Below are 72,089 nucleotides of genomic sequence, written 5' to 3' on the forward strand. Positions count from 1 at the left end.
AGGAAAGTTGGTAAATAATGGCTATTCCCCCTCCGCGCTTCATGGGACTGTCCTGTCTGAGCATGCCATAATCCTGAGGAAGAGTTTGTAGTATCTCTGGGGTGGAAGCCTCATTCAGCCAAGTTTCTGTAAGAAGCATGGCATAGAGTTGATTGTCAGCAATATAATCTTGAATTTCAATCTTATGTTTACTATGATCCACTTTTGACGTTGCAGCGAATGATCAGCTTATTACTGCCTTATATGTTATGGCCAAATTTTAGAAAAATGCATGTGGGTCAGCACCAAAGGAATGTATGATGTTACAACGCAAACATTTACTACGCATGCCTTTACAACGCAGTTTTTACATCGCAACATCCTTTACAACGCATTCTTTTACATCACATGCCATTACATTGCATTTTCAGAAACTACCTTTACAGCGCGTTCCATTACATCACATTATACCTTTACAACGCATACCATTACAATGCATACCATTACATTGCATTTAAGGTAAGTGTTGGATAGTATAGGGGTGATCATTACTATTCTAACTCCAGTGAGTGCAACAGTAGGGTAAGTATTGGATAGTGTAGGGGTAAAAATTACTATTCTAACTCCAGTGAGTGCAACAGTAGGGTAAGTGTTGGATAGTGTAAGGGTAAAAATTACTATTCTGACTCCAGTGAGTGCAACAGTAGGGTAAGTGTTGGATAGTGTAAGGGTACTAAGCGTTATAATGGTATGCATTGTAATGACTTGCGATATAATGCCTGCATTGTAGTGACATGCGTTGTAGTGACATGCGATGTAATGACTGCGTTGTAATGATATGCGATGTAAAGGATGTTGCGATGTAATGACTGCTATGTAAGGGTAGTGTGATGTAATGACTGCGTTGTAAAGGTTGTTTCCCGCACCAAAGCACTTGGACAAAAGTAATTCTCTTTCCCCAATATAGTTGGGAATCCGTCCACAGCATGATACCAAATGTGCCCTAGTTTGGACTTTGAGACAATGCCCTTCGTTTTACTGATGATGGAGGTCATGTTGGACTTGTCTGTAGCATATTGTGCTCTGAGCTATTTTATTCTCTTGAGTTGGCAATCACAGTGGCACATGCTGCGAAAAATACCAAACACAGGCTTTGAGATTTTCCTTTCACAGCAATGTCATAAGTTAGCTCCAAATCCATATCTTTCTCAAGGGACTTTTTCTCCTTGTGGTGGTCCACAGAAGTCACTCCTGTTGCCAGCTGTTTACCATTCATCTTGTCGTACTATTAGACATCTTTTACTCCTTCAGTACTGGTATTGGCCCGTAGCCAACATCAGCACTACCTCCTTAGTGCCTCTGTTGTCCATTAGCCGACGCTGGGGAGGCTTTAGTAGATCTATTGCACCAGAGGGATTTTCTTTTTCATTTTAATCTTGGGCTGCTGGAGAATCGCTTCCCCAGCAGCTCAAGGCAGTTTTTTTCTTTTTTGTTTGCAGGGCACACTGACGTAATTACTACAAAGGTGAAAGTAAAACAAGCCGATTGGCTTGTTTTACTTTCACTGCAACAGTGCTCAGGAGCATATTTCAGGCCCCCAAGCACTGTGTGAGTTGGGGAGGTATTACTGGAAAGGGGAGAATCTACCCTTTTCAATGGTATCTCTACCCAGTGGATCCCTACTTGGGGATCGCTGCAGGAGAGCGATCCCCAAGCAGTGAACTACCCTCTAAACACAAGGGGTGTTTGATAGGGAGAGCAGCTCCTTGTTCAAGGGCTTGTGCTACTCCCACCCCTCATAAAGTTTTATGGGGCGATTATATAATCAAACAATAATGTAGGGGTGGGGCTGGCAACTGAAAAAGGGTGAAACAGCCTTTCTGCCCCTCAAGGGGCAGATTGGAGATTTGTTTGGGGGTGGCAGAAAGCCCACTATACACCAAGGATGAATAAATAAAGAAATAAAGGGGTGGGGAACACCCATGATACACAGGGCCATGTCCCCAACCCAATAAAGAGCAGTACAATCTTTCTGCCCCCACGCCCCCCAGGTAGCAGATTAGGGGATTTGACCCAATCTACTTGGGGGGGTGGGGGCGGGTCAGAGAACACATTAGACCAGGGATTAAAACAAATAAAGAAAGAAAACTAAGACGTGGGGCTTCCCACATTGGGCATGGCTATACCCCCACCTCTTTCTGCCCCTACGGGGATCAGATTGAAGGTTTCCCCTAATCTGCCTTCACTGGGGGAGGGGGGAAGCAACTACAAACAAAGTACAAATAAAAAAAACAAAGGGGTGGGTGCAGCCCACCATGCTCCGGGCAATGGCCCACTGCAAGGCAGTACTGTCTCTATGCATCCCGGGGGGAGCAAAAAGCCCACTAGAGACCAGGGATGTTGCCTTTAGGGCAAAAGAAATGGGTGCAAGCATGCCACTTGGGTATTGGCCATACCCCAACCCCAAAAGGAACAAACCAATCCTTCTGCCCCCACTGTGGGGCAGAGAGGAGGTTTAACCCCCAGTTTGCCACTGGGAGGTAGAAAGTGCACTAGACACCAGGGATTTTGCCTTTGGGGCAAAATTAAGGGATGCAGGAGTTGCATTCTGGCATTGGGCCAGACTCCCACCCAAAAAGGGGCAAACCAGTTTTTCTGCTCCCCCAAAGGGCAGAGAGGGGGTTTGCGCCCAAAGTTCCCCCCGGAGTAAGGAGGAGGGAAACTCACTAGACACCATGGATTTCAAAATGGCACTGAAACAAAAGGATGGGGGGTCTACCCTGGCATTGAGCCATACCCCCATCCCAGAAAAGGCAATAGCGTATTTCTGCCCTCCAGGGCGCAGATAGGTAGTTTGTACCAATTGGGAAGGTTGCCCCCACTTGCTCCGATAAAAACACTACCCTTCTTGTACGGGTGGACCTAGCACCCATGACAGGAAAAGCCACAAAACGTAATGTGGAGACATCAACATTTGATGTAAAAAATCCTGACCTGATTTAGCAAGGGTGTAGCTGCGTTAGCTGTTCTTGAGTTTGCCTGCCACCAAGAGAAACCGGCCAAACCAAAATATTTCGGAAAAGTAGATGTCCAAAGGAGTACAGGTTGGTGTGCCTCATGTGGATCCCATGACGTTTTCTTACCCAAAATGCTCTGCAAACCTCAAACGTTCCCTAAAATCACACATTTTCCTTGCATTCTGTGACAAACATCCAGAATCTGCAGGGATCCACAAAATTCCTACCTCCCAGCGTTCCACCATTTGTCCCGATAAAAACGCTACTCCACTTGTGTTGCTGGGCCTAGTGACCATGACAGGAGTGGATCTACCCAAGATAAATGGGTCCTTGCGGTGCCTATTCTTACAGCAAGGGTAAAGCCATTCCCTTCAGTAAACACAAACTAGTTTGACTCCCTTCAGCCTGGTACTCTCGCCTCCACAGAGCCACAGAGAGTGCCCATATTTGTATAGGACTTTTCCTGAAATCAGGCTTCTCTTCCCAAAGAAGATAGGACCGCTAGGGACTTCCAAGTAACATGAGCCCAGAAGTTGTTCCTTCCAATGCAACAAGAGAAATGCATCTGTGAGGAGACGGGAAAATAAGGTGGTACTAGTGCAGCACCGATCCCCCTTATGTTTTCCCTGGATGTGTGGGCGGGGCTTACCCTGAAAGACTTTTTATGTCTGGCGTTTGGCAAGATCTTGGGATAATACTAAAATGATATGTTCAATATGCTCACTTACAGGGACTTCCAGCTAAACCTTTTTACCAATTCGCCTGTTATTGTGCCACTCACATATTTCTTCAGCTTACAAAAGTAGACATCTTGGGGCATTATAGTGAGCAGGGCATGCCTCTCTTTTACAGGGCGCACACCCACACACAAAAAGTTCCCTTAAATGCCAGGGACTGCTATAGCAATGTGTGCTTTTTGAGAGGAAAAAAAATATTATTGCTATGGTCATTTTTTTGGTATTTTATTGGAGAAGGTGCCAGCCCTACTCAATGTAAAGTTTTGCTAAAACCAGGACAAAACAAATCAAGCAAAACCAACTCCATACATGTTGGCTTTTCCAATGCTTTTTTAAGCAAGATATTTCTATCCTAGAGGTCTGAAGCAAACCAATGTGCGATGATGAGGAAGAGGGACAGGGTAGAATGACATTTGATGCATAGAAGGGCTGATAGTAGCACAGGCCGAGTCAGAGGTAGAGGAGCCATAGACAAGGCCAAAGAGTCAAAAGGACATTTAAATATAGGGCAGGCAGCATTGTGTGCTAAAGATCCTATAGAATGAGTTCTAACACAAGGTAGCGATAGCACACGCATTTTTGGGGACAGAGGGACATTAGGCCAGGGTCAGGGGTGCATAGGGAGTATTGACAGACTAAACAGCATGTATGCCCCCTGGAAGAGGATGATATATATGTCTGTCCGCCTAGTCTCTTTATCACTCTAGCCAGAGGCTCATTGTGCATCGATTTCGGATGCAATTACTTCCCCACGACAGATATCTATATCACAGGCACGTGATTAACCTAGGTATGAGGCCAGCCAAGGGTGCTTTGATCTCTTGGGCTTTGGTGTGTTTTCCCAAGTCCAGTGGGCCAGTCTTTGTTAAATAAATAAATGCGTGTTAGTATGCATGCAAATGGCGGCCAAATCCTAATTGTTTACCTTCAATTTTTGTATTTGAATGTTAAAAACACGAGGGAAAAGAACAATGAAGGTCAAGACAAAAAAAAATAACATTTCAAATATTATTCAGAAATTGAAGGAGTCAAAGGAATAGTTTAAAAACATTCAACAGTTAAAAGATACGTGCTTACCAAAACAATAATTTTCCCTTCATTCATTTTTAGCACAGTCCAGTACTTTAATCTTAAAACCGCTTCAAGTTCTCAGATTTTGCCTTGCTGATTGGGCAGTTGAAATGCCCACTACAGCATCCCCTACTTTTCTTTATATTTCTGTGCACCTTAATCCGCAGCACACCTCACTAGTTTACATTTAAGTGTGCACGCCTATTTGCATGCTAAACGGATGTAATTCTTACAGACTGTTCTGCATTACGGCATAAATGTTTACTATATTAATTCCCATCAGGAGTTAACACTGTCTCCTAAATATAAGTCACTCTCTGCCTTTAATTATGGTACACCCTTTCTTGCATTATAAAAAACACTAAAGTGTGCTAATTAACACCTGGTTGCGTGTGGATTGTTAACATGAATATTGGACATTCTGTCCCGTGTATCACAAACGGCGTCTTAAATTAGGGCACAGGCAGTCGTGTTCTTTTGAATACACGTGTGGGTGTTGCTAAACACATGGTGGTGCGTCATTCCACCGTCAGTTATAGGCGACGCGCGTGGCACAATACAACGCATCGCTTCATAAAGCTGCCTAATTTTCCAGAGTCGTTAACTACATTACGATGTTGTGACATTTTTAGCACCCCCCTCTAAAAGCATTCTCCTCATTGCGGGCTGTATCATTAGGCGGCATTGGGGGTCTAACCCCCTTACTGGAACCGCCTGCTTTTTCAGAAAGCAGTTGTGACTTCATGTGCCAACCTACTGTAGCGGCTACCTCACGAACGTGTGCGCAAGGTGAGGCCTCGCTGTCTAAAGCAGAACTCCGAATTTCTCTAATTGAATTCCTGAGATGACAGGACTGATAGGAAACCGTGAGCTGTGGTTGCTGGTATATTGTAATTGCATTTATATAGCGCTTACTACCCCCGACGAGGCGTCGATGTTAATGAGCTGTGCTTTCAGCAGCTCATGCCCAGCTCATTCAATAACTGAGAAAAATTGCGAGTTAAATGTATGCGCTCTAAACAATGCAGTCACATAAAGTAGGCAAGACGCTGGGCCCTGTGTGAGAACGTACGTTCATGACGTCACACACGTTCATGAAGTCACATGCCACTTCCATATTGGGAAGCTGATGGTTAGATGTCGTGCATGCAGTTGATGCCTGTAAGGTATGCTAAATGTAGCGGTCTAGTTGTTCACCGCCAGCCACGTGGGGACCCCTACCCGGAAGCACATGCACACAATGTAGCACCTTCTGGCCAGGCATGGCCAGAAGGCTTAAATAAACGGACCGGGGTCGCTCGGGACTTCCGGTCCACCTGAGTGCTCTAGCTAAGGTGTCTATGTCAGTTTGTTTGCTGCGCGCAGGCCCTTGTCATGGCGTGACCTGCTGGGTGCTAATTTGGGATACGCCTTCACACTGGCGACGAGGCGTGGGATCCACGTGAAGCCACCATCACACAGCCAAAGAAGCAAGTTGTCCAATCCGGACCGTCAACCGGCCGATGTTGAAAGTGAAGTGTGACTGACATTGAGGTGGCGCAAGAAGGCCCGATCATGCCAGCGCTGTGAGACGCTGTCGTGAAGAAATCCGGAGAATCAAGGTACCGCCTGATCCCCAGCTCCCTTTTTGTGAAACCACTCACCTATGCGAAGCGACAGGGCACTAGTACTTCTAAAGAGACCCCGGCAAAGCCCGCGGTAAAATCTGAAGTGCGTGCATGCGCAGTTAAGATCGGCTGCACCCGACAGGAAACGTTTGAACTCGGAGGCACACGCTGTAGCGCGCAAAACTGACAGACTGTGTAACGGTGGAAGGCAAACAAACACTAACACCAAACAAGCAGTGGCCAATACAATTTTGCATGAACTGTGGCAGCAACGAAAAAGACAAACAAGCATTGGCACCAAACAAGCCTTGGCAAAACCAAATTAATATACAAAGTCACATGACTGAACCGGCTACTTCTACTACCACACCACAATCCGCAACTCCGGCGGTAGCACCAGCGCATGCACATTCACAAGTCAGTGCACCATTTAGTAAATTGATTGATCCTGCCACCGCGTCACCGTGGATTGGCCGTCTAAACAACTACTTTATCGCAACGAGAGAAACAGATGGTGCCGTAAAGAGATCGCTACTGCTACATTTTGCAGGTGATGAAATCTACAAACTATTTGCGCATCTACCAAACACCGGAGAATCAACTGACTATGAAGCTGCGGTTCGAGCGCTTAATGCACATTTCGACCCTCAACGAAACCCCGACTATGAACGTTTTAGGTTGCGACAAGCCCGTCAAAGGGAAGGAGAATCTATGGACACTTTTCATGCCCGCCTAAGAGAGGTTAGCCAGCACCACAAAAAACTCAACCCAAGTCCAACACTAGTACCTTCCAAAGTCAGGATTCTCACATATAGCAGCCAAGAACCACTTACTCTGAAAGGAAAAATGACCGTAGAAGTGAAATCAGAGAATCGCGAAGTTACTACGACATTCCATGTGGTCGACAGAGAAGCAGACATTTTAGTGGGAAGCCATACTGCCGAGGATTTGAGCCTGATAACATTTGCTAATGCAGTAAAAACTCTACAGACCGAGGACATGCTGGAACTATTCCCGCAACTGTTCAAAGGATTAGGGTGCATAAAGCGACCACCAGTAACACTGCATATTGACACATCAATCAAACCAATTGCTCTGCGACACCGGCGTATCCCCTTCCATTTGTGACCACTGGTAGAGCAAGAGATACAAAAACTGGAACAAGGAGTGATAGAAAAAGTCTTTGAACCAACTCCCTGGGTGTCACCCATGGTTATTGCTGAGAAGCCAAAACAGCCCGGCCAAATCAGGCTTTGCATAAATATGAGAATGCCCAACCAGGCAATACGTAGGGAGAGACACTTGACACCGACGGTCGATGATATACTCGCTGACCTTAATGGGTCGCAGTGGTTTTCAAAGCTAGACCTCAACGCCGGATATCACCAGTTAAGACTAGCCGAAGAAAGCAGATATATAACCACATTTTCAACACACCTAGGACTTCGGCGTTACAAAAGATTAAACTTCGGAATATCTTCGGCTGCGGAGATTTTTCAAAATACGGTGAGAGAAATCCTGTCCGGTCTACAAGGAGTGCTTAATGTCAGTGATGACATTTTGATACATTCGGCTACACTTGAAGAACATCACCGACTGCTCCGAGCTACCCTCCAACGCCTGCAAGATTGTGGTGTCACACTCCACAAAGAAAAATGCCAATTCTTTAAGAAAACCATCGAATGTTTTGGATATGTATTCAGCCAAGAAGGGGTAAAAGTTGACCCACGTAAGTCTCAAGCCATCCAACTCGCTCCAGCACCAACAACTGTATCAGAGGTTCGGAGTTTTCTGGGTATGGCAACGTACTGCGGAAGATTCATACCCAACCTCGCCACTATTGCCGAACCATTACGAAGCTTAACAAAGAAAGAGGCTGGGTGGAAATGGGGTCAAGAAGAAGAAAGAGCGTTTCAAAGAGTGAAGTCAGCTCTGAAAGAAAAGACGACAATGGCATATTTTGACACCACACGGCAAACAGAACTGATAGTGGATGCGAGCCCGGTAGGGTTAGGAGCCCTTCTGACCCAAGAAACTGAACCAGGGACTAGGGTCCCACTAGCATTCGCAAGCAAAGCTTTAACGGCAACAGAAGCCCGGTACTCGCAAATCGAACGAGAAGCACTTGCTATCGAATGGGCATGCAACCATTTCCATCTATATATCTCAGGACACCCGTTCCGTGTAGTGACTGACCATCAACCGCTGATCCCGCTGTTCAAGGGTACTGCTCCACACCCGCCACCCAGAATAGAAAGATGGGCGATTCAAATTCAACAATATCAATTAGATCTGGTTTACCGACCTGGCGCAAAGAACCCAGCGGACTTTTTGTCGCGTCATCCTGCTGACCCCACAGACAACAGTTCTGAACATGAAGAGCGGACTGAAGATTTCGTCAACATGATCACTCAATGGGCATGCCCAAAAGCCCTCACGATTTCAGAAATCAAACCCACACACAAACTGACATTGTGCTCGAGAGAGGAATGGACGCTTTGAAAAAAGGATCATGGTCAAATTTTCTCCACAACATCAATGGGTGGAATGAAGCAGACCGGACCCGCCTAGGAGAAATATGGAAAGTACACGAAGAGCTAAATGCTGCACCCAGTGGCATTGTGCTAAGAGGGTCCCGCATTGTAATACCCCTAAGCCTCCAAGAACGAGCTACTTCTCTAGCACATGAAGGACACCAAGGTACAAAAAAAATGAAATCTAGAATGAGGGAAAAAGTGTGGTTCCCAGGTCTCGAAGAAGCCGTAGATGAACTAGTACGCAAGTGTCAAGCATGCCAAATCACCAGAAACTCTGAGTCACCAGCCCCTGTGATTATTGAAGAACCAGTACTGTCACCCTGGTCATGGATAAGTCTGGACTTCGGAAGCTTCCCAGATGGTCGGACCACCGCAGTCAAATCGACAGCTATACAAAATACCCAATCGTGGAAGTGCTACCATCAACTGCATTTAACCACCTACTACCAATGTTAGAGAAGATCTTTGCACTATTTGGGTTACCACACACAATCTAGACAGATAACGGGCCCCTTTTTCAAGGTAGTGAATTCAAGGAATACCGAACACGACTAGGAATAAAACATCACCGCATCACCACAAGCCAATGGGGAGGCTGAGTGATTCATGCGGACCCTTAACAAAGTCCTACGCATAGCAGTAGCCGAACAGTCAGACCCGGAAACTGCCCTACAGAACTTTCTGTGAGAATACCACAGCACTCCTCATTGCACAACTCAGAGATCACCGTGGTCGCTGATGATTTCCGGACAACGACGAGACACTATCTCAGTAGCTGAGAATTGGGAACCAGAGCCATACCATCCTGCGGACACTCAAGCCTGTAGGCTAGCCACCAATCGAAAGGCCAGTCAGCAGCGAAGAGCACAACCGAGGCTGTTGGTGTCTGAATGTACAGTCCTGGTGAAAAATCGTTGGAGTGGGGGAAAATTCCGCACATTCTATGAGCCAGGACTATGGACTGTCAAAGCAGTCAAGGGGACTGCAGTTACAGCAGAGAAGAACGGAGAGGTAATTACTCGAAACGTATCCTGGTTCAAATAAATACTCGCTCCGGAGCACAGGAGAGTTCGGACTAAGGTGCCCTGCAGCAGTGAACTAGAGTGGGAGACTGCTGAGCTGAACCCCGCTGAAAACTGAGCGGCAAGTCCCACAGTCCCTGACTTAGCGATTGACACTGGATCAAGATTCACACCCAATGAAAGGGAAGCAACCATGCCACGGACAAGCCTAACTTCTTGTCAACGTCATTACGATTTAAGACCAAACCCAAGGCCGAACCAAAGACTTGCTGATTTTGCATGTTACATTATTTATTTATTTGTTTGTTTGTTTTAAAACTGACCTGGGATGGGATGTAGTGGTCTAGTTGTTCACCGCCAGCCATGTGGGGACCCCTACCCGGAAGCACATGCACACAATGTAGCACCTTCTGGCCAGGCGTGGCCAGAAGGCTTAAATAAACGGACCGGGGTCGCTCGGGACTTCCGGTCCACCTGAGTGCTCTAGCTAAGGTGTCTGTGTCAGTTTGTTTGCTGCTCGCAGGCCCTTGTCATGGCGCGACCTGCCGGGTGCTAATTTGGGATACGCCCTCACACTAAATACCATGTTGTTGTGACGCACGCGATGTATCACATGGTCACAGAGACGTGGTCCTGGTATACACTTGGCCATTCTATGCTCAGGTCAGAGTACTTGCAAAGGGGTTGAAAAGTATAGCGTTTGGGCCATTGTCTCTGCCGAAACCTCTTCCCAGGAACATTAGAGATAATTGGATCTCCATTGTTGTGACTATTATGGACACAGGGGTTACCCAAGATATATTTTACCTGCTAATGGGCGTTCATGTGTTTCTCTATTTGATCTGGTGGAGTAGTCTACTCTAGCATTCTATTTTGTAAATAATGTTGAAAAAAAAGTACCTGTTATGTCATATTTTGCATACAAACTTGGTGATCACTGAAGCATTCTATGGACACCTGAAAAAAGGGTAAAATGGTCAATTTTAAATATCAGTGTAGTGAGGCACTTGATTCTTGATTTTAATTATGAAGTAACAACTCTGTTGTTGCCTAGGTGCTTATTATTGTAAGGTGCCTCCTAGGGCCTAAATCCAAGTACTACGTTAACAACAAATGAACTTTTATGATTTCTCTCCATTCCTGTGATGGTCCTCATGAAAGCATGTAAAGCATCTTGTGGTGTGATCCACTCAAGTTCACTAATGAGCTGCAGCTCAACCTGATATTTTTCCTCCGTGAAGTGTGTCACCCCGATTAAACGTGAGGATAACATATAAACAGTTCAAGTAAGCTTAAGGTAGTTGCCTTGTGGCATCAAGGACCCTTTTCGGCATACAACATTATTTTAAGGACGGTGTTAGCTGGGGACAATGTATAAGGTGGCAAATCCAATTTTGTATGATATTTAGGGAAGGTGGAAGGAGGAACAAGAGGCACACTGGGATAGTGTATACTTGTGCTTTTTGACTCTGATGGTAAGGGTACCCATGATGACACTGTGCTGTATCCAGGAGTATTGGCAGGTGACTTTGCCAGGAATGGTGAGGTACCTTTTCCTTTCTTTTCTCCATTCTCTTTTCTTTGTTCTATTTGTATTTGCCCTTTCAGTTTGTTTCTTTTCTTTTCTCTTTACACTTTCCTTTTGTCACTTAATATGTTTGATGGACTTTACAGGTAATACAGAATATCTTATTTTTTTAACAATGAGCATTAAAGAAAGAAAATACTCTTTAGGTCTTACATCTGCTAATGATGTTGTAAATACTGACACATGATAATATTGTTCCACATCAGCTTTATTTAGTGAGGTGTGTATGAAGTTGGGGAGTAACCAAGGGTAATCAGTCCCTATCCTCCTTTGAGTCATGCAAGGAGTGATAGATAGCCGGCTTGTGTAAGGAGTTTCTCCTTACCTTTAGTCAGACATGGCACTTGGCACGGCAGCTGCTTTCTTCCTCAGCTGCCGTGCATCTCTGTTCCAAAATGTCCAGCCAGACTGATTCTTCATCAATGTGCAGCATGCTCATTGGTGGCCATATTATAGTCAGGCGCAAGCAGCCTACAACTGTGCTCCTCAGAGATTGGAGGGGTGGGAGGGCGGAATTAAATATTACAATGCTGATGGCTTTGTACATATAGATAGTTATTTACTATGAAATTACACATTTTTTATTCTTATAATTTATCTTAAATTCCTTCCCAATTCAAGATAGCCGAAACCTTTCTTGAAATGATGTCATGTCCTGTTCCTCTGCTAGATAAGAGGCTCCACTGTAGGTCCAGATTGCGTCACATTTGCTGTTGTATCATTGCTCGCTCATTGGACCTCATGGATCCTGCATTCTCTCCCATTTCCTGCTTTTCTTCACCCCTTGTCACCCGGTTGATTGGCTTTGTCATTTAGAAGGGTTTTTCTGGTCCCCAATTTCTTTTCACTTTTTGATTAATTATCTTCTGGAACACTGCTACACTTCCTATCCCAATCTAAGATTTGGCTCTGCCTCTGGGGATTAGAGGCCCTTACTTCAAACCAAGAAAAATCTACAAGCGTCGCCCTGAAGACCCGTACTTGACAGCTGGGTTGTACCTAAGAATAGTGAACACTAGTAAAGTTAGGAAAGAACTTTGTTCTGGCGCTAAGCAGACAGTTATGGTAGAAGGTCTTAGCAAAATTAGTGGAGGGCCATTACTGGCTGTACTGAGCTCAATGCATAGTAAGCAAATGAAGACAATGGTATCTATCATCAAATCAATTTATTCGACTCAGAAGAGCGACAAAAGCCAAGTACAAATAAAACACATAATCTAGTCATACATCACAAAGATAAACATGGATAAAATAGATGAACGAAGACTAAATAGTATTAGTAAAAGTCAACAGCATATCAGCTCAAACTTAATAAATACAGTGTAGCCATCAAATAGATTATCGATTCTGAGTAAGCATATTTCTGTGTTTGATTGCACGTTGGATAAAATTTGCTACCATTAAAACATGTATGTATCGAAGACAATGACAGCAAATAAGACAGTTTGCTTGTGTAATCTGATGTTGTCTTCTCTAAAAAGCGGTATTAATGTACATTTTCTAATAGCAAGATAACATTTACAGAACAACAAAAAATGCAAAGTTGATTGTGTAGAGCTACCATCACAAGAACAGATATCAAGAACCAACGCAAACCCAACAGGTTCTGGGAAGGCAACCATAAAGTTTAGAGTGCTTTACCTCAACTTGGCCCTCAACTAATAATTGCCTTTCTAAACGAGAGAATGTTCTATGCATGGTCCAATGGCTATTGACCACACAATGGTACTATAAAAAGAGACTGCTTTTGGTGGATTCTATGCCATACCTATTATTTTTTGACCACCTCCAAAAGTAATCCTTTAATTTTTGCTTATAAGCCAATATAAGCATCTCAGGGTTGGTATAGAGTATGCCCAAAGTCTTGCTTGTATTATTTCCATATATAAACCAAGGCATTTTACAAACGTTATCTAACCTCACACAATCCATAATAACCCTACCGGTAAAAATCAGTTTCAGGCTTTAACCAGATAGATAGCCAATACAGAAGTAACTGAAGCTTAATAACATCACAAACTTAATCAAGGCCTAATTTCGGAATGGCAAATTAAGTTGGAAGTGCTGTGCGAAACCGCCAACAATATCTTTACACACTAGTCTACCCACTGAATAATGGTATAATCTTTGATCCCCCAAATCCCTGAACCATACGATGCAATTGAAATACATTTGGCTTTATAGACTGCCACCAGTTCACCAAGAGGTCTTGAGCCTCAGTTTGCTACAAACACGAAGAGTGCCTACACACTACATGCGTATTTACCTGCCACTGCAACGCCTAGTGGATACCATGTACATTTGTCATCAAAAAGCACCGCTTAATATGGGAAAGATGGGACTGGTATAATTTTATTACAGTTAACCAAAAATGACTAATTTCTGCTTACCCTAGGCCCGTAAATCATGGTATGGGTTTTAGAATGGTTGACAGTTAGCTCCAGGCTATTCATAAAGCTGACAAAATGGTCAAGATGTTTCTGCAACCCTAATTTAGTTATGGAGACAAGTAGAGCATCGTCTGCAAATAGTAGAACAGGAACTGGATGTTTTCCAACATATGGAACATAAGATTTAAGACTAACAAGGTGATATTCCAGGCCCTATATATATATATATGAGGTGAAGAAAAATAGCACCAAGACCTACCCTTGTTGCACACCACAGGAAAGTTGAAAAGGGTCCTTGACTTCACCCCTCATGCCCTATCTCACACTAGCTGTGGCCTCACAATGTACTTGCCTTAAGATATCAACAATGTTATCCTCCCCCCAGTTCTGTCATTATAGCCCATAGTTAGCTTCAGTTGACATGGTCGATTGCAGATTTTAAATCCATGAAGACTATATAGATGTTTCCTGATTTAGCTAAGACATACTTATTGATTAGTAAATGTAAATGTAAACACTGCTCAATGGTGCCCAATCCTGCCCAAAACCCATACTGAAGGTCCGAAATAAAACAGTTCTCTTGGGCCCAAACCTCAAGGCGAATGAAAATAATTCTTCCATTATCTTAGCAACAGAATTCGTCAGAGAGATGTGGCGGTAACATTTATGACCACTTCTGCCCCCCTTCTTGAAAATGGGCATAAATACTAAAAGTCACCATGGTTTGGTAGGCCCTGACTTGCTAACTGCGTTTAAAACTTTGGTCAGAATGGGAGCCCAGAAACTAATGTTATCTTTGAGAAGCTCAGCTGGGACCCCTTTGGGTCCAGCTGCTTTACCCATAGGGCACTTATCTATTGCCTCAATAACTTCATGCAACTCAATTTCCATTCCAGCCTCATTAAGTGTCCGGATGTCAGTGAGTTAAATGTGCACTGAAAGGTTACCAAACACCTCTTTAAAGTGTGTGACCCAAATGTGCTGAGTGATCATAGTTGCAATGTCAGCCGAAACTTGTTTTCTTAGAAACAAGGACTGCTAACCACCTTCCAAAAGGATCGCACATCTTTCAGTTTACTAGCCTTAATCAGGGACTCTGTAGCCTCAGACATGATCTCACTTTTCCTATTAGCAACCTAGCCACCTTGCAATCCTTACAGCACTTCCTAAAGAGTTCTGTATTCCGAGATATCATTTTGAGCTTTTTCAACGACTCTGCTTGTGCCTTACCACACTTTGGATCAAACCATCTACAGGGCTCTCCTGGCCATTGGCTATTCGTCGGGTTAGCATTGACCTAATCGATACACTCAATTTTTCAAAACATGCAATGATGCTAGTAGTAGACTCTTCATCATTTAAGCACATAAATATGGTTTTGGTGTTATGTATAACTATGCTTCTAAAACCTTTAGATTTGCCAACCCAATCCCACTTCTGTATGGGTCATTCTTGGTTTCTGGAGGACACTAAGGTTATACGCATTCTGCAACGCTTCATGTATGATTCGCTACAGATAAAAACAATTTGTCAAACATATTATGGTAGCTAAATGCATTTTGCTGAACCTAATAACAGGCAAACAAACTAAGCAAATCATCAGAAAACTAAATAAAATCAACAATACTAAAAAACTGTTCTGGTGAATGTAGGTTTTAAAAGCAGTGAAGCAGTAATTAAATAAGTGCAAAACATAAGCGATATTTGACTACTAGCTCATTAAGTGCATCGCCATAAGGTTTGCGAGTGAAGTGAGTTATGGGGCACTATACACGTCACCCAACCCACAAACACCCGGTTGCAACATCGGAGGTTAAAATCACCCATCCATAATAAATAAAGGGTCACCACACAATTAATATGTGCTCCTTCTAAGTCTCTACTCACAGCATTAACAATTTCACAATTTTGGGCATCAAAACCATTGCTATAATATTTAATTAGCAATATTTTCCTGGGAGTGGAACTCTAGGCACATCAGCTGGAAAGAACTAGATACAAGATTTGATTTAATAACACAACCAGATAATGCAGTTTATATTAAGGTCATTAACACCCCCTCCACCCTTTGGCCTGCCACAAGTCCCCGGTGTTGCAGGTGTAAAAATAGACATATAGCCCTTTAGATATCAGGGACTGACTGACCAAGTCTCTTGTAAGGTAATTATGTCATGGCTGCGTATTAAGCCTAACCACTGTACGTACAATACTTGATTGAAGCCAAACCAGCCACATTCCATGGTCACATTTTCCTCTGGTCAATTGATATTGGTGCCTCAGAAATGTGTGATGCCAAACGGGACTTGTCCTGTGTTTGCCCATAAGGGTTTGTCAAGGCCGCAAGCCCCATGGATAAAGCCAGGTCCCCTTTTGGATATGGGGGTTGGGAGTGAAACATTGTTTGTCAGTCAACAAGATCGCATTCAGCCAAAGCACCATATCTGTTCCGCACAGGAATCTGTTATGCTACATTGATGTAGTCTCCCCGACCCCATGCCCATAACGGGTTTTTATGCTGAAAAATGAACATTGGCTTATAAGAACCCCAAAGAGTCCGCTTCAATTTTATAGTGCCTCATATTATTGTTGCAAAGTCTCCAAAAAATGCTGCTCACCACAAATTTGTTTTTAAAATTTACAACAACAGAGTCAGTTTTGGGCTTTTGCCAATCCAAGCTATTCTTTGTTGTAAGAAAAAGAAATAATGGTATAATGTATAGGGAAAATGGCGCTCTACTGAGTGAATAAACCTGCTATCTCAAAGTCCTATCTACAACGGTGCTAAAAGGTAGGGAGAACCACCTGCCTCCTCAAATCTTGTTGCCTAGACTACAAACAAACTAATAGCGCAATCCCCAGCACACGTTTACAAATTCAAAATAGACAAAGTTAGCTCAAGGTATCGGCAGTGGGTGTGGATGTCATTCAAGAAATGATTATGAAATTTCACCATAAATTTATTGGGGATCATATAATGGACGTTCTGGAAATCTGACTAAATATGTTTGCCCACGCTGGAGGTCCGTGTGGGTTGGAATTATCACCACACGGGAAATGGCTGAGAACAGAAGATAGAGCATTGAAAAAGTCGCTGGATATTTTCCTCTGTGGCGACGAAACACATGTTGGCTAAGACTCTGTCGAAATATGAAAGGGACCAGAAGAAAGAAAAAGAAAAAAGGAGAAAAAATAAGAACCTATTGTGATTTTTTCTGCATATTGTGAAAGTTGACTTACATGTGTCAAGGCTAACTTTACCTATTTTGAATTTGTAAAGGTGTGCTGGGGATTGCTCTACAAGCTATTCTTCGCACCATACTGATCTATTGTTGTAATGTATGTCTGTCATTCACCGGAGTAGCAAACCAGTGAATGACTTTATTGAGTAGCTGATCATGTCTTTCCACATTCCCTGGAGTCAAAGGCGGTACTCCAGTAAGGACGGTTGTAAAAGGAGCAGCTGCAGGGGGAAGATACAAAACTCACTTATGCACATCCCGTGAGGGGAGAACCTCCACATTTCTAAGTGGTACTGGGTCAGTGGGATTTTAAGTGCCCAAATTAATGTGCAGGGTCATTTCCTTCGCTTAAGTGCTGGCGGAGGAAACACCCCAGCTAAACTGCTGAGGTTCTTGAGGTAAATTGATGCATCCTTTTTCTGCGGGTTTAGTCCACGGCCTGCACTAGGATTAAGGCTCATAACAAAATTTTCAGTTGCCCCAAGTTGATGCAGCACTGTGTCCATAAAGATGACCAACCGTTCTTCCAAATGCAAAACTAGGACTTTTTTGTTCCTAACCTCTCTAATAGAGGATTTTCTAGTGCGATTACAAATGGGCTGAAGAGGGTGTGAAGCTAAAATTGTTTTCAGGATGCTCTTAGCTGGGGCAGCCCAGCCTATTTTCTTCTAAGCCGAAGGTGAAACACACAGCAGTTCCAACCATTTCTTGAGGCCTAGCAACTCATCCTCCTCAATTTAAAGGGGTGTATCTGATATACAAGGATTGGTCCTGGACTTTCTTTTTTTGAGGTAAACAAAATTAGGCTCAGCAGGTCTTAAAGCAGACAATGGGCTGAGCGTAACAGTGTGATTACTTGCGGTGACTCCAGAGGGATCCTTATTAACCCTTGCAACAGTGTTAATCTCATCCGTAACAGCTTCAACCTAATTTTCAATATCCTCCATGGCACTAGTTAGGAAGTTAACAATAGACTTAGTATCAGACCTTTCCTTACCGGTTTGATGCTACACCTTCCTTTTACCCATGGCTGCTTAGAAGAACCCAAAAGCAAGTTATCTGGGAAGAAACCCACAGCAAGTTATCTGGGAAGAAACCCACAGCAAGTTATCTGGGAAAAGAGCAAAAGAAAGCCAGGGCCAAGAGGGGTGGCCCAGCTCAGCCTCTTCCGGGCTCTGACGGGCCTGCTTTAGAGCACTCATGTCTTGAAGGAGTCCCTCCTCCTGGCTCCAATGTTGGCTGATGTGGGATGGAGTTTCACCTGAAGCTGTAAAGCAGCCCGTGTCGCGGGCTTCCCCCGGAGCTTTAGAGTGCTTGTGTACTGAAGGAGCCCCTCCTCCTGGCTCCAATGCTGGCTGATGGGAGATGATGTTTCCCCTGAAGCTGCTTTGCACAGTATCTAATGATTGGTCCGGTTAGGGCCTAGAAAATCTCTGGCTAAAAACCCATCATCCTGCTGAACAAGTAAGCTCCCATCATGTGGCTTAAACCCAGCATGCATCGAGTCACACCAGACATCCTCAACTCTTATTTCCAATTACATCCCTCATGTCCAGTCACACATATCACAGAAAAAACTCTCTTATTCACATGCCACTCTAAGCACAGCGACCCTGTTAACCAAGCCCTGCAACTCATGTTATTCAGTATTTGCTCGGTCATCCGACATGCAGCGGGCATTGCTAATGCCATCACCACATGCAACATTCTTCATCACTGGTGCAAGGTTCATCCCTATTGCAACCACATTCTGGATGTCATCAGCATAACAGGTTACAAGTCAGAAAGAGGAATTGTTTTCATTACAAGGTCTGAACACTTCTAGATGTAATAAGCTCTCTTGCATGGTGCGACTGTCCAGACAAGTCTCACTCTTGCATTACAAGGCATAATTTTCTGTTTCACATGAATACCAAAACAAAAGAAACACTTCATTGAAGAAGGTGCCAATCTCCCCCCCCCCCCAGGCTTATTAACATCAACGTCAACTAGCACATCCAACAAAGCACACATACCCTTTGGAATGACTTAACTACTTTATGAGCTTCCTGCATACCATCACCTGCCACCACCCCAGTTCAAATGTATTGTACAGATAACCATTTTATTCGTTTTAAAACTAAACATATGCCAGCATACAATATGGCCACGCTAACCCTAAAAAAACAAAATTTCTATTCTTTCAAGGACTTTGCCATTAACTCACTAAAACAAGAGTTGATCACCTTTAGGGCCACATACCAATGAACTGGCAATAAAAACACTTCTCAATTCCCTCACCAACACAGAAGTCAACATAAACATGCTCACCCTCTATGAAAGTAATGTAGAGGAAACCCAAGTCCTCCACCCCTCCATAAAACTAAGAACTCTCCACAACCAAACGTGGTCCCACAAGGATCAGAAATATGGCACACAGCATATTTCCAAGACAACCTGGCTGAACTGAAACCTCAGAAGCCCTAAAATAAAAAATCATCCTTCATAGCAAATAGCCCCACCATACAATTAACATCACAGAAGCACCCAGCTAGATAAGTGCTAATCAAAGCCATGTGAAACAAGGTTTGCACTCTAAGAACTGCTATTAACCACTCAATGCAGAAAATGCTCATGCCACCATTTCATCCATGCCCGCACTATGTTTCGCTCTTCATATACAGCCCTTCTTTTATTTGATATCCCATCAGCTAAGGGGTGTATTGATCATGGCCAGTGGGCGAATTATGATGTGAATTACCATAAGTGGAGAATTTCAGGGCTTTTTCAGTTTTTTATTTGCTGAACCATCACGGACCTTTAACTTTGTTTCTCTCTGTGAATTTCATGTTTATCTTGATGATGTACCACATTCACCTGTCGTGTACCTATTCCGCACCATGCACTGCCTTTGGCCAGGAGCCCAAATCCGCTTCAGCGATGTACAATGGCGGTTAAGCAGAGGACCTGTCTGGCCTCTTGCACTGGACTGAATTTGCTGCTGCCAAATTTCATAACAACTCATCAAACTTTGCCTTGAAATTGAGAACACCAAGAGTATGCTACACTTGCTAAATCTGATACATTTCTTGCAGTTCTATCCAACGACGCCAAAGCTATTAGTAAATCAAAAATGTTAACATTAAAAAATAAAAGTGTTCTGTTGAACGAGGAAACTTTCTCCAACTGAATACTTGGAGTCTGTGGACACAAACCTGAGGCCACGCATCCAAGAACATTTCTTAATCAAGAAAACAGATATTCGACTTGCTATACTCTAAACCCAATTGTTCATTAATATATTTTATTACAGAAAACAGATGATTCTCTTGCTATACTCTAAACCCAGTTGTATATTAATGTATTTAATGTTCAATTGAGTTTGGAGTACGGCAAGACAGGAATATCGGTTTTCCTGATTTAGAATTGGGTGTGGAGGCTTACGCTCTAGCCTTCAGGATATATGGAAAACCTACTTCTCTGAATGACCTATTGCATGCAAGATCAGGTCAAACTACAAGACAGGAAAGTCCATGTACCATTTGTGAAATTTCTCAGAGCTAGAAGAAATTGTAACCTGCCACTTGAGTACACGAAAGAAGGAAAGATTATTGAAGAGAGGATATGAACTCGCGGGCACTCAAGAAAGCGAAGAACAGAGCTAGTAAAATCTCCGGAGAGCAAGCACTCAGAAACAAGACGGAGCCAATACCGAAAAAAGATGACGTGATCAGATTCAGCACAAGATGTAGCAATGGACATTATTTTGTCTATACTAGGCTTAAGAGATATTGGGACATTTTGAGCTTAGTTGGAGAGTTTACTGAATATATGCCATACCTAGATGGCCTATGAGTACCTACAAAAACGTCCCTGCATGAAAAAAATCTTAAGCCTCAGTGATATGTTGAGATTTCAAGCTGAAAGCAGATCTTTAAGTAGAGATACCAGTTGGCTAGCTGAGCAACTGAAAGGAAGTTACAAATGTGGCATTGTGTCTGTTGTAAATTTGTCAATGGTGAAAACCGAAATTAGCAGTATTTCACTAGTAGGACATTTAATACACACCAGTGCATGTTCTACCTTTTAAATTCACTGCACCCTGCCCATGGGGCTACCTTGGCCCTACCTTAGGGGTGAAGTACATGCAGTAAAGGGGAAGGCTTGGGCTTGGCAAGTGGGTGCACTTGAGAGGTCGAAATGACTGTTCAAAACTGCACACAGATACTGCAGTGGCAGGTCTGAGACATGTTTGCAGGGCTACTCGTGTGGGTGGCACAATAAGTGTTGCAGGCCCACTAGCAGCATTTTATTTACAGGCTCTAGGCACACCTGCTGCACTTTACCGGGGACTTACTAGTAAATAAAATATAACAATCATGGATAAACCATTAACCACCCCAATTTACTTAGGGAGCAGTTGCACTTTAGCACTGGTCAGCAGTCGTAAAATGCTCAGAGTTTGAAAACCTATTTATAAAGGAACAAGGAGACCATGAAAGTCAAAGGGACCTAGGGTGTACGTATCTTTACCAAAAACATTGGTCCCTTCGTGAGGTGATAGACAGTGGCACATAGAACTACAATGGAAACTACGTTTACATTCTCCAGATGGAGAAGTCGCAAAACAATTCAAAACCATAAAACATAGAATAAGTGTGCAAAAGATTGGAAATCAACATATTTCCAGACCTCAGGCATTTATACAAAGAGTGACTCAACAATCAATACAAATCCAGTAAGTCACAACAGAAGAAGTGTCTTTTGCTCATGAAAATGCAAGTAAAACAGTTTAGAGTCAAGACACAAGGGTCGACGATGTTTCAATCCCCACTACAATTGGGGGATCATCATCTGGACACAAGAATGTATGCCTGAGTAATTTCCTGGTAAAAGGAGTAGAAGACAAGACACGGGAGACGCGGATAGGGGGGAGAGGGGGGAGAAAAAACAAAGAGAGGGGTTATAAAGATTCCAACATCATGGTACGCAACAAAAGACCAATGTGTAATTGAACAAAGGCATGCATTGTCATGCCTGTGTAGCCACACTTGAAATATGTTCCTAAAGTGCCCTAGTGAACTATCAAAATTCCATTGGATCCTGTGTCAATGGCAATGCATTATTATTATAAAAACATGTGGGTTAAATCCAAATGTCTATCCGATCCTAATGGTGCAGTACAGAATAAAAGAGAGCGTGGGTTGCAAGGCAGCTGGCCTGACAGTTGTACTCACAAGGGTAATCGTGTAGGGAAACATGAGAATGATGGCCACCTGGTGTTGTAATTCACAGTGCCGGTAGTGACCAGAATCGGTAATCGGGCGTTGGGTTAGGTGCGCTCTGTGGATTGAAAATTTCAAGGTCATGAGCCAGCAAGTGTATAATGAATGTGGGAAGTATAGGGGTGAAGTGGGAGGGGAGACTTACCCTAGGCGGCGAATTGTGGCAGTAAAATGGTGACGATTTGCCCAACTTTGCGATTAATCCCGGTATGACACGTCCCGGGTGAAAGGAGTCTTATGGTGTCACGAGAATGTAAATTAGGATGACCACCCTACCGCTCTATGAAGAGTCAAAACAAAATTCAATGAAGTTCTGAGGTTTGACGTTAGTACGCCACAGGGGGAGACCAGGGTCATGTGGCATAGACTTACCCTAAGTAGCAGCGTTCTGGTGTGATGATCTCCAAACAGCAGCACGTCGGAGCCCAGGGCCACTCACGGAAATATATTTAGTGCCTGAGAGGTTCGTACTTATTAGCATCTTCAGCGCGTTAATGTATCATTTGTGGGAACTTTCTACAGATCCTCAAGAGGACAGCAAACTTTTGCAGAAACTCACACTCACCCTCCAGTGCAGCGTGGTCTGTTGGGAGCCAAAGTAATTATGACCCGCGTCGTACTGAATTCGTCTCTTCATGCACTTTATATATAACACGTGTAACTTAGCCAAATCAATGTATCTACCTTGAAAGGATGGATGACTGGACTGGCCTTGCCAGGATTTGAACTCGCAGCAGGTGTCAGCCAGAGCACCTTGACCAGTTCTGTGCCCTGCCACCGTGTTAGTGTTAATGTTACTGTGATTTATAAAGCGCACGTATATACCCAGAGGGGTCTTGGCGCTGCGGACGAACGGTGGACCTGCTTGGGCATCTAGTTCTGGAACAGCCAGGTTTTCAGTCCCTTCCTGAAAGAGGAAAGGGAGCTCGCACTTCTGAGTTCACTCGGAAGAGAGTTCCAGAGCTTAGAGGTGCCGAAGCAAAACCTGCACCCCCCCCCCAGATTGATGTTCGGATTCTGGGCACTGTCAGCAGTTTAGCTCCTGAAGAGCAAAGATGTCTGGTTGGTTCATACCAGATGAGAAGGTTCTGCAAAAAGACCGGACCTGTGTGGTGCAGTGCTTTGTACGCCAAGCACAGCGCCTTGAATTTAATCCGTTGTACTATAGGAAGCCAATGCAGGCTGCGAATCTCTTTGGAAACAGATTTATGCCTGGGGGTATTAGACAGTAACTGCGCAGCTGAGTTTTGTACACTCTGAAGCTTTTTTAGGCACTGCTTCTAAATATTTAAAAACAGCCCGTTACAATAGTCCAGCTTTGACTGAATCAGTGATGTAACTACAGTTTTTCTGGTGTCCACAGGAATGTAAGGAAGAATCTTCCTGACTTTCTTAATGAGAAAGTGGGCAGAGGAAACAATTGCATTTGTGTGCTGGGTGAAAGAAAGTTTGTTGTCAAACCAGAGACCCAGGTTATTAGCTTTAACCGCAGGTTTTGGTGGATCTCCCATCTCTGTCGGCCACTACAGATTACCCCAGTTTGGTTGCATGTTACCAAAGATCAGAATCTCTGTTTTATCAGATTTAAGTTTAAGACAGTGTTTGCTCATCCATCGATTAATTGAACACATACAATTCTGAAATTGCTGAGTAGGGGGGATCTGATTTTTGTATGCTGCCACCACAATCTGGGTGTCATCAGAGTAAGATGTAAGATTGAACCCAAAGTCCTGAATCAAAGGGGCCAGTTCAGATTCATGTATGTTAAAACAGAGACGGGCTCAGAGAGGAGCCCTGTGGCACACCGCATGGGAGGGTATAAGGCTCAGAGTGGTACCCATCGACCAAAACTGTTAACTTCCTATCGTTGAGAAAGGAGGACAGTAGGGCCAGTGCAGTGCCCCTGACCCCCAGACTCTCCAGCCGCTGTTGCAAAAGAGAATGATCAATGGTATCGAAAGCGGCTGATCGGTCGAGGAGTACTAGAGCAGCCATACCTCCTCCATCCATCACCGCTTTGATCTCCTCTGTGGCTTTAATGAGTGCCGTTTCCATGCTATGTTCTCGGCGAAAACCAAACTGAGTGTGGTCCAGTACATTATTTTTGCAAATGAATTGAGTAAGTTGGATGTTCATAAGTTTATCGATAATTTTAGCAGGCAGCGGCAGTTGGGCTATAGGACGGTAGTTATTTGGATCGGTTGCGTCTAGGGAAGGTTTTGATAATCTCGTCCCATAATGCTTTGCAGGGCCTTTGGTTGGGATTGTATTTTTGCCCATAACTGTGCTTGGGGTGGTTCTAAGAGGATGGGACCACCGCTGAATCATTCACCATGATATGCTCTTTGTGTTCAAGGCATATGCTTGGTCCTCCCCCTAGGTTAGGGGGCAACGCAAAATCATCACCTTTCTCATTGCCTGATATTGTTCATTTTCAAAGTTCAGTTTTGTGATTTGGTTATATGCTTTTTAGCATGTAAATTTGCTTTATCAAAGCATTTGTGTGTGCAGTTTAGTAGCTGACTCCGCTACGTGGGGGAACATAGGAGTTATTGCTTGAATTCTGGGTCTATCATGGAATGCGTAGTTAACAAATCTCCACAAACTCCGGCAGCGGAGCAGAGTTCATTGCCCAGGGTTCATTGCCCAGGGATAGTTGTGTCATAACTGCCATCAGGAAGGTCATCAGAAAGGAGATACAGCATGCGCCAAAAATTCTCCAGTGGTTGACAATTCAAGGGATTGCTTAACATTGGAGTAGGGATGGAAGTGTACCCTTGAGAGGCCAGACGATACACCGAGGCTAATTTAGTTTCCCTGGATTGGGTAGATATTGAAGCTCTGGCTGTCTTGCATCCAAGCCTGGAGACATAAGACAAAGGCCTAAAATCCATGGGACTGAGGTAGAGGCTCCTAAGGATACAGGTGCCAGTGCCACCATGAGGGAAGCTAGGCTGGTTTCCCCTGACCAAATGATACATGGTGTTAGTCACCAGGTGGCCAGTGCTGATGATGAGACAAAGCTCCATCAAATGGCCTTATTATTTAGAATGGGGAGGGGTTACTGGCCAGAAGAAGGTAGTTGTGTCCCCTGCCATCCCAGTGGAGTGTCTGTTGGGAGATGATCTGTAAACTTCTGCATGGGCAGAAGTGGAAAGGTAGGCTCATGCAGAATTGCTGGGTCTCCCTGATTGCGTGTTTGTTACCACAAGAGCACAAGTAGCACAACTGGGAAGTCAGGGAGTCCTCCATTGTGAAATAGTGGACCAAGCTCCCAAAGACAAGAGAAAGGGCAAGAAGTCTGCTTAGGCAGCTTCTCAGAAGTCACAGGACCAGGGGGGGGAGTTTTCTAGAGAGAGATGCCCTGGTGACATACGAGGGGACAGCAGCTGATGGGGTCTGGCCTGAACTGGGACCCCATCAGAGAGGATCTTTGCCAAGGGAAAAAGCAGTGCCCAGCTTTTGAAGGCCATCGGCAGCAAGCTGCAAGGCAAGAGGAGGGTGATGTCAGCGGTTTCCACAGGGTCTACTGGGAAGATGGTCTTCCATACACTGAGACCAGTGACCCGAAACTGGGGGCAGCCAGAAGAGTGATGGTCGCCCAAATGTACAGAAAGTTTATTCTAGCCTTGGCCCATGACAACCCCTTAGCTGGGCATTTGGGACACCCCAAAAGCTGGGATAGGTTGGCTGCCCATTTGTATTAGCCCTAGATGTCCGAAAAAGTGAAGGAGTTTTGTCAGTCCTGTGTGACCTGTCAAACAAGTGGCAAAATAGGCACACCACTGAAGGCTCCCTTAATTCCACTTCCAGTGGTTGGGACACCCTTTGAGAGAGTAGAGATTGACATGTTGCCCCTTTGACCAGCAAATTGCATCTGGGGACAAGCTTGCTCTAGTGGTAGTGGTGGACCATACTACTAGGTACCCAGAGGCAATTCCCCTCATGACGGTCACTGCCTCTGCAGTGGGAAAGGCCTTTCTTGTCATCTTCACCAGGGTTGGGTTTCCGAAAGAGGTGGTCACTAATAGAGGGTCCAATTTCATGTCTGCATATCTTAAGGCTAAGTGGGATGAATGTGAAGTGAGCTACAAGTTCAACACCCTCCTATTACCCTCAGACAAATGGCTAGGTTGAAATGTTCAACAAAGGCATGAAAGGCATGGTAATGGGTCTCCCTGAAAAACTCAAAAGGAAATTGAATGTCTTGTTACCTTGCTTGCTGTTTGCCTACAGATAGGTGCAACAAAAAGGGGTTTGATTCAACTGTTTTGAACTTTTGTTTGGCCATACTGTAAGGGGTACTCTGAGTCTAGTGAGGGAAGGATGGGAGAACCCTCCCACACAGCCCAAGCAAGACATAGTGGTATGTGATGGGCCTACATTTACGCATGGCTGAGTACATGAAGAAGGCAAATAAGCACCTTCAGGCCAGCCGGTAACTTATCAGGCACTGGTATGACCAGAAATCAGCGCTTAATGAGTACCAATCAGGTCAGCTGGTATGAATGTTGGAACTCGTGGCTGCCAGGGCCCTCCAAGACAAGTGGACTGGGCCCTATCCAATTTTGGAAAACAAAGGGGAATTCACTTACTAGGTAGACTTAGGCAGTTATAGAAGTCCATAGATTTCTCCATGTCAATCGCCTAAAACTCCACCAGGGCAGAACAGACATGGCCATACTCACGGTCAGGTATGGAGGCCAGGAGGAGGAAAATACCCACAGGATGGGCCAGCTGAGTGTGTTGCTTTGTCTAACACTCTCACTGCACAACAGCAATCTAACTGCAGGCAAGCCCTATGTCAGTTTGCTGAGCTCTTCTCTATGACCCCTTGTCAGACAACATGGTGTTACCATCAAGTGGGCACTTGTGACAACATCCCTGACAAGAACAAAATATACAGACTGTCAGACCAATTCAAAGCTTGCATTAAGACTGAGGTCAGCAAAATACTAGAACTATGGGTTATTTAACCCTCTGACAGTCCCTGGGCTAGCCCAGTGTTACTGGTCTCAAAGCCTCATTCCAAAGGTGGGAAACCTGAAATGAGGATATGTGTGGATTACAGGGGTTAAGATGCAGTGACTAAAACTGATGCACACCCCATCCCAAGAGCAGAGCAAGTAATTGGCAAGCTGGATGCAGCCACTTTCCTGAGTAGTTTTGATTTAACATCAGGGTACTGCCAGATTGAACTCACCCAGCGACGAAAGGAGAGGCCATCATTTTTGACACCAGAGGGTCACTTCTAATTTAGAGTGATGCCCTTTGGACTACAAAAATGCACCTGACCCCTTCCAAAGGTTGGTAAATTGAGTTCTCTCAGGCTTGGACAACTATAGTGCAGCATATCTATATGATATAGTTTGACTGGGTACTACAGGAGATTTGTGAAGGGTTATGGGTCAATGTGGCCCCTCTCACTGAACTTGCCTCTAAGAAGTAAGCCTACGAAGGATGCCAAAAAGCCTTTGGCACCCTGAAAGAAACTATGTGCCCAGCACCTGTCCTGAAGGCACCTGACTATGGAAAGGAGTTAATAGTCCAAACAGACGCTTCTGAACATGGGTTGGGGCAGTGTTCTCACAAACAAATGATGAGGGCCAAGATCAACCAGTTGCCTATATCAGTAGTTGACTCCTCCCTAGAGAGCAGCGTTGGAGTGCCATTGAGAAGGAAGCCTTTGCTGTGGTATGGTCCCTGGTGAAACTGCGACCATACTTGTTTTGGACTCACTTCAATGTTCAAACTGACCACAGACCTCTCAGATGGCTGATGTAGATGAGAGGGGAGAATCCCAAACTGTTGAGATGGTCCATTTCCCTGTAGGTGTTGGACTTTACAGTTGGTCATCACCTTTCGTCGGGGGGAGGGGGCCTGTAGGAAAGTGCCCTTTTTAAGATTGCTCTAATGCTGAAGGTTATGACCCTGATAGTGCACTGGAGCCTGCTGCTTAGCCCCAGTGCCAGGGCTCTCTGCCTAAAACAGTTATATGTAAATTGGCAGTCCCAATTGACAAGGACTTTATACCCTCTTATAAGCCCCTACTATATGGTACCAGTGGTACCCAGGACATGGGTGGTAAAGGGGTACCCAGGGCTTGCAGCATGAATTGTGCCACCCTGAGTGACCCAAAAAACTACTGACAGCAGGCCTGCCATTGCAGATTACAGGAGCAGTTTAAACTGATCAAACTCATCTTTGTCCTCACCATGAGTGACAAAGTCAATGCACTATATTTTTGATATGCCAATCACACCTAAGGAAGGCCTCCCAAAGCCCAGCAGGCAGGGTGCATTAATTTAAAGTTGTGGACGTGTAAGTGCAAGTTTATATGACCCTATAGTGTCCTTTACCACTAAGGGACACTATAAGTGATAGACAGGTCATACCTGAGGTTGCAACACCATTATGGCACCACCTAAATATGTCATGTTTGGTATCAAACAATGTGCCTTCTCACCTCTGACATGAATATCGTGCCTGGAGCAATGTGGCATGCACCCAGGTGACTACCTTAGAGGTGCCCACCTGTATGCCCCAGTTTGCCGGTGCTCTCGCTGATAGCCCACGCTTGCTGCCAACAATACAGGATTCTGACCTGCTAGGTAGTGTGTTTACTCCCAGGAGTTTGGAACAAAGGCTTGGACAGGAGGCAGGTCACACCTCCTCCCTCCCAGGCAGGCTAGTGAAGTAGCACACCAAGGTGGAGAGCTTTAAAGGCTACACCGTCTCTGATATGCATCCAGACTTCCTCCCCATGGAAGAAACATCCATCCTCATTCCCCTAGGCACATTTGCAACCAGGCCAGTGTGAAAATGAGATAGTCAGGAGGAGTACACCCCAAAAGGCTAGCCACACCTCTAGGGTGGGCTACCTAGTCTGCACAGCCAAGGAAAACTTGTGCTACTTTTAAAAGTGGTATAAATAGTGTGCTGTGGGTAGAAAGGGTGACCTGCACTCCCAGATGCGGTTACCCCTGGGGCTGATTGGCTGATGGGACTAGTAGCCCATTGGCCACTTGCACCCACACCCCTAACACCCCTAAATCTAGAATTTAAGGGCTAAACCCCTGACACCAGAACCTCAATTCTGAACATCCTGCATTGAAGAGGATGAAAGAAGAGACCTGTGTCTGATACAAAGGACTTGCTCAAAGCAAAAGAGGGATACTCTGTCCCTGTGGCAACGCTCCTGGAACTGCATGATCATGACTCATTTTAGGCTATCTCTGGGTTCCCCAAACAGAGGAACCACTGTGGAAGCCTGAGGCACCCTCACACTCTCCTTGACTAGTGGCACTAGTTCCCTGCAAACTGCCTGTAAAACAACTCTTCAGATCCGAAGAATTGCTGGCCATCGGGCCCTTTGAGTGGCTGCCCAAATCCAGATGGTCTAGGGCACTGTTGGAACTGTGGCCCGGCCTTCCATGAAGTTACAGGCAGTTCCCATGTTCCCCGGGACCACCGGATGTCAAGGTAACTTTCTGCTCCACTTACCGCTGCCAAGGCTTGTTGGTCGCCAGTCCGGCAACCGACCCCAGCATTCAATGCTGCCCCTGTAGGGAACGCCATCCGGCATTCATCCGGCAGCAGCCCTGTTGTGTTTTTGCATCTTTTTCCCCCACAGCACCGTTCCAGCAGTAAAAACAGCTCTCCCATGGCTACCGTTCAGCACCAGGGACAGCCAGGACAACTCTTCACCCGGGCTCTGCAGGCCAGGTAAAATTGAACTGACTGTTGTGTCTTGGTCCTGGGACCTGCATCACCTTTTGTAAAGTTTCACTGAATTATTTTTTACTCATTCTATACAGCTTCTAAAATCCATAACTCTGGTTATATGTAACTGATAAGATCGTATTTGTGTCCATAACATTAAAATAAAAATATGCTTTATTTTTATGAATTGGTGTCAGATTTCTTTGGAGTCATGTCAATTACTTATCGTCCAGGTTGGCACTCTGAAATGCTTAATGCATGGTCCTCTAATAAAGCCTGCATGCTCTTTGCCACACTACCAGGACTGAGCTAAGGATTTAGTAGTGTGAATCCAAGGACCATCCTTAGGGTTTGTGACAGTATTGCATGTCTAAGCCTAACCAGCATCACCACATATTACTCCACCTTCCAACAGTAACCCCCCCCCCGAAAACCTCTTTTAATTTTTATGGGTGGAAGGGCTGGGGGCTGGGAATTTCCATTGTCCATAGTATAGGCCATGTTTGGAATGAAAGAAAAAGCACCACAAAACAAGTCTGTCTGCTAAAGTTAAGCATGACTTGCCCTTTTGGTCTGTATTTCTTGAGGGCTTCAATGGGAGCATCATATCGCTAGCTTCACCAATCGCAAGTTTAGAGTTGAGCCTCTATACCAATGCAGCCGGCAGTGTAGGTTCTGGAGCAATCCTCAGTAGGTGATGGTCTGCCAAAAGTGGGCCAGTAGGTGTCATAAGTCTGGTTTGGATAAGTATGTCGCTTCTTGGTGCTGGTTCCCATTGTGATAGCCCTTTGTATATGGATTGCAAGCTTTCACCATCGGTCTGTGGTGTTGAGGTCTGACAATAAGGCAGTGGCTGAAAACAACAGTATGCAGTGTGTAGGATTGTTATGAGGTTGTTGAAGCAAACTATGCTATGTTTAAAGAAGAACATCCTGTTTGAACTAAACATGCACTAGGTGGGATGAACAATGCTGCTGATTCTTTGTCTCATTTAAAAACGCAGGACTACATGCGATTCGTTCAGAAGGCAGCGGTGGAACTCAGCACATTTCGCACCTATCTATGGAGTGTTGGTACACTGTCCTACCAGATTTTGTCTTAGCCAACTTGCAGCACTTATGTTTCATGAATGGGAACCATGGGTTTTCCCACAGAATTCTTGTTAGTCTTTCTTACTAGCTTGAGAAAGGCTGAGATATCAGCTGCTTACAGCAGAGTTGTTTGCAAAAGTGCAGAGGCCCAAAACCTCACAACTTCCTCTTATATAGGAATGGCCCTTAAAGGGTTGGGAGATATGTGAAGGGACAAAATGGATTCCTGAATGCCTAATGATATTGTCAAATTGGCCAAGATGGTAGCTGCCTTACAAGCAGTATGTAGATGTGTGTGTCTTTGGCTGTACTTTATCTGTCCCTCAATGGGGCACTTCAAATTGGTGAACTAGAGGCTACATCAAAGCAGGACATAGATGGTGGGTTGCTTACAATAACAACAAAAGCATCTGCTTGCCAGGAGTGTCACTAGTGCTATTTCTTCCCTATTCTAAGATGGACCAGTTGGTAAATTGGGATCACATAGTCCTGAAGCAGGGCAATATGCCATGGTTGTTGCCCGGTAGTGCCTCTGGCTAGGTGGGGACACAAGCTTGATTGTAGCTTTTGGATGGGTCCCCCTTATCAGGATACCAAGCACTAAGGAGTTTACCCAGAGAAGATGCTGATATTGATCCAGTGAATTTCAGTTCACTCTGCAGCTGGGTATTGCCTTCAGACAGGGCAAATCCAAAGAATATGGAGATGAAGATCCAGTTGTTCTAAACAATGCATGAGCCTAGATAATATTTAACATGCTTAATGCTGCTCAAAGAAATGTGATGCAAGACTTTTATCTTCACTTGACGGCTCAAATTTTTGAGAATATTTATATAAAATGTTATGTTTTATGTGGTTCAAAGACCAACGGTCTAAATAAACTTTATTTTTGACTTGACTTGACGTGATACGAGCCGTCAAATAAAGATAAAAGTCTTGCACCACATTTCTTTGACAAATGTGCACTCCTACAACCCCCAAACACAATAAAGAAACTACAATCACTGCTAGGCTTTCTCAACTTTGGTAGAACATACATACCAAACTATGCACAATGGGTTAAACTGTTTTATGAATTAATACATTCATACTTTTAATGCACAAATTAGACACCAAAACATACACAGATTCTGAGAACACTGCGAAGAGACATGCTTGCATCCAGACACTTAAACTCAAGTGTCAACACATCTAACTTGGTGATCCGCATAATTGTGAGATCCATTGGATATACCGATGTCACTTTAATGAAAGTGATACTGTACAAACTGCATATGAATTGCATTTATATTCAAATTCTGAAATGGGTTTTGCACCTACAGAAAAAATACTGACTGCAGTGGCTCAGGGGAAACACATAATTGTGGTTACTCCCATTCCAGCCTTAGAGGCTGCCACAAAGGCCAGCATTCCTAAAGCAAAAGCCTTACATCCAAGATGGATACAGTGGGCTACATCCTTAACAGCTACTGATGTTGACTAGGTCTTTGATGCCACTTTACAAACATAAAAATGTCTTCAATATGAACAAGAATACCCTGTGCCAGGTGAAATTTTGCTTCTTGATCAGTATGACTATATAGTGTATACTGACGGTTCAGCCCAGCCAATTGTTGAAACTAAACAGCCTCCTGTGTAGCAGTACGCGGAGTCATGAAGAATGGAGAACGCCACTCCCAAAAAATATTCACACAACCTTTGGTAGATTACACCGCTCAGCTGGCTGAACTCAAAGCTTTAATTCTGACACTAGAAAATACAGATCCTCAATGCCCCACACTCATAGTATGTGACTCATATTACTGTGGCCAGTCTTTTAATGAGCATTTACATTCTTGACACTTGCATGGATTCAGAGATTCAAAAGAAAACGCTTTCAAGCATAAATTGTTTTCGGAAAAGGTGGTGTATCTTAAAGAATGTTTGCCATGGGCTCATAATTCATACATTAAGTCACTGTGTTGGAAAATATGTGGCAGGGAACTCATTGACTGATGAAGGCACAAAAGCAGCGGTTCAGACTCCTGTAGTAGCTGCAATTACTTGTTGTCACACAAGAGTGGATGGTGGCATCATGTTGCAGTCAATGCTTCATGCAGTGGCACACCACTACCTAAAACATTTCCAGCAAAATACTCCTATTTACTGAGTGCCCAAAACATTCCTTTTGCTTGCATTTCCGGAGTGGGGGAATTGAGTGATACCAAACCAAGACCGCAGGCTAGAATTAATCATAGCTGCCCATGAGGGGCTAGCATCTCCCATTCTGGTGTGGGGCTATAGTTTCTCAACTAAAGAAACATGATTGATGGCATGGTCTTTACAAACAAACTAAGCAATATATCCTCAGTTGTGACATTTGGCCTCAAGTTAATAGTTCCAGCACATCTCGCCCACCGCAGACACCTCTTACTCTCAAACAAACTATTGACATGTGTCTATCTTGACCAATGCAGACCTCTAAATTCAGAAGGTTCATTTAAATGTATTCTATTGGCAGTGTATTCATGTTTTACATTTCTATGAGTGTGGCCACAGCCATCAACTGACGCTCTAAGTGTTGTAAAGGATTTGCAAGCGTTTATCAGGACATATGCAGTAGCTGCATTCCACTTGGACCAGGACCAGCGCTTGCCTTTAGGACTTATCGGGATACTGTGGGTACCATCGGTGTAGCTGTGCATTATTCCTCCTCCTATCAATCTGAGGGAAATTCAACAGTGGAAAGGAAAAACAGTGTCTCAAAGTCCAGAGAGCTTTAAAGAATCTGTCTAAAATATCCTTGGGTGGCCTGACCCCCTATGAGGTCCTGTTTGATGTCCAGATGTACGTTACAAATCTTGATAATTCTGGCACAGTGGTGGCAGATACAGCTTTTGACATCCTTGAACGTTTCACTGTCTTATAGGCACTACAAGACTCCCGAGATGAGCACTCAAATAAAACTAGGAATAACCAGCAAATCCTAGCTGGATTCCTAAACTTGGAGATCTAGTGCAAGACAAGATCATCAAAATAAAGTAGTTTGGCCCATCATACAGAGCGCCAGTGCCATTCCTTGGCATTGCAGGTACCAAAACTGCAATTTAGCCACTGGTTGCTGGTTATATAAACAAAAGGTCTGTCTCTATAGATCTTTTCAAGCCACACCATGTGGCCTGTCCTACACAGTAGGCCCTAAGAGCTGCTGGGTAGTTACCAGTCTCCTCTCACTACCAAACAGGAAATCCCTCTACAAGCATGAAATAATTCAAATATTGATACTCCCCGGCTGGGAACATCAGATACTGAAGTTTGAGTAATTTCTGTTACAACTGCTAACACAGAAAACACAGCATATGCATATTCACAGTTGTCAATTACTACTCCTAACAACAAAGTTGTTTATTATCAGCCACCTTTGGAGGGGTCTACTAGTTCTACACTACCGTGTGAGGTTTCTATTTTTGCATAGACTGCCTCTGGCGTCTTTGCCAACATTGATGATTTTTCTTCAGCTTCGCCACATACTAGTGAGAAATGTGCATTTATTTTCTGGCTGAAGCAGACATTTAATTTCACCATGGTCCTACATACGGATTGGGGTTCCTGTTCGTCTAAAATCCCTCATTCATGCATTAACCATAGGTGCGGTAAATCTTAGTTCTCCGCAATGTTGTTTGTGTGAAAAGCATCATCATTGGGTTTTATTTATGCTTTCCTCCACCTGAAGGGTGACCAACTGGTATTGGCAGTAGTGATTAGGGAAAGTGGATTGTGAAGTGTAGTGAAGCTAAAATTGCCTAGATCTGATGACCTAGTATTTATTTGTCGTAGATGGGGCAAGGGTTAAGATTGCGTGACGGTGCGATGTTAGAAGAGTAACTGTTCTAGCCCACCTGTGATAAAGCAGTTGACATGTTTCAGCCCTTCTTCGCCCAATCGGGTCTGTGGGCTTTCCTCAGGACCAAGAGGCGCACGTTGTAATGAGGTTACGTGCAGGGGCAGGTGGTCCACTTACTCTTCTTCTTAAGTGAACATATTAGGACACTTATGTGTTGCTGATGTTAGTCTTTCTACAACTTAATGAGAGCGGGATTAGCCTTCATCGGGTGACTGGTGGCTGGACTCACTTTTTAGAGTCTTAGGAACAACTTGTTCGAGGGCCGTCTGCCGTGTAGTTTTCTTTTTGCTCCTAAATGAACATTATCTCCCAGAAGGCTCCTTTGTTGAATTGGTAGCTGAGGTCTTGAAGCCTCAATCTTCCTCACATAAAGTGAGAAAAGACCTGTATATAGTGAACATTTCTGCATTTGTTTTCAAATGGAAGTTATTTGATCCTAAACAGCCAAGGTTGTTATGGTATGAAACCAGGAGTCCTATATCTGGTGACGGATTCCAGGATTGTGACCTGCTGCAACTATGGGCCCGATTCCAATCTCGTTCGGAAAGCATACCGACCGAATCCGCTCCGGAATGCTTTACGTACGACTCGGATTGGGGGATTCAAACAAGCGAGTACTATGCATCCGAATGCATCCGGATCCGATTAGCCTCTGTTCCGAATGAAACACAGGCTCCCATTGAAGGGGTGGCTGGGGAAAATCGTGCACCCTGTGGCAGGCACCCCATGGTTCCTGCCACACTGTGCATGGTTGTTAAGAGGGGACCCATGGGTACCCCCATGGGCCCAATTCGGAGGACCCTGAATGAATAGGGGCCTGCTACAGGCCCCCAAAGACCAATTCTGGCAGTCGTTTCCTTCTGGGCAAACCGAATCAGAAAGGCTGTCCGAATTGGTCATCGTACTTGCTCGTTCAGAAACTAAGTCCATAGAGCTGTACGAATCGGCTCCGGAAAGGGTCGTCCTGTTCAAATGCCTTTCAGAACTGATTTAGTCAGCCCTAATGGTTTCCAAACTAACAAATCACAATGCCAATACTGTTGCTTATTTCCCTGTATTTCAACTGGCGCATAGAATTGAATCAATGTCAGCCAAGGTACTTAATTCCAATAGAGTTTAATCCAAATTCATTCAAAATTCACATAATTTAATCAAGAGAGAGAATTTTTGAACAATTTAAAAATTTTAAAGCAACAAAGTAAAGAACCTTTTTTTCATGACAATAATACACTTCATAATTATAACCTCTTTACACTGCAACTTTCAGCCTCTCTCTCAATCCAATTCACCCATGTCACCACTAGCATTTATTCCGACCACTCACACTCCAATATGCCAACATACAAAGTCTTCTCAGTGTTGACAATTAATCACACAACCAGGCATCGTGCTCGGTCGTTTGGAATGGGAAGGAGTCGGTCGGAAACAAGGGCTCCAAATTGGATTTGGCAAACCCGAAACCAATTTGGAGCCCCACAAACAGAATCGGGCCCTATGTGTTGTTTCCACCTGCACACACAGTCAGGGAAGTTACTGTATGGAGTTCAATAGCTATTTTTAATGTTATCTTTGATAAGTTAAGTTGACTGAAAGCCTTATTGTTTCAAAAGGACATTTTCCTAACATCTGCTAGAGAAGCGTTTGATTTGCAAGTTGCACGGTCTCCCTCTGAAATACAACTGCTTCTGCACACAAAATTGCTGCAACATTTTGGTGAACTTGTGCACCACCTATTTAATGCTTCAAATACCACAGCAGTGGTACACTTTTTAAAGCGATTGGGTCTGCCATTGTTAGCACATTCCAGGCTCTAATTGGAGTGATTCCGTCCTTTATACAATCTATGGTTTCCAGTGTATTTGGAGGCATACCCCTAGTGTTATTCCTGATTGTTGGGATTTGGTCCTATTTTTGTTGCTCCGCAATGGATGTTCCACCGTGAGGCCATATGGTGATGGAACTACCACACATCCTGCTGTGTCATTGATAGTGTACTTTGGAGTGTCATTATTTCAGGAACTGAAAGATAACTGGCCCTTGTCCTTTAGACCTTTATGGTTACACTGCTTCCAGCCTGTGTTCTGTTGTCTATTGTGCACTTTGGAGAGAGCACTGAATATATGGCTTGCGATGCAACTGGTTCAATCTATTGATCTGCAGGTGCATCCATTAAGGGCTCATTTTCAGTGCTCTCCTATGGGACTACTGTAGCTACAGGATGCCTACTATGAGCCTTTCCTGGATGTATGGGCTTCTTGATTCCTGGACTATGGCTTCTCCACCATGGTTACACTGCCAGCAAGCACACTATCAGCATTTGCTGAAGGGGCTGGATATGACCATGTTTGTTCTTTAGAACTTGCAGTTCGGGCCACTGTGAAAACATTGTCTGCGTAGGCGGATTCCTTTCTGGAGTCTATGGGCTCCCTGATCATGGAAAACATTTCAGGAGCCTCCTAAGTTTTAATTTGGCATCTTGTTTTTATTTTAAATTGACTTTTTATTCATTTTTAATATTTACATGCTCTTTTAATTGGTATGTTTATGCCTTAATGGCTTTCATTTGCCCTTATTATTAAAGTGCATTTTTTAGTTCATTTTATTATCGTTAAGTATATATTTAATCTTTATAGTTTAGATTTGCTTTTAAGCTTTTAGTTTGAGGGAAGTCTTCCTCCGGTCAAGTAGTGGGTGTTGTAGGGTTCAACAGGCCCTGCTCAAAGTCTCCATTTTAAACAAGACGTTTAAACTTAACATCTTTTTCTAATGGTGACTTTTTACATGCTTTGTACGTAAACGATAATATACTTAGAAATTGCTCTGCATGCAACACATTTCTTAGTAAGCATTTTACCATGTGCCCACACATGCTGACCAAGGCTAGGAATATTGAACGTGATGCCCTTGCATTTGGTTGTCCAGTAGGAGAGAGCTCTAAGCCTTAAGACAAGCAATCACATCAGTTCTGCACCTCTGACACAGTGCAATTGAACAGTGCTTTTATTATATAAACCGCTTCCAAGCTAAATTCTGCAGGGGAATACTTCTTAAGTTGGGATTGTCCTGGAAAGCTGTGCACTGTGACTAAGATGCAGCCCAGCTGACTCTAACCTTTATTCTGCAAAGGACGATTGCCTGCTCTACACTAGATCAACTTCTGGATACATATCATATACAGGTATTGGGGGTTGGGTTATCCTGAGACATATGGCAAAATCCATTGTTTAACACACTGTTTTAGGTGTTGGTTAGACTCCTATTGAAACACATGTAGGATAGTTCTACACTTGTCCCGAGGTGTAGTGCAAAGGTATACATGAACTAACTAATGTGTTGTATAATCTAATTTGTTGGTAAACAGCTATAATGCAAGTTTTTTTCTTAATGACTGAACACTTGCCAATCTGTTGCCAGGTAAGGAACTTACCAGCTAGCACTAGTTAAGTTTGCTCTTGCAGCAATAACAGACCTATACACATCGGTTCAATAATGTGGTGACCTGCCATGAAACAATTTCATGTGTTTGGAGTATGACAAGGGCATCTTAATGTGTTGGTAGGGCTCATATTCAGCAGGTGAATAACATGATATGCATTTTGCAAAAAACTTCCATATTCTATTCCGAACCAACTATAGCTATGCATAAGTAATAGATAGCAGTGGTGACAATGGGATCTGCCCTTTATAGTGAACATGACCACTTCCCTTCCTTTTAATGAGAGGTCCGCAGTGGTCAATATTTTTCTGTCATACTAATTGAATAAAGAGAGAAATAAAAAGAACTTACTAATCTCTTAAAGAGAAAAACGTTTTGAAAATCTACTTAAAACTTTCATAATTGACTGAACATAACTGTAAATTATGGTGATGATTAACTTGACTTGATTTAGCTTCCATTCAAATACAGTGGCAAAGATCTGTCACCTTGGAAAAAGAAGATTTAGAGCAGAATTGGAGCCCATTCTTGTAAGTCACAGGTCGAACTTGAACTAGAGAGTACATTTTGGACTCTTTGCACGCTATCAGTTTTCTGGTAGCAGAGTAGGGTTCACACCTTGAGTGGAGCTCAAAATAATTTCCCAAGTTAGACGAAATTACCTGAATACCGAAACCGATGCCTAGAATTTGAAGATCTGATAAGGCGGTATTCGAAGGCGGTTGCTGTTTGGAGGTGTGAGTACTAATAAAGTGATGATTTGTCTATTGTAATTGTGTTTTGGTCATTATTATAATGATAACTTGTGATTTGGTTTGATGTTATTTGTCTTTATGTAAAGAAGTAGAAGAGTTTCAGACTAGTCATAGTCTAAGATCCTGAGATAGATTGAGAAAAGTGTAGAAGACACTTGGCATTTCTTGTTTGCAGGTTTGAAGTAGGATGAGCGGTACTATCCATTCTACAAATAAGACAGAGATATTAAAAACATTGTTAAGATTGTTCAACATTGATTGTTATTAGCAGAACCTAGTTGTGCAAAAAGGGATGCAACATTGATTAAGGTGCCTCTGGTCAAGATTTCATTAGCATTTTGGTTTCTATGAATTATTGAAGTACTGGAATTTCTTTAGTAGAACAAATAAGATTTGATAAATGTTTGTCATGTTAGTTGAAAGATTTTAAAAGTTTTTGTAAGTACGGAGACAATGTAAAGGTGGGTGAACTGCTGCAATGAGTGAAGTTATACGTCATAGGGTTCACACTGTGATTGGTCGGTTGGTGTGTTTTCACTCTGGGATTGGTTGTTGATGTTAAGGTGCCGCACTGATATTGGTCAGAAGTTGAGTGAATATCGTATTGAGATGTTTTGACGGAATTTGGAAAAATAATAGCTGTGATGAGATTGGTTTGAAAGAATTTGATGCATACGGAACAGATTCAAAACATTGAATCAAAGTTGTCTTCGCTTTTCAATTTATTGAGATTGTGACGTGTTTCAAAGAAATGAAGAGTTTAGTAAAGGGGGATGTTACTATTCCAGTAAGGAAAGGTGGAGCGGCACCTCCTGAGGGTACGCCTGCATGCATTATGACAATAAAACATGGGTTACACACAAGTTGTTGACTTTGTCAATGGTGCAAGATCACAGAAAAAGAGGGTCCACTGAGTTTCCCAAAATATGGAACTTTTGAAACTAGAATTCTTCACAATGTGAAAGGGAAATTGTACGTAATTAAGCCATCTCTTAGACCTGCACAATATGAAGCTTTAAATTTATAGGAGAAACTTGTCCGAGATAAAGAGAAGGAGAAATATCAGAGAAGGACAAAGAGATCAGTGCGTAATTATGCAGATGTTCAATGGGATGAAGGTCACCGTAGACAGAGGAAAGCCATAATTGAGGGTCCTAGATTGTATCCAGCTATTTCAACAGAAATTTCAGGAAGGTTAAATAAGAAAAAAATCAGTAGAGAAGAGTGAAGAAAAGAAAGAGATAGAAGATGAGACAGAAAGCGATTCAGGAGATGACATCCTAGAAGAAATGTTGGCTGTAAAATCCCAACCTTTTGCAACTTCTACAGAGCAAAGTGACTTGAGTGTTATTGCGGGTAGTACAGTGGCTTCTGTTCCTGTAGAAACTAATACAGTACAAATTGAGAGACCTATGCAGATACTTCAGCTTGTTCCGCCAGTTGTGGCTCGACCAAAAATAGAAGTTTCTACTGTGACTAGTTCACCTGTAGTGCATAATGCAGCACCAATATCATCAGTAAACGTACAGACTTTTCCTAGTCCAGTTCTGAATGCCCCTCAAAGTTTAAATTTGATGCCAGATGTTCAAGGAGCTGCTGGAGGTTTGACTGCAACAGGGATTGTCCCTACTTCACAGAATTCAAAGATTGCTGTGTGGAGACCACTACAGACAGTGCAAGCACTTACAGATGGAGGAATGCTGGTTTTCACAGCACCGAGAACTTCCGGAGACATAAATTCCACTGAGGAGGGAGGTATTCTAACTTGGTTGGAAGAGGTAGCAGGGATTGTGCAGAGTCACCAGTGAATTTAGATTCCGAAAAGGAACGACCTTTGAACATTGGTGAAATTGGAGGAGATAATAAGAGGATGCATTGAGTTAAACATTTTGAACAATTCAGAAGGAATTAATTTACATGTGTAGTAAAATTATTAGACTATCAGCTGTTGTACAGGACACATTGACAGAACTAGCCCAGAAATATGAGATTGATCTTTCTAAAAATCTACATTTACAGAAAATTTGCAAGGTCCAAATAGATGATATAGCAATTGAAAATATGAATGCAACAGGAATGCAGTTGCATATTATGGGGCTAGTTAAATGCATTCGCAGGCGGGGTGAGACTGAAAATTGGAAATTGAATGGGCAAAGAAACACAAAACAAAGAGGGAAGCTGTAGCAACAGGGAGGAAAGATGAGAAAAATGAGAGCAAGACTACTGTGTATCCTCTAAGGGAAATAGCAGGATGTATGTATGTACATTTTTCATTGAGTAGAGGTGATCTTGCAGCATTTATGAATCATTTTCCAAAAATAAGAGACAAACCAGTACAGTGGTACTTACAGGTATAACAGTTTATAAAGATATCAAAAGTGCTTTGGACAGACTTGGATACATTTTTTGATATTGTAGTATGGACTGATTTGTGGGGCGGAGTGTAAAACTGCTGTACCATGGCAGTGAGAGGAACCAGCGAGAAATACTGAAACTAATTCTCCATCGACTGTGGTTATGAAAAATATGAAACTGGGATTACTTTCCTGAAGAGCTGAGTGCAGCCAAAAGATTTGTATTGGATTAAGATTAATCGAACAACCCAGGAACCAAAATAGTAAATTCATGAGTTTTATGAAAGATTGTTACACCCCAGTTTCAACAGCATAGTGGATGAGAAGATTGTCAAAAAAAGGATATGGGAATTTTTGTTTCTCACTTTGTTTTAGGACTGAAACCAGAGATCAGTTCACCCATAACGCAAAGCGTGATCTGCTGACAGAACAAATCGCATGATGAAGTTCTGAGATGTGCAAAGCATTGCAGTGGCGAGCTTGAGATTAAGCAAAAAAATATAAAAGAGAAATTTCTGTTGGCAAAAATGAGACTGGCTCAAAAATGTTTTCACATCCTTCTTTTAGAGGGAATCAAGGAAATATGAAAGGTGTTGTCATTCCTCAGGTTGGCTTCCAGGGTTCAATGTGCCTCAAGGTAGAGGTAGGGGTGGTCCAGTTCATACGAGTTCAGGGACGGATGTTGCTACTATGAAGAAAATTACTCCATGTCACATCTGACACAGGGTCTGAGATTAGAAGAGGGAGTGTCGATATAATCCTGATAATGCAATTGGAAATGTATAAATGCAAAGAGGAGTACAGAGGCAAAATGTGCCCACGCAGCAAATGCAAGTGCCTATGCAGGGACAAGTTTCAATGATGCTATTCCCTACCAGCTCAAATAATCCCACAAAACATGAGGTATCCTAGATTCTTAAAATTAAAATAAATACTAGTTTGATTCAGAATACAATGCAACAACTTCCAAATTCAAATCAAAATGCTTTACAACAGTATCCCTTTTTCGAAAATGATGGTTCTGTTTCGGATACTTCCCAATGAAGGTGCCTGAAAGGGGAGGAAGGTTGCAGACTTGGGCCAGTCTTAGAGGTAGACCAGAGTGGTCAATATGTAGATGCTGAAGTATATGGCCACCCCGTATCATTTCTCATTGATACAGGAGAAACCTGATCTACTGGTAGAACAATGGAAGCACCAGACCTACCTTTCTCAGGGAAAGTATCCAAGTTGTGGGAGTAACAAGTAAACAGTTAACCAATCCAATTTCAGAGAAGGTGCCAGTTAAAATTGGTTAGTTTGAAGAAAAACATCAGTTTGTTGTTTGTGATTAGAGTCCTGTAAATTTGCTAGGGATAGATTTATTTTGCAAATTAAATTAGACTATCTATTGCACACCACATGTTCTAGCTTTCCAAACACATGATGAGGATGTGGAATATAAAATAATTTGACAACCGACGGCTCAGCTAGGAGAATGTTTCCTTTAATGACAGTTGAGGAACTATCTGCAGATTTAAGAGAGGCTGTAAATGGAGATTTTCAGGATCTCACAGGGGAAGATATCAGGCTAATTAAAGGTGTAGAACCAGTCCGGATTACAATAACGGCCAATGCAGTGTATCCCAGAACACCACCTTGCCATTTGACTCTTGAAACATTTGCAGGAATAACGCCTGTAATAGACTACATGTTACAAAAAGGGATCTTGAGTGAACTCATTCAGAGGAGTCCATGTTATTCTCCAATAATGGGTTTACAGAAGCCCAATGGAAAATATAGGCTAGTGCAGGATATTAAAAAGATTATTGAAATAGTGGTCCTGTGTTGTCCTGTGGTACTGAATCCAGCTACAATATTGTTTCAGATTACATGTACTGCAGAATGGTTTACAGTGATTGACCTGTGTCAAGCTTTCTTCTAAGTGCCATTGCATGATGGAAGTCAATTTCTATTTTCTTTTGTATTCCAGCAGAGAATATTAGCATAGAGTCGAGTCCCGCAAGGGTATACAGAAAGTCCTTCTATTTACAACCAGATCTTAAAAAGAAAATTGGAATCATTGTAGATGACATACATGTCAGTTCTCGTACAATACATAGATGATTTGCTTGTAGCATCAGAGACACAAGAGACACCATTGCCTTATTGAATCACCTGGCTGAGAATGGACATAAAGTGTCTCCAGGTAAACTGACTTACTGTCAAAAAGAAGTTCAATATCTGGGACACATAATTGAGAAGGAAGAGCAAGGAAGGTGTCGCCAGAGAGAGTGGAAGGCATACTTCAAGTTGATCTAACTTGAACTCAAAAGGAAGTCAGGATGTTTTGGGGAATGGTTGGCCACTGAAGACAGTGGATGCCAAACTTTTCCCTAGTGGCGAAGCCTCTACTGAGGTTGGCACACAGATGTGACTGATCTGATTCTATGGGACAATTATTCCATGAGAGTCTTACTAGAGCTAAAAGATGTTGTTGCGCCCCGATACTAGGAATGCCAGATTATACAAAAGTTTACTTTATTTTGCAGTGAGAGAGAGGGCTGTACTCTCCCAGTGCTGACTCAGGTGCACAGTGATGGCAGAAAGCCAGTGGCTTATTGCTCTACCACCCTTGAATCCGTAGCCGCAGCCGCAGGTCTTCCAGGTTGCTTTAAAGCAGTTGCTGCATTAATCACCAGTTTGGAAAAGAGTGAGAATATAGTGATGGGATATCCCTTAATCGCTATGGTCCCACACTCTGTGGAGCTTCTCTTGACAAGAACAAAAACTCAGTACAAAATCTGTGTTTACAGAAGAACATCCAAACGAGCCAAACATGTAGGAATTAGAATCTGTGAACACACTTTTGAATTAACAGGGGGAGTATGGCAAATTTTACAAGTATTCCTGGAGTTAATTTTCTTTGTAGACAGAATGCGTATTTCGTGTTACCAGCAGATTGGGAGGGTATTTGCTATTTAGGCATATAAATTCCTTAAAAGTACCATGTGCAGAGTTTAGATTCGTTAACAATGACTCCCGCACACCGACATAAGCGTAGTATTAAACAGCAGCTGAATTAGTAAGAGACATATTTGGTGCAATCATTCCACCTGTATGCATCATTTTAAATGGCCAAAGAATAGAAAGTTGTCAACCGTTGTCGACAACATGGCAACAAGTACTTCTGGTTCTTTGCTAGTAGTGAACACTGAATAATTGTTATACGGTCTATGGTTCTGCAGGATCATCTTGCAGTAGACATCTTACTCGCAGAAAAGAGTCTGCAAGATGCTTAAATTAACCCATTGCTGTTCATACATTCCTGATGAGAGTAAGGAGATTGAAGGCTTTGCAAGGAACATTTCAGACTTGAAACCTGAATTAGAAGAGTTGGAAGCACCTAGTGTTTTTTTAAAAATATGAACTTTCAAACTATTGAAAATTGGTTTACAATGGCAGGAGGAGACATTTTGAAGGCTGTTTTAATGCCAGTAATAATAATAGGCCTTTGCTTGCTAAGCTAAAGACATTTTCTGCTTAAAAATAGAGAAAAATAATCACAAAAGAAATTTGAAAAACATTTGGAATTAAATGATATAATGAACGATGATTATATGAAATGACTAAAATACAGAGGTCAAAAAATAAAAAGTAGAGACTCAACAGATGATGAAAGTGCTCTCTGAATTAATTCACATGTGAAATGACTTTAGTGTGATGGTTAAGAGAACCATCAGATGGGGGAATTGTTAGAGTAGAAAAATGTTGTGCAATATTCATTAACAAAAAAGTTAACTTGCCTAAGGTATTAACATGAAAAATGCATTTTAAAATGACACGTAGTTGAAATGTACAAAATGCACCTAGTATTCACTTTTCAATGGTAAGCCTCAAATACACTTCTGCATTAATACATAGATATTTTTTAGGAAATGAGGAACCGTTCACAAATGTATTTGATAACTTGATCTTAACGTGACTTACTTAGATTTTGCCATAATTACAGAATGTGCAGAGTTTATAAAATGTATTCCTTTCTTAAGCAACATGTTCTTGATGAACCAAGCTTGAACTTCCTATCTATCACTTGTTCATATAATACGGAGTAGAGAATCACACATTTAACAATAAACGTATGCTTAGAAGAAATATGAATGCCATTACTTAACCAGAGATCTGTAAACAAATGTTTCTGTCTTTAGTGTAGTTCAATTCAAATGTATTTATGTTTAGACAAAAAGTCTTTAAAACAATAAATACATACACACAAACTATTGCTCTCCCCAACCCCAATCCACCCTACCCTCTTCCTGACCTCAGCTTCCCTAAGAGCTCTACCATGACCGCTAGGCACGACCAACTAAGTTCATAATAAGTCTTAATATGGTACCTCAGCCAGTCAATTAATTATAAATGGCTTTGAGCCCATCATTTTGAGATCACCATATTTCTAGTCCAGACTGGCTTATACAACTCTGCGAGCTCACATGTAACATCTGAAAATTCAATGTTCGTCAAAAGTACAAGTGCTTCAGCCCAATGGGAAATATATTTAATAAAAAGACATTTTTAAAATCCCCCAACGAATCCTATAAAGATGTAAACAATGCAATAAAAGATGAACATAAAAATTTAGGAACCCTAGAACACACGTACAAATATTCTCAACATTCAAAAGTGCATTAAACTTCTCAGGCTTTAGTTAAATAGAGCACATTCAGAGCAGCTTTAAATTTTAAAAGGGATACGTGTAACTGGGCCTTGGGTAGGGGGCGGCTATATGGGAATGCCCCCTGGTTCGCCCATGATTCCAACATATAAATTGCTGAGGGTTTCTTCTTTAGGTACCCTAAATCCGGCAACCTTGTTTTTTTTCTGCATGTCATTTTCAATTCAATTTCTGATAGATGAGAGGCCTCCACCAGATTAAAAGTTTCCATTTTTAAAGCCCAGAAATTTTTCGTAATCTAGTCCTGGCCTGCATGGCCCAGCTTATCTCACTCATCACAAGTTCCTTTGCACAGAGGAGCAATACCTTGTGAGCTTCCGCTGTCCACAGTTTATCTCAGAATCTCAGGGTTGATATGAAGGCCAGGAAGTTCCAAGGATTCAAGTCCTCTTCTAATCTTATTAACGAGCCCATCGCACTTTTAGGTAGACCAAGCAATATTTTCAAACATTTACCCTCAACCTTCTCCCAACTTGCCTCCGAGCTTAAAGACACTAGCTCAGCCCCTTATAGACATTGAGAGGGGGCTATTGCATTATAGGCTGTTAGGAGAGGAGTCCATGAAGGACCACCAAAAGATATCTTAAGTCACACCAGTCCTCCAATAGTTGAAGCTGAACATATCTCCAGGGTTTCTCTATGTAGACCCCATTACATCTTTTTGTGAATATCAGGAAGGTGCAGGCAACCACCTCCACCTTCCTACTTCCCAGAAACCACCTAAATGGTTTACTATTTTCCCCAAATCAATATTTTTTTCCAGGTTAACCTTAAGCTTGTTTACCTCACAATAGATATTAAATCTATGCAATTCAAAAAATGGCCAAATCATCTGTGTAAATGAGGCATGGGATACGGCTGCCCCCATTTTTTTTTTTTTTGGATTAACTTTGTTTTATTGATTTTGGCAGGTAAGCAAAATACAATACAAAATGCAAATACCCCCCAGGTGGCGCCAACAGAGTAAGGTCGAAAGCTAGCCAGGCACCGGTGAGACATACCAGAGATAGAAAGAAAAAAAAACCATACCAAAGTTCTGTGGGCTAGCAAGTGTCCATTGGAGCGGAGAGGGCCAGGGCTCTCACCACCTGGCCGCGTAAAAATATCTCGTCAATACTCAAGCAAGAACGAAAACAAACCCCCAGCTTGAACCCCCCCCCCAAACCGGTGTGCCTGAAGCGTTCCCGTGAGTCATTAGTCACGGGAGTCGCCAAACGGTGAGGTCCCAGAGGCGCCACGTGAAGATGAAGGGTCGGTGAGGCGCAGAAGGTGGAGATATCTCGGGCAGGTGATTTCCTTAAATTCTGTCGATAAAAGTGACAGAATCGGCTGCCAGACCTTGGTAAAGGATGTCGTGGACTGCGTGAGTGTGGCATGAATGCGTTCCATACCTAACGTGTACCAAAGTTTGTGCAGCCGCCAGAGTGAGAGGGCCGAGTCCGAGACCCCCAAAGTGATATGATGTGCTGGACCGCCGCCCCCATGGCCAATCCCATCTGTCTCCCCCTGAGTGATTTCAACGGAAATGTGATTGCGTTGGGCAGCCCTAAAAGTGTGTAGGCAGGGAAACGAGGAATGGCAGTGGCAAAATGTTTGTCAATGTCGTCCAGTACTGCTGTCCAGAAATCCGTCACCTCCCTGCAGTCCCATAGGATATGTGTCAGTGTGCCCTCCGCGTCACACCCTCGCCAGGAAGTGGAGCTACGGTCTGGGATTGCCCCTGTTGAGGCGTACCGGTGTCAAGTACCAATAAGTCGCAACTTTCACCGCTGTTTCCCTACCGGCGGTGTTCCTGGCAGTATGATTAGCCCTGTAGTAGACGGCGAGCCATTCCTGATCCGTCAGGGCTCTCCCCAACTCACCCTCCCATCTTTGCTGGCCTGCTGAACGGCGCGAGTCAGCTGGTGGACAAAGCATTTTATATATGTCCGTGATCATCTTGTGGTCTGTTTCTTTTGTGATTAACCACTTTTCGAAAGCTGTCAGCCGTCGGCCCACCATCTGGAAGATCCCGGGCTGTGTCAGCCAATGTCGGAGTTAAAAATATTGACATTTTTGCGGCGCCACAATGCCGTGGTGCTGTATGACGTCCGACAGCTGGATAATTTCAAGGTCAAACAGGTGACCTGCCGATCTGCAGGCCGACGCCCGCCACTGCCGGAACGCGCAACTCTCGAGCCCCGGAGGGAAATCCGGATTATAAAACAAAGGTGTAAGGGGCGAGGGAAAAGTGGTAAGCCCCTGGCTGACCGCTACCGCATCCCAAACCCGCAGCAGCGTGCTCGTGAGGGGGGACTGCTGAAGGCGAGCCGGCCGATCAGAGCGCTTTAAAAAGGGTATTTTCCAGAGGGGTGATTGCACCAGCGCCCTGTCTTGAAAAAGCCACCCCTTCTCGGACTCGGGCCTATACCACTCCACCAAGTACCTCAATTGCGCCGCTTGAAAATACTGCAGCAGATTGGGGATCCCCAAACCGCCCTCTCCAGGAGGGCAGAAGGAGAGGTCCCGTCGCATCCGAGGCCGCTTCCCAGCCCATATAAAGTGGTGAATGGCGTCTTGTAGGCGTCGTATGGTACCTCGAGGAGGGGACACCGGGATTGTTTGAAAGAGATATAGGATCTTAGGAAGGACAGACATCTTCACCGCCGCGACGCGCCCAAGGAGTGATAGGGGCCGCATCTGACATTTCCGTAAGTCGCTTTGTATTTGGGAGGTGAGCGTCTCATCATTTGTTACGACCATCCATTCGGTAGATGGAGTTAGAACGATCCCCAGGTATGGGATGGATGTTTGAAGTTGCAAACCCCCAAAGGCTAAAGATGCGTCATGGGTGTCATGAGCATTGCAGCCCAGCGGAAGAAGCATAGATTTCCCCGGGATGATTTTGAAGCCGGACACCCTCCCAAAGGCATCCAACTCTCCAAAAAAGGCAGGTACCGATTGTTTGGGATTGTCCAGCGCCGCCAAGATATCATCGGCATAGAGACTAAGTGGATGAGGTTCCCCCTCGAAGGAGATACGGACAATGTCCGGGTGGTCTCGAATTTTTTGCGCCAGGGGCTCTATATAAAGCACAAACAGGAGAGGCCAGAGCGGGAAACCCTGCCTCGTACCTCTCTGGATGACGAAGGGCCGTGAGCTTATGCCATTGACCCGGATCCTGGCCCTGGGAGTATCGTAACAGCTGGCAACCCAGGCCCTGAAGCTGTCACCAAAGCCAAAGTGCGCTAGCGTTTTATCGAGAAATGCCCAAGCCACGCGATCAAACGCTTTCTCAGCGTCTATAGATAGGAGCATAGCGTCTGACCCTGCATAGTGAGCTTTATCTATTAAATGCAGGAGATGTTTGGTATTGTCACTGCATTATCTATTGGGGATAAAGCCCGACTGATCTGGCTCAATGAGACCAGGGAATCAAAGAGAAAGGAAGGTACTCTACCTATATTTTTCTAAATGTACAATGTATCATGTCATAAGTATACTGACACTTAAACTAGACCTATACAGAGCAAAGAACTTTCAGCACATGGTCTAAGAAAAATTCGTTTATATTTTTATTTTTTGTTTTAGTCAATTTTAGACAAAGGGATTCAAAAAATGAATGAAATTTTCAATAATTTGTAGGAATAACAAACAATATTGTGAAACAAAACACAAACAGCGATGATAGATAGGTCCCAATCACAATCACGCACACACAAACTCACAAACTTATACCGGTATCATATCACACCTTAAAAACAAACATCATACATCTACTCATAAAAATGCCACTAGTCGAGTGGGGGTCCAAAACATTGCCTCGTTAATCAATATATAAGCAAAAGCATATGAACATTCAATGCTGTGCTAAAGAGTACATGTTCAAAATCCAGGATTTAGGGCTTGAGTGGACCCCTTGGGAGGGCCGACGCACGTTTCGGTGAACGCACCGAAATGCAGTTGCCACCTTCCTCAGGGCGAACAAGGAAATGGTTTTGGCGTTTTTGCTGGGACCTGTGAGAAATCTAGGTGTGGCAAATAAGTCCAAGTGAGGACACAGGCGAGAAAAATCTCTGATCTCGAGCGAAAAACGGAGGTCAAAAATGTTCACTTGAATAGAGTCTGTAGGGGGAGTTTTAGACTCGCCGTCATTGTCGAATCTTTTTAATCATAAATTTTCGGCGGCATAGTAGTGAGATTAGGATCCCCGATACAGCTGGAAAAACCCAATGCCTGGGGGAACAGGGATTTATACCACAATAGAAGAAAATAGCAGGTGCAAACTCGGGTTGCTGCGGTAGATTTCAGCGAGGCAAATAATTGAAAGCCTGATAGCACGAACGTCGCGCAGAAAGGCACACCGTCGGAGCGCGGGACTCCAGCAAAGATGTAGACTCCTCGGGGACGGGAGGATCAAAGTGAACGGACGAACCACTGCCTTCAGTGCCCCCCAGAGTGCCGTCAAGGATGTGCCAGGCTGATCATTGCGGGTAAGGTAGCCGTTGATGCTTGTGTGTAATTGTTGGGTGACCCCTTTCCGTTGCAGGAGTGCCTCCCGCAATCTCCATCGCCCTCCCACCGCCCTAGTCCGGGGAACCCTCACAGTCAAAGTTACGGCGGCGTGGTCTGATAAGGCAGCCGGAATAATATCTACGTCCTCCACAATCGTGCTGAGCTCCGCGGAGCATATAAAGTGGCCCAGTCGGTGTAGGTCCGGTGTGCATTAGAATAGAAGGTGTAGTGTGTCGCTGTGGGGTGCCTATCTCGCCATATGTCCACTAACCCTCTGTGCAGCATCCACTCCTTCTCCTCAAGCGAAATTGCCCCCGAAAAACCAAAGCGGTGGCCTGAGCGGTCCGCCTCCCGGTCCATGACCAAATTAAGGTCTCCTCCCACTAGTATGTAACGGGCTTGGGAACTGAGAATCTCGGAGAAAGCGCCCTTAAGAAAAGATTCTTGACCTGAGTTTGTGACGTATAAAGAGCCAATAATCATGGACACACCACCCACCTGAATGGAATGTGCTAACAGCCGACCTTTGATTTCGCCTATTTTTGGTCCCACCTGTCCAGAAAAGTGTTTCCCAAAAAGTATCGCTACCCTCGCCTTCTTGTCATTGGTAGAGGAATAGAGTTGCTGAGGGAACGCCCAGGACCGCATGCGATGCCAATCCCTGGGAAGGAGGTGTGTTTCTTGCAAGAGACATATGGAAGCCCCTGAGTTCTCCAGGTACAATAACACTGCTCGTCGTTTGATAGGGTTATTAAGCCCCTTAACATTTAGGGTAAGAATCGAAAATGTGGTCCCCTTCATTTAGCACTCCAACCCAGGGAAAGTGATGACCCCCAAGGACAATCCTGGCCTAGTGGCGCTCCAAACTCTGTTCCCCCCGTGGCACACCGGTTTCCTCCCCCCCTTGCTCCCCTCCCTTGCCCCCATCCCAACCCCCAACAATCCCCCCCTCGAGCCCAAACCACCCCCAAACCCCCCCAAGACCCCCCTGCCCTCCTCCCTAACCCCAACTGAGCCCACCCCTTCATTGTCCAATGCCCTTCAGTCAAGACCCTGGGCATATGGTACCAAAAGATCCAGGAGCACGTGTAGTCCAATCCACCTTGGCCCCCCGCCGCCACCCTAGCCCCCAGCAAGCTATGCTACGGTGCCATGAAGCCCCCATTCCAACTTAGAGAGCCTCTGGTGTGGAAGTGTCCCTTGATACCGCAGCTAGGGCTGCTGCCCTCTCTTGTGTCATTGTCTCCGGGTCAGGCTTCGTGTCCAGGATAGGCAAGCGTCGGCGGCCCACCCTACGCCACTCAGACCCCGACTGCCGCCGCGTGCGCTCAGGGGGCGACTCCGAGCCGCTGCGGGTGAGGCCCAGCAGGTCACATGTCTCCCAAAGAGAGCGAGATTGGACTAACTTGCCATTCCATTCAAAGATTAGCCGGAAGGGGTGGCCCCAAGAGTAGGACACACCCTTGTCCTTTAGGAAGGCAGTCACCTCCTTGAATGCTTTGCGTTTCTGTAAGGTGATAGATGCTAGGTCTTGGAAAAGGGCTATAGTATGCCCTTGGAAGTGGAGCGGTTGCTTCAATCTGGCCTCTCGCAAGATACGCTCCTTCAGTGGGAAGTCTAGTAAGAAGGCTAAAATGTCGGGCGGTGGAGCCGGCGCTCTCCGTCCAAGACCCACCCGGTGAGCACGGTCAATGCAAATTTCAAACTCTGGGCTGACCCCCAACACCTCTCGAAAGAGGCCCCTTAGGTAGCCAGCGACGTCTGCCCCTTCCTCTTGCAGCTGCTCAATCTCCTCAGACCTGGACTGGTCACTATTCTCAATGGCCGCCACACGATCCCCCAGATCGTCTACGTCCCGGCGGATTTCCCGCACCTCCCCGCCACCTCTTGCTTGAGGGTCAGGAAGTCCCCCCTTAGAGTGTCAAAGAGGGATTCCAGAAATGCTCGGGTTACTGGACCATCGCGATCCTCTGAGTCCAGTGGCAGCTGGGTGGCCGGGGGGGTGCGACACCCTCTGTCTCCCGCTGCGGGGCCCCTAGCCAGCATCTCCTTGAGCGAACGTTCCCCCTTCTTTTTGGTGCTCGCCATCTGTGGGCCACAAGCTCCACCCATCCAGGGACCCACTCCCAGTCCGGCTCCGCAGCTACGGTGCTCCTCTCTGTAGCAGCGGAGGGTAGACCAGCCAACCCGCGAGGATGGCCGATATTAGGCGGCAATGTGTGTAGTAGGCCCCCCAACGTTCACCAGCAGCACAAGAGGGGCGTCCAAGAGATCCACGCTGGGCGGTGAGGCCTGCAGGCGGGGGGGCACTCAAGGAATGTGCACCAAGTTCATCCAGCAGGTCCCGGCCCCCCGGTCCCGCCGTGTACCGCCCCCAAAGTTCCGGGCCCCCACCACTCCACCCTGGGGCGGCTTGCTGCAATGTGGCAGGGGCCCGCTTTGACTCACCGCCACCTGATGCTGCCCGGGGGGCCCCACTCAGACTCCTCGCGAAGGTCCTCTGCTGACGTCGCCACCAAAGCAGATGGCCTCCGCCCGTAGGCGCCAAAGTCCCCGTGAGGCCGAAGGCCCGAAAGCCGAGTCACCCAAGGGAAGGCCGCCGATCCACTCACTAGCTCCCGCTCCCCCACTGCTGACGGCCGTCGCCGGTCGAATGCTGGTCGGCGCCCCAGGGGCCCACCCCGAGGCCCGCGCTCTCCTCCTGGCAGCTGACTCACCGGCTGGGGGGGTCGATCCGCCCCAGCGAGCGGCACAGGGCCCAAGCGCCAATCTCGTGGAGTCCCACCGATGTCGCGTTGCAGGGCCCACGGAAGGCGCCGGGCCGCTACAGGCAGCTGATCCTCGGCCCGGACAGCTAGGGCCTCTCCTTCCGACCCTGAGGCCTCCTCCGCACACCCAGCGCCAGCAGCACAAGACGGGGCGCGGCTCCACCCACGCCGCTGCCCCAGGGCCCAGACGCCAAGGCCGGCGGAGCGCGCCAAGCCCCACACAATGGATTCTCTCCCCACAGAGCAGCGCCGCATCCCCTCATGCTGCGACGCTGATTGCGCCGTTCGGTTGGGGGCTGTGCAGACAGCAAAGTGAGGGCGAGAAGCCTGCGACGGGGAGCCTCCGGAGTCCGTGTCCACCTAGGTCGCCATCTTGGCCACGCCCCCCTGCCCCCATTTTTGACAAGACAGAGTTGGTGGTAGCAACGCTTCTATGGAGATCTGCAAGGAGCACAGAAAACTGTGTTGGGGCCATGATTCAGCCTTGCCTCAGACCATTCTCTTATTGATTTTCTTCCAAAAGGGCCTGATTTAGATCGAGCTCGACTTGGGCCCAGTTCTGTGAATGTAGTTCATATTGTATAGCTAATAAGCAAGGGGAATTGATAATTGGCACAGCTTCTCCTGCAGGATACTATGATCCACTAAATCGAAGGCAGAGCTAAAATTAAAAGAAAAGCAGAACAAATTTCCAGGTGTTTCCATTGTTTTTTGGGCAAAGCACACAAACTAAAACAATGATCAAGAGTTGTGTGCCCTTCCTTGAAGCCGCACCGTTCGATAGAGACAATTTCATTACCCTTAAACCAGTTCTTCAAGGAGGTACGTAATACTTTTGAGTGACATTTCGCACCTACATCCAGAAGAGGATTTTCAAGCGGAAATTACTCAGATGGTGTGTCCCCCCCTCATTTTGTGTAAACGTGTAATGATTGCACCTTTCCAGCTTGGCAGAAACATGCGTGTCCTTGCTATAGCTATTAATACTTTTGAGAAAAAGGACACCCACAAAGAAGGATTTGATTTAATTACAATTGCTGAAAGATTATCTGGTCCAGCTGCCTTTGTTAAATTTAAAGAGGCTATCAATTTTACTAAAGCTTGTACTCAGAAATTATTCCAACGACTTCAGCCTTAGATTGGGACAGGAACCTCTCACAGTATCCTCTGTGGCTTTATAAATATGACTTAAGTGAGTAACCCTAGTGCTGTCTGGTACCGCGCACCTCACCAGGGGATCCGACCTTGTGCCCCCTCTCTGCACTAACTTCCAAATTTTGTTAATGTTCTATTCCTGGAGAGTGCCAATCATACAAACCCAATTTGTCTGATAGAAGGCCTGCTTCTTAGCGCTAAGCAGTGCATCATACTCCTTTCATATGCTGGTATAACCACCTCTCCCAGTAGCACTTGAGGGTTCCTTTGCCCTTCCTGCTTTCCTCAAACTCTTCCTGGCTGTTAGGCATTCATTATCAAACCAGGGGTGATTTAATCCACTGTGATTAGCTTCCGAGCCAATCACAGCACCGAGACCGCCCTCATCGCCGCCACCGATGACATCCGAGCCCTGATGGACAATGGAGAAACAGCGGCCCTCATCCTCCTAGACCTCTCTGCGGCATTCGACACGGTCTGCCACCGCACCCTAGTACGGCGCCTCAGCAACATCGGAATCCAGGACAAGGCGCTGGACTGGATCATCTCCTTCCTCGACGGAAGAACACAGAGAGTCCGCCTACCACCGTACAAGTCAGAGGCCTCCGAAGTCACCTGCGGCGTCCCTCAAGGATCATCTCTGAGCCCCACCCTCTTCAACGTCTACATGAGCCCCCTCGCGGCCATCGTACGCAAACACAACCTCAGCATAATCTCCTACGCCGACGACACCCAACTGATCCTCTCCCTGACCAACGACCCCGCCGCCGCCAGATCCAACCTGCACGAAGGGATGAAAGAGGTAGCCGAGTGGATGACGACCAGCCGCCTGAAACTGAACTCGGACAAGACGGAGGTCCTCATCCTGGGCTCCTCACCCTCCGCCTGGGACGACTCCTGGTGGCCTCCCGCCCTGGGCACCGCACCCAAACCGACAGACCATGCACGCAACCTGGGCTTCCTCCTGGACTCCTCCCTCTCCATGACCAGGCAAGTCAACAACGTCTCCTCGGCGTGCTTCAACATCCTACGCATGCTACGGAAGATCTTCTGGTGGATCCCCACCGAGACCAGGAAGACCGTCACCCAGGCCCTCGTCACCAGCCGACTGGACTACGGCAACGCCCTCTACGCCGGTACCACCGCCAAGCTCCAGAAGAGACTCCAGCGGATCCAGAACGCCTCAGCCAGACTCATCCTCGACATCCCACGAACCAGCCACATCTCCGGACATCTGAGAGACCTTCACTGGCTCCCCGTCAACAAAAGAATCACCTTCCGCCTCCTCACCCACGCACACAAAGCCCTACACGACCAAGGCCCGAGCTACCTCAACAGCCGAGTCAACTTCCACGCTCCCAAACGCCACCTCCGATCAGCCAACCACGCCCTCGCCGCCGTCCCCCGCATCCGAAGAGCGACTACAGGAGGAAGGTCCTTCTCCTACCTGGCCGCCAAGACCTGGAACTCCCTCCCGACCGACCTGCGCCTGACCCAAGACCACCTCTCCTTCAGGAAGAAGCTGAAGACCTGGCTGTTCGAGCAGTAGCGGCACCCCCCCCTCCCCCCCCCCCCCCAGCGCCTTGAGACCCTACGGGTATGTAGCGCGCTCTACAAGTGTCACTGATTGATTGATAGATCAGGGGTCTCCAACCTTTTCTGTAGTGAGAGCTACTTCTGCTCAAGGAAAGTCTTCATGAGCTACTAGCAAATTTTTATAACTGTTAAATAGTGACTACAGTACACTATGACCACCCTAAGCAGGATTATCAGTAGTTACAACCCAAGTATTCCAGGTGCGGTTGCCAGCAGAAATGCTGTGAAATCGTTCATTAATATAAAATGCTGTCACCTGACTTATAAAGTAACAACCAAATCTTGCCATGCCCTACTGCATAAAGGACATACGTACAGCAGTAGGTCTCCACAGCTCAGCTTGAATTATCATTCATTTGTTTCTGAAAATGCACATTTGTGTATCAAATACCACTTTCCACTGTGGGCAAACAAACTCAATTTTCCGGAAGAAAACCCAGAGACTGTATATCAGTCATGACCATTATTATGCCAGGAATAGGTAAATGTAGGCCAGTCATGCTCCTAGTATGTCAATGATGGCTGCTAGTATGCCACAACTAGACCAAAAGTATCCAAATAGTAAAGGATGACCATTATTATGCCATTGCCACTATTATGCCAGGAACCGGCCCAATTAGGTCAGAGATAACACCCTTATGATGGGGGCTAGCATACACATTTGGTGGTCCTTGACACCAGGGGTAGCTTTCAGGAAGCAATAGTGTTTAATATGGACACACATAAATGCTGATAAGTCTCTTAATTTTCTATGGTCTGGATCAAGCCCTCTACTCCTCAGGTCTTTTGCTGATCATGCACCCAACTGACACATTTTCACTCTGACTCCGGCAGTCCCACAATTTGGTGGGTCATCACTGATTACTGCTCAGGGTACTACTTCTGTACTTCTTTTCCACTGTTCACACACATGTTGTGACTGATAAAGCCGGGACTACAACATGGCCAATCTCCTTGTGGCTTAGTTATATTGAGGTTAGATACAGACTGAATACAGTGTTAGTATGCGTTACTACCCTAGGTTTGGCTGGCCGTCACTCTAAGGGTCTTGAGATGAGCAGTGCTGCCTTCTTTATTAGGCACCCAATCTCTGAATTTGATACTGGGCTTGACTTCTCTTGTGAGAGCTACTTTGAAGGTACTGGCGAGCTACCAGTAGCTCCCAAGATACTTGTTGGAGACCCCTGCACTAGACATTTCCTCTTTGGCCCCTTGGTTTCACAATCTCACAAGGGGGAGTCAAACGTTTGACTACCTCAGTGATGATTTCAGAGTACCGGTCCAGTACGTTCGGGACCAGTTCCCCGATGAGTCCCATATCATTGCTCTCTTGGTATTGCAACAAGATGGTCATATATCTTTCATCACTTCTTGCCGTTTAGGGAAGGATACCTCCATCAGTATCATCTGGTCTCTTAGAGCTGGGGCAGTCCGCAGAATCGTTTTTTTAAGGCCTGATGGTCTCAACCACTTATTGTTTGCACCTCAAAGCTTGAGCAGAGGTTAAAGTACCAAACCTGTATGAACATATAGTCAATCAGGCAGCACTGATTATCATACACAAGCATTTGCATTGCATGGATATCCCCCCTAAATGGCCTATTTAGGCTAACAAAGCCTAACTCAGAGAAAAATTCGATTAGTTGCAAATCGTACTTAGTGCATTCTGTAAAGATTGCATTTTGAATTCCATAACTCTGTAGCATGTCGCTGCCACTGACCTCTGCCTGAGCGGGGGGTTAACCTATGATTAAAATTCATTAGTAAGGGGGTCAGAGTGGACCCCACAAACTCTGTCAAAGCCATCAATTCCCACTGGAAGCTGTCAGACCCAGCGGTGAATCACTCTTCCAAATAGAACGAGTACAATACACTTGTCCAATAACCTGTGCTCAGCCTCTGGTAGCTTAGCACCGAGCAACCAGGCTTATCCTCAGAGCTTGAGTGAACAGTGTTGGCACAACACCCCCCTCGCAACACACTGCATTCACCACAAAAAGACTCTACACTGTGTGTATAAAAACACTTGTCTTTGTATTACACACACACACACACACACACACACACACTGAAATCAAAATGAGATACATATTGTATATACACTTTATACTTATAAGCAATTGTAAAACTTTCCCACTGCTGAAAGGTCAAACAGTCACTTGTCTATGACTATGCCTCGTGACCAAGCCCCTCAGTCTTTCAACCCTAAAAGCCGATGATATACTTTGCCCCTGCTGGCGCCCTCTTGACTAGACAGACAGAACCACCTAACATGAAAAGAAACAGTTACTCAGTTTCATCCATCCAGATTAGGCCTCTAGGAGCCTGACAGCACCTGCATGAGTGCAGGATCACTATCCCCCCATTGACAAAAGGTTGTGACCGAGAAAGATGGTGCGCTCCCCATCTCCAGAAATGTTTTACCCTCAAGCGAAAGTGTGCCCTGCCTTAGACCCCCCGCAGTTTGCTGCAGGTGCCCACAAAGCCTACGAACACCTTGGGTCTCGTCACAATGTTTTCCAAAACAAAGCACCCTGTGGTGTGGGTCCAGAGAGAGGGAGCCAACGACCTCGGACAGAGGCTGCGATGTTAGACACGGTCATCCTCCCAATCTGGAAGTCAAAGACAGTCTCAACTCCTGGCTCAGGTTCCCCCGACACCCCTCAGACACCACATGCTCTGGGGAACAAGTAAGCACAGGTCCCCATGGTTGCAAGCATGGGTCCCACGGACTGTGCAAGCTTCCCCCGCACTCCTTGAACTTCTCACATCCCGGCACCTCAGATGGCTGCTTATCTTTGCACACAAACTCCTCTTGCAAAGCAAGATGATGATATATTTCAGGACGGTCCTTGACCCAACCACGATCACTTCCACCTGTCTCAGCTGCACCCAGTGGGGTCTTTACGATCTTGCGGAGACAGTGAGATCCTTTGTGTCCCTGGCATCTCGTGAAAAGGAGGCCAGCTCACTAGCTCTCGGAAAGTACTTCAAAACCCAGGCCAAAACAGTTAGCACCAGCTGCAGGCCAGCACAGTTTAGGCAAAATCCACCAAGTGATAGTTCCTTTCTTGGAGCACGACAAGCTACAAGCCACCACAAACCTGTGGCTAGTCCAGTTGAAGTCCCTCCTGCCCTAATGATTCTTTGTGTCAATGTGCAAGTATTGAACCAGCGTAGTATGGTTCCAATTCAAATGTGTCTCTACTTTTGGAGAACGAAGTCCCAGTAGTTATACCCACCATGGTCTTCGAAGATACAGTCAGTTCAAAAGGCCACCCTAGAAGTGCACAGGCCCCCTCTATATTTTGTCCTGTCTGCCATCCTAACCCGGGAGGTTTGATCACAATCTTTAGTGGGGCCAAGACCCTGCCCCTTGAAATGCAGGTGCCACTTTCCCAAAGGGACATTTTCATTACTGTAATGTTGAACCCACTACCGGAGAGGATTCGCCATTATGATCTCATCAATACCAAACATCATACTGTTACTATTCTGCCCATGGCAAATAATGCTAGAAAGCCTTTACCTACATCCTCTCATGCTAATCCAATGCGAGAAGCAGGCCCCATGGTACTGAACACACCATCAGGTGTCATTCATGACACTTAGAGGTAACACATGCACACCTGCTCAGTCGCTTCTCAACTCTGCACCCTGTCACCAAGGAGAACTCTTATAAAGCAAGAGACATGCAGAACCTTGGCACACAGCTTTGTAAATGCCAAGTTGAGTAACAGTAACCCGTGCACACAGGCTCCACCAGGGCAAATCTGTGGCACAATCAATGAGCTATCTCCGTGGATGACACAATCAGTATGGCAGGCCACAGAGGCACATTCAAAATACATGCCCCCGACATAGGTCTTACCCCATGACAAATGACTTACAGTTAACTCGAATCGGCCTATCATATATATATTCCTCCGTAGTATGTACATGATGGAGACAGTGCTTTGACACTGCACAGCAGTGCCAAACACGCCCAAGGCTGAAGGTAGCAAAACAATGTCAAAACATGAGTTCGGCAGCCAAAAAGGTTAGGAGAGACCACACCAACAAAGGCCAGGTCTAACAGAAGCCCTCCCACATCTCCCTTCAGGACTCACCTTGATTTACATAAACATTCAATAATTAAAAGGCTATTGGTACTATGAAACCCTCATTAGAAGTCCAAGAGGCAAGCCAGCAGCCAGTCACTGATTGTCAGTATCAATCGTGCTCCTTTGCTACACTTGGAGATTCAAAAAGGTCATCATCCGACCTTTTGAGCACCCCAGACCCACTTTTGTTCCCCTTTTTATAAATTGCATAAACCCAGTAACCCACCAACCAGGTCTCCTGGAGACAGATTACCTCATACTCCTTCCATACCTTTGTAAGATCTATTGTCCTAACAACTTTTGCAGCCCAAGTACATTCCACAAAAAAACTCCAGGGTTGGCGGGTGTGGCTACTACCTAATCTACGTGCCACCCCCAAGAGGAGACACTCTCCCCATCCACCCTTAGACACACAAAACTATTGTGCAGGGGGATTGAATCAACTACTTCATCACAAGCATGGGCAGGAATGTTTATCTCTAGGGTACCACATTTAAAGCCTACCACATGAGGCAGGGGCTGTTTTGCTTCGTTACCAATTGCCAACTTCAGTTGTTCCTGATTGAGGCCTGCGTGATTAGTCAAAAGGGACAGATGTATGTATGTATGTATGTATGTGAGTTCTTATATAGCGCTCGACTTACCCTTGGGCATCTCGGCGCTTGCATTGGGAACCCGTCCTGGTTTTTCCCTGTGAGATAACCCGTACTGGGCATCCCCAAGGTGAAAGCCAGGCATCCCGCCGCAGGGGGGCCGTTGTGGAGATTAAGCAAGCTTGTTGCCCAGAGCTGCATAGTGTGAACTCGTGCTTAGAGTGGGCACCGAAGCGAGAATTATCAAGTCCGTGGACAATTGGGCTCCAGACCCTGCCGCGTCGGGAATCGAACCCTGGTCCCGGGTCTGACCTCTGCTTCAGGGTATGCCTCCTCTAACCAGTGAGCTACACTTCTCCATCTGGACGGCGTTTCTCTACTTCTGCTACAGGGACAATTCTTAAGTCAAATTTATTGAGGTCACTTTTGCCTCTGATACCAGACCCACAAAAACTAACCTTTGTGACTTCTCTCCCTACCAAGGATTCTCTAAAGGCTACATGCTCCATGTCTCACATTGTGACCACCTCTAGAGCTTTACTAGCTGTGAATGCTTTTAGCAGGCTTGTACTGTTTAGCGGCTTCCATTTATTCACTCTCTCCCCCTTACGTGTCACTTCCAAGTACAGATATTTTGCTCTGAGACACCTACGGAGCCCCTTTGTCTGCTCTGAATCCCATTCTACCATGGGCAGCTTGTACGTGTTAGTATCTAGACACTTCCTGGACTTGTCGCTCTTACTTCTCTGCAAGGTGGCCTTTCTCTCTGAGCCATGAGTCACATTCTCTGGTCCTGAGCTGCTCTTACTTCGCTCCTTGGTAGAGTTACCGATGCTGTTACTTTGGGTCCTATAATTTAGAGGAGCCCCCTTTATCAAACCCTTTGGCCCCTCCCTCCCTTGTACCATTTTTTTTTTTAAAAAAGAGTTTTATATAGCGCAAATTAGACCCCAGACATCGGGTATCAGAGCGCTTTACAGGAGCACCAGTTTCGTTACAGATGAACAGATTCATTTTTGTTAGGCACGGGGAAATTAAGTGATTTGCCCAGAATCACAGGATGTTGAGCATGGTTGCCGAGACTCGAACCTGGTTCCCCAGGCCCCTTGAAGTTATTTTCTATTTCTCCTTTGATTTTTTTTTCAAGTTGACCTAATACCCCCATGCCTTCAGTTAACCTTACTTTCTTGGAGCTGTGTCTTAAGATTCTTTGGCTTTAACCTGGCCTGATACCTTTTCTACCATTATGGTGCCACAAGCGCCAGTTTTCAACCCACCCTTGATACCTCCAACATTGGTCTTCTTTATACATATACTGTTCCTGGGTCCCCCTTGCACAGTAGCCACTGAACCGGATTCGGGCGACTGGGAGGTTACTGGCATTACAAGAGTAAGCATGCAAGAATTAATTAACTTTAATTCACCAGAAATATCCTTAAGTAAACCTGCTTCCACTTTCAAGGCGTTATTGGTAGCAAGGGATGATTCAAGCAGTCAATGCAAAGTTTTATGCATTAATAGAAGAATGTCCAGCATCGGAGAAGGACCAGTCGGTAAGGACTCAATTTGCAGCAGAGGTAGCCAAGGACCCTGGGTACCCCCCGTAGAGAGACATGCCAGACGTAGCAGCCCCTGTTGTTGTAGACTTGTAAAGCGCACAGCTGCCCCAGCAACGGGGCGTCCCGGCGCTGTAGACCGCTGGGGAACCCGTCCTGGCTATCCCTGTGAGATGGTCCCTTTCTGGGTATCTCCAAGGTGAAACCAGGCATCCCCGGCGTCTGTGGGGGGCCGTTGTAGAGATGAGGCAAGCTTAATGCCCAGAGTTGCCGAGTGTGTTCCTGGTTAGAGTAGGTACCGAGGCGAGAATTATCGAGTCCGTTTTGACCCTGGCCCACGACCCTGCCGCGTCGGGAATTGAACTCTGGTACCTGGCCGATTCTCTGCTTACGGGTCTGCCGCCTCTAACCAGTGAGCCACACCTCTCCCTGTACCCCTTTGCCGACCGTTTTCAGATATATTCCTGCTGCAGTTATTCTCAATTGTACCCCCGATATCCCCGACTCCTCTTCCACACTTGCAAAGCTGAGTTCAATTGGGCGGGACAGACAAGGAGACGAGAAAAGTTGGGGGTGAAACATCTCTGAATTTTCTAATAATTCGAAAGCTTCCTTTTCCTTGAGCTCCAATAGCTCCCAAGATCTCCCTGACAGAGATACCACCTGCTCCACCCTTACAGATTTGTGCGCTGTTGTAGACCTGAAGTGTTTCCCCTAAAAATTCCTTTATCGACGCTGCTAATAATTTTACTCAAGATTGGACATTTCCGTGTTCGAGAGATCATTTTAGGGTAACAGGACTGGCCAAATCCATACCTGGAGTAGCAGGGCATTCAGGCATAAGGGAGGCCCCGATTCCAGTTGTGTTCACAATCCCACCAGCATTTATTTGACTTTTTTGGGTTAGCAGGGGCTAAGAGCCTTTTTTCCTTGGTGGGGGCATGCCCTGATGATCTTATCAAGGATATCAGCAATTCAACAATTAAAAAAGCAAACAAATAAGAGGAAAGGGGCTCAATTGGGGGGCTGTTACTGAGGATCACTTACCCCCTCCTCCTGCACACAATGTCGATGGCCGAGCTGTGGTGCCACCGCCATCACCCTTAATAGCTGCTTCCCTACTGACCACTACTATGCTCTTATCAGCTTTCCGACTCGCTCTTTAGCTGCTCCAACCTTTGAATGATCCAACCCTTGCAGGGCTGGGCTGAGTACAAAAGGTGCTGCTGGTGCTGCAGTGTGCTTTTAGGCACTATGTGACACAGCCAATAGCTGCGGACGGGCCCCTGCACTACCTCGGTCGGCACCCCAGCTGGTGTCCCAACCTGCTAGTTGCACGTAGGTCACAGAGTAAAGGAAAGCCAATGGCGCTGAGGACCAAGCCCAGAGCCGCAGCACACAGGGCAGGGCATCTGAAGCTCCAGTCACCAGCCACCAGCAGGAGAGCACGGTGAAACTCAGAACAGAACTTGTGGAGCACTAGGCAGGACTGGACAGTGCACGAAAGGGGGGGGCACGAGCACAGACACACGCACGGTTTGGCGCAGCGGCATACATAAAACAGTAGGAGGAATCAACCGAATGCGCCGAGTTTATAAAATTGATTGCTTTCTTAAGCTACATATTCTTGATGAACCAAGCTTAAACTTCCTATCTATCTCATGTAATACGTAATAGAGAATCACACATTTAACAATGAACGTATGCTTATAAGAAATACGAATGCATTACTTAACCACAGATCTCCAAGCAAATGTTTCTATCTTTAGTGTAGTTCATTGTTCCTCACTGAAACATTGAATAAATGATGGAACAGACACTGCAATAGACTTCCTTGGGAACCAAGGTTAGACGTTCCCAGTTATACAAATGTTTAGTAATGTCTGATACATATTTGACAGTGAACTGTGAACACCATGTGTCTGCCGTGAAAAAGGAAGGACGAAGCTGCTCACCATCGGAAGATGTATTCTCATTAAACCAGAGTGACCAGATCTGGAGCATTGTAGTTAGCATGTTCTCATGCCTTTTATATTAGTGTGTGTTTCTAGTTAGCAAGTGCTCTTAGCTCCTACCCTTTGACATTCCCACTTCTTCTAGGAGACGCTTGCTTTCCTTATGCCCAGGGCTGTCTGCTGTAAGCTACTGCTGATGGTGAATGCTGTTGCCTGACACTTTGTAGGTAATGATTTCTTTATCTTTTTATCTGATGAGTGTAGCTATTGCTGCATGTGTTTCCACATTTTCTTGATTGAGACTTTTTTTGTACCGTTTTGGCTACTGCTGTATACTGAATTGAGACTCGGCTGAGTTTTGTGAACTACACTTTATGGGGAATTCAACTACTTAATTCTGAATTCCATTTTGATGCTCCTTCCATCTCGCTCTTTTCCAGAACTCATTATGGGTTCTATTAGGTTAGGTTCCTTTTTAGATATAAAAGGGATGAATTCCTTTATGGAACACGCTCGTTAATTTGCATTATTGATGACTCTAGACATATTTTTCTTGATAATATCTGTACACTGATTTATCTGACTCACTAATTGAATAAAGAGAGAAATAAAAAGAACGTATTAATCTCTTAAAGAGAATAATGTATTTTGAAAATCTACTTAAAACTCATCATTGACTGAAATTATCTGTAAATTACAATGACGATTAACTTCATGAGATTTAGCTTCCATTCAAAAACGGGGGCAAAGGTTTGTCACCTTGAAGAAGATGTATCGCGCAATTGGAGCCCATTCTTGTAAGTCACAGGTTGAACTGGTACTGGAGAGTACATTTTTTACTCTTTCCGCGCTATCAAAGCTTATACTCTACGAAGCAGTGGTTACTGGGTATTGCATGGGAATAACATAATATGGTGCAACATCAGAAATAGAGAAAATGGGAAAGAAATCTCTCTTTCTTTCATACAAGCACCTATTAAATAAAATCAAATTCTCCAGAGTGCAAAATCATCCCACAGTCTTAGTCACTCACCATATTCTCTGAAAGAGGCCTTTATGAGGGGTAGTAATTTCCGATTTCAAGCTGAGCTGATGATAAACTGGGGAGGAACATGCTGGATGTGTCATGCACCTGCACTTCAACCGGATGGGGGGGGGTGAGTGCGAAGGATATTTTGGAGAAAGGTACTTCAGGGAAAAATATTATTTCCCATGCAGGCCTCGAAGACCCCATCCTCTGTCACATTTGACATAAATGTGTAGGAGGCAGTAGTGGCTGTTACTGGACCCTGGTGGTGGTGTAAAAAAACACTTACCTATAAACAGCCGGCAGCCGCTTCTACTCCGTCCTCTTCTTCCAGTCTCCGGTCCAGCAGAAGGAAGCACCCGGGCTCCCAGGCTCCCCTGAGCCAATCACAACACTGCAGAGTAGCTTTGTGATCGGTCTGAGCACCGTGGTTCAGCACTCAGACACGGAATGGGAGGCTGGGCATGTTCCTCACCATGCTGTGCATTACAGCCTGGTGGGGAAGCTGCAAAGTGTGCATGACTGCATGGCAGGCCAAGCAGTCATGCACACTTAGGGAGTGCAAACCACTCTTCGCCCTGCCGCCCCAAGAGCCACTGACTGTAATAGGAAAACAAAAATGATAATAACCACACATTATTAGCATTTTATTTTCCCTTTGGGGCAGCGTTCCTCTGCCTTAGCAGAGGAGCCGCCACTGGTAGAAGAGTGAAATGGAAGTGGAAGATGTTGTTGCAGCAAGATGGGTTGGGAAGACCAAAAAGAAATAGATTTTTGTGTGCTGTGAGGAACAGGTAGAAAATGAGCCTAAAAGCTTAAACACAAATGTGAGTTTTGAAGTTACTGTTGTGTTAATTTAGTTGAGTTCTGTTTTGGAAAAAGTATGTAAGGAGATATGGCAGAACTGGTCCAATGGGTGGGAAGGCTGGCAGCAATACCAGGAGGTTCAGAGACTTAAGGCCAGTGGGATGGGAGAGCATAAGGTGAATTAAAGGGACTCTGGCTTTACAGCGGAATAGAAAGGCTAGTAAAACAAGCGTATTCCTAATGGAATGGACAGAGAGCCCTTGGTGATGCGTTGGATGATTTATGTGGTGGGAGGAGTTATAATTATACATGTATTGGTTTACTGATTAGGGTTTTGAGAAGTCTGTACTATAACAGGACAAGTATGTTCGCTTTTTTGTAAGCTCTGTACTGCCCCAATTAAACGTACTGCCCCTGGAGTTCTATGCGAGACCACCTGTCCCTCCTCCTCGGGCATCCCCATTTTACAAAGGCGCCGCCCGGTAAGGACCTTCAATTTAAGCCCACCAATCATGACCTGACCGCTGACCAAGGAATAGCATCTATAAATACGACAATTAAAAAAAAAATCCTATGATGAATATATGAAGAACCTGTAAATAAAACATATTATATGTTATAGGAGAAAAAAAAAAAAAACATTGCTCAACAACTTCTGCTTTAGGGGATGGTGGGTGGGTGAAATTGATGGGACCTCCTCGCGAGGTCCACGTCCCGACTTGCAGTCAGCTGTGAGGGGCAGCGAGAAAAGAGGATGTTCTCGCCGCTCCTCCAGCCTTTTATTTGTCTTTACACGCTGGAAGCCAGTTCTAACCGGCTTCCCAATGTTGTTCCGACGCGCGACCTGGAAGCGACCCCGAATGCTGCCAGGTCGCGCGCCCGAACTGCCAATCAGGAAGCGAGGCGAGGTGCCGTGTCACTCATGTGCGCGGCGCACTCCCGCCTCCCTGTTGCCTCTGCGGGGGACCAGCACAACCGCCATAGATTCGGCGTGTCCGATGCCGTCCCCTGCCTTCAGATATGGCCAGGTACGGCCGAGTCCCCCTCTTCCCTGAACTCCCACCCTTGGGTAATGGCCCCCTTCCCCGGTGCTCACGTTGCTCACCACCTATCTTCCCCCAAGGCAAACAACTCCATTAACACAAAGATTTGGATTAGGGGCCGTAAACCCCGGCCGTATTTATTATAAATCGATACGCAAACATTACTATATTTACATTATATACACAATACGCAAAAAGTCCAGTCCATTACATTGATAGGTACAGTATGTCTAACCTTAACATGTTTCTAATACATAGACATTCCTATCCTAAGCTAAACATTCAAAAACAAATAACATTATCTTTCTGTGTATCCCTGTTTGAGCCTACGGCAAGGTCAATGACTGGCCCCCGGATCCTGATCAAGCTATGCCCGCACTCCTACCTGAGTGCCCATGCGCAAGGGGCCCCGTTCACTGGGAGGATACCTCCCCCCCCCCAAAGCACCCCCGACACCCAGAAGATTTTTTCCATAAGGGGCCCATGCAGTTATGTGCAGCTTACTTGCACCCTTGTGCGCGTGTGGGGTGGGCAACCAGCCTACCGGAAAGCGTAACTCCCCTCCCCCCACAACCTTTCCGCCTACCGGCTGTAACTGCCCCTGGAGTTCTATGAGAGACCACCTGTTCCTCCCCCTCGGGCGTCCCCATTTTATAATGGTGCCGCCCACTAAGGACCTTAAATTTAAGCTCACCAATCATGACCTTACCGCCACATGCCTGCATAGTTGCCCGACTATCAGGCCTCCCCCCTCTGCCCCACCAAAGGTCATGCCCTGTTCCGTGACCCTACTAGCCAGGCATAGTTATATACAAAGAAAAGAGGTAACAAGGAACCAATACTGATCAATTATATGGGTCGAGCACGTTTAATTACCCCTCTCCAGAATAATTCATATTTACACTGAATATATCTAACTCAATTTACAACACAAATGGGCAAGACGCCTATTGAAAGAGAAAGTGCATGACATATCACATTACAAATTACATGACATAAACAACATGAAATATATACAAGACCAATAACCCTAAAACAATTTGTTCGCAATAGTGTCCCCCTTAGAGAATTATGGGCGACCCACCTGGAGGTAGTCAAAACGTGAGACACTACAGGGCTAATAACTAGTTAACCTAGTTTTAGTGTACCACAGCAAGGTTTTCAAGAATCACTATTAGTCCTGCGACTCCTCCTTTAAAGTGTCTGTCGACGTGACCACGTTTTCAGCCTCATCTTCATTGGCCTCTTCAGGACAGGGGTTGTACAAAAATATCTGCATAAAATAGGACACGCGAGGTCCCACACGCTGAACCTATTTACAGTGAACAGGGGGCCCAACCTTCCCGATAGTGGGTGGGGCACACCCTCTGCAAAGGTATCTTAGATAGGTAGGGGTTTCTCTCAAAACTGGCAACCTACCGAATTAAACGGGAATGCAACTTTCAAAGTAGATATAAGATCCCTCGCTTGATAGAGATTCTCTCACGCCGCCCGACTATATCCGAAACGCACGAATACCTACTAACCATGCAAGCACGTTCTCCATGGAGAGTTTATTACCCAACTTGGACAAGTGGACGTTGTCTTTTAGGAAGAACAGCTCCCCCTGATGCACCTGTGTGCTATCGTCTGCAATTTGAGATCCGAACAGTCTATCTCTTTTTTTATTGATTCTTTCAAGGCCCGCACAGACTCCCCCCTCCACTGAAATATTGTGATCATATGTGACCATACCAGGATAGACCCAGGGCATCGTTTTGCCAACCATCCCTCTCAGTGATCAATGTTTCCACCAAACCCCTTCTACCCAGGTGTACTAGGTCATTCCCCCTCAAGTGCAGAATAAAGACTCTAGGGAGAGTCCCTCTCGGTCCAGCAGGTCTAGCATCAAATCCCTGAATTGGTCAAAGCGAAACGCCCCCCCCCCCGCCCATAAAAAGAGACCCTAAAGCCAGCCTGCCTTGCTCTCAACTCTTAGTTGCCTGAAAGAATTTTTTTTTCCCCACTTTTCCACATAGGAATGTCCAATGACACATACGTTGTGTTCGCCAAGTTCCCAGGCATGAACCTGGTCCTGCGTAGATCCTGACCGATGATGAGCCACCGCGAGTTTCCCTCCCGTGTGACAGGGTGGAGAAACTGCAACTTGAAACAGAAAGAAAGTACTGTCAGTGAAACTGTCCCTGCAATTCTAGAGCATATGCAGCCGCACATAGCGATTGTAACAATTTGAGGACCACCTGCCGATCCTCTGCACCTCGCTCCTAGAAAAACCCCTTGCTGCTGCTTCGGTGGCAGCCCCTATCCTGAAAGAGTGTGTTCCAAAACCTCTGGGGTCTAAACCTGTTTTTTGCATGGCCAAGCCCATGACCCTTCTGAATTGAAATCTCGTAAGTAGGTGGCCATCCACGTGAATTAACAGTGGTCCCCCCAAGCCTTTAGGCCTGTGCTCCAAAAATGCCTCTAACTTGGTGATGGGGCAGAAGAGCTCCCCTGTGCCCGTCGCAGCACCAACCCCTCCCATCGGGCCTCCTTATCGGTTTTAGATCTGTGGATTGATATGAATAATGAGTCTCCTTGGACTTTCACATGGCTAAACTGTAGTCCCCCTTGCCAGTATTGCTTATTCTTCGTCACCAGTTCCCCAATCCGAAAAGCGCCGTAAAATGCCAGTGAAAAGGTGGCCCTAAACAGTAAAGCATCCGCCTCCGTGTTGCAAACCTGACTAAGCACCTCAAGTATTGCGGCCAAAGTGTTCATACCTATTGGGCACCTTGGGTCCGGCTGTGAACCTTGCAGACGCTGCCACCCCTTTAAGGCTTTCCACACTATAAATGTATTAGTGGGGTCCCTTCTGCCCTTCGCTTGTGCAAAAAAGGAGATAGCCGCTACGTGTCGCCTTGCTGCTGCCACTGAGTACCCCTCATCTTTCATTGGCCTCAGGTAAGAGAACACAGCCACTGTGTCCTGCCAATTCCCCTCCCATTCGTCCCCCAAGAAGTTACAGTAAGCCCAAAACGCCCCTTTGTATGCCCTCCTGGTTCTGGGTGCTAGGCTAGCTTCCACGAGGTCCGGTAATTGGGGGCACCAAGTTGCCAAAGCTGTTCTGGAAAAGGCATTGGGTTCTCCGCCGCTTCTGGGTGATGCGACCTGAATACCTGCATCTTAAAGCGAGAGAGTGCGTCAGCAGCGTGATTTAACACTCCTGGAACATGCTTGGCCCTAAACTGCATATTTAATTTCATGCATAGCAATATGATTTCGTCCAACAGACGCAGGATAATCTTACACTTTGCTGTTTGATGATTTATGCACTCCACCACCGACATGTTGTCTGACCAGAAAACAACTGATTGGTTCCTCAGTTGCTCCGGCCATACAGACAATGCCACCAGGATGGGAAACGGCTCCAAAAAAAACAATGTTACCTGTTAAGCTGGTTTCGATCCACCATGCCGGCCAGCGTTGTGCTACCCATTCAGTACCTAGTATAGCGCCAAACCCCTCACTACCTGCAGAGTCAGTCATTAAGCCTATCTCCGTACAGGTTGTGGGCGGGCCAAGCCACAGGACCATACCATTTTAGTCACGAAGGAAAGCCATCCAAATCCATATGTCCTGCTTGACCTCGCTGGATAACCTGGTGTGTTGGTGTTTTTCCTTGATTCCTGACATGGCTTGTGCTATGGAGCGCGAGAATGGTCGTGCCATTGGAATCACCCACAATGCAAAGTTTAACTGACCCACAGTCTGCTGCAGCTGATGTAGTGTAACCTTCTCTTTTGCCAAGCATTGTTGTAAGTCTGACCTGAAACTGGTGATCTTTTCTTTGGGCAGACGTGAGTAACCTTGAGCCAAATCCAACTCTATCCCTAAAAATTAAATCACTGTAGACAACCCAACGGTCTTACCTTGCTCCAGCGGTACCCCAAAACCCTGCATGAGCACACAGAATTCCCGCAGTTCCCAGCCACAATCCTGAGAGCCTGGTGCTCCAAGGAAAAGGAAGTCATCCAGGTAATGCAAGACATACCGGTGCCCTGTCACCTACCTGAAAACTCATTCCAAAAAGGAATTGAACTTCTCAAAGTAAGCACAAGAAACAGAGCACCCCATAGACATGCATTTATCCATGTAGAACCTCCCCTGAAATTGGAAACCCAGAAGATGGAAATCTAAAGGGTGTACTGGCAACAGGCGAAACGTTGACTCGATGTCTGACTTTGCCAGAAGCTCGACAGGGCCCAGACCTCTGAGCATCTCAACAGCCTGATCAAAGGATGAGTACCTGACTGTGCACAGTTCTTCATCAATGGCGTCATTCAAAGACTGACCCTTGGGAGCTGAGAGATTATGAATCAACCTGAACTCCCCTGGTCCTTTTTTGGGGACCAACCCCAGTGGAGAACAAACAAACCCGTCCACTGGAACGCAGTCAAATGGACCTGCTACCCTGCCCAGGCAATTATTTCTCAATTTTTGCTGCCGCCACCCCAGGATTAGCCCTTACCAATAGCTGATTCTGGCATTGTGATACCCCTATGTAGTCAGGCGCGGGAATTCTGAAGCCATCTCTGAAACCTAAC

This window comes from Triturus cristatus, chromosome 12, assembly GCF_964204655.1.
Source record: "Triturus cristatus chromosome 12, aTriCri1.1, whole genome shotgun sequence".
Taxonomy (NCBI): Eukaryota; Metazoa; Chordata; class Amphibia; order Caudata; family Salamandridae; genus Triturus; species Triturus cristatus.